The 72,089-nt window shown below is 41.3% G+C and overlaps 3 protein-coding genes across 4 annotated transcripts; 1 reads left to right on the top strand and 2 right to left on the bottom strand.

Moving 5' to 3' along the window:
• Positions 1–5,682: 5,682 nt before the first annotated feature.
• deptor (DEP domain containing MTOR-interacting protein) lies at positions 5,683–38,484 on the bottom strand. Of its 2 annotated transcripts, none has more exons than XM_030393801.1 (10): positions 38,072–38,484; positions 37,743–37,832; positions 33,511–33,689; positions 33,016–33,139; positions 24,358–24,536; positions 19,513–19,695; positions 17,992–18,129; positions 16,388–16,458; positions 15,402–15,506; positions 5,683–9,927 (listed from the first exon to the last, which is right to left on the bottom strand). In XM_030393801.1, the coding sequence occupies exons 1-10, from the start codon at positions 38,083–38,085 to the stop codon at positions 9,805–9,807; spliced, it is 1,206 nt and encodes a 401-aa protein (XP_030249661.1). In that variant the 5' UTR covers positions 38,086–38,484; the 3' UTR covers positions 5,683–9,804. The 2 variants fall into 2 exon arrangements, with proteins under 2 accessions (XP_030249661.1, XP_030249660.1); XM_030393800.1 differs by having other exon boundaries at positions 37,743–37,835.
• Positions 38,485–43,013: 4,529 nt separating this feature from the next.
• On the top strand, positions 43,014–47,170 carry LOC115567859 (N-acetyllactosaminide beta-1,3-N-acetylglucosaminyltransferase 3-like). Its single transcript, XM_030394724.1, has 2 exons — positions 43,014–43,071; positions 45,270–47,170. The coding sequence occupies exons 1-2, from the start codon at positions 43,064–43,066 to the stop codon at positions 46,537–46,539; spliced, it is 1,278 nt and encodes a 425-aa protein (XP_030250584.1). The 5' UTR covers positions 43,014–43,063; the 3' UTR covers positions 46,540–47,170.
• Positions 47,171–47,787: 617 nt separating this feature from the next.
• Positions 47,788–68,100, bottom strand: limd1a (LIM domains containing 1a). Its single transcript, XM_030394723.1, has 8 exons — positions 66,226–68,100; positions 60,263–60,364; positions 55,220–55,287; positions 53,706–53,768; positions 53,070–53,200; positions 52,097–52,148; positions 49,887–49,955; positions 47,788–49,167 (listed from the first exon to the last, which is right to left on the bottom strand). The coding sequence occupies exons 1-8, from the start codon at positions 67,445–67,447 to the stop codon at positions 49,030–49,032; spliced, it is 1,845 nt and encodes a 614-aa protein (XP_030250583.1). The 5' UTR covers positions 67,448–68,100; the 3' UTR covers positions 47,788–49,029.
• Positions 68,101–72,089: the final 3,989 nt, after the last annotated feature.

Below are 72,089 nucleotides of genomic sequence, written 5' to 3' on the forward strand. Positions count from 1 at the left end.
TAAAGATAACTTGCTCACACTGTTGTCTAGAGTCATTTAGTGACTGGTTTTTCCATTTGCCATTTCTAGCCCTGCTACAAGCATGGTTCTAGGAATGATGATGTTGGTTTGTGGGTTAGTTGGTCAATCCACCAGACTGAAATATCTGAGGATGGATTATCATGTAATTTCATGCAGCCTTTCATGGTAAGGGGGACAAATCCCAATGACTTTTCCTCCAGCGTCACCACGAGGTTGACATGTAGAACAACATGTTCCAGCTTCCAACATGGCAGCTTGGTCAGTGACCCTAAGCTTCAAACTATTCAATCTCCGCCCCTTTAGCATCAGTTTTGCACTTGAAGGGCTACATTATCAAGTAAGAACAATTATTTAATATGCAATGAGGTTTAGTTGGCTAAAGATTATGCTTACAGAAGTCTACCCACGCTGTTTAGCTAACTTTCATCAAGTTATTTACCACCTGTCAAATGAATTTTCAAAACAAATAGGGAACAGCATACCACCAGAGTAACTGCTGACTGCTGCTAACTTAACTGTTGCTGCCCTTAGCTAGTTAGCTCCGTTAGCCGTGCAGCTAGTGGTTTAGGGACCAGGGGAATGTTAGTGTTTACACCTTTAGCACAGGAGCTTTGGACCAGAATAGGCTGGAAGTGGTTAGTTAACATGCTAACTTCAATAGATATTGTTCATTGTGTACTCCTGCAGTAGAGGGGCACTTCCAGGAATTAAGCGTACAACACCTGAGCAGGTTTCTGTATTCAATGTGTTGTGAGTGAGAACCAGCTAATGGATAGACAGTCATGGGATTTGGTATCTTCTTCATGATGTTAGTGTGTTGATTATTAAGTTTAGTTTAGGTTTGAAATCATTATTACTATTATTTGTATTTGTTTTTTTCTGTTTAAAAGTCTGTTACTTTCCATGTTTTTCTTTCTGAGACAAACACACTTAAAAATAAGTTGCTGCATCTCAGGGGATTTATCCTGAAATTACAGGGTGAATTGATTTATTGATTAAAATGTAGTCATTATCCACTCACTCTGATTCCAGTGGACAGCTGGATGATAAGATAATTTTCATTTTGGGGTCCTGTAATTTCAACAACTTTAAACTTGAACAGAACTGCAAGCAAGACTGTAAACTCTTGTTTTCCGAGTCCTGAAGACACTTACCATTAATATTACACCATGTGACCAACATCCAACAAGCAATTGACAGCAAGTATATCCTGCATCCAGTAATAAAGACACTTTTAAGGGAAAAAAACAAATTACTGGTAGTATTTTGGTAAAATGCTTAAAAACCAGTACTCACCACAAATAAGCCTTCTCTTATTCATGACTGACATCCTAATCAGGGATAATAATGTTGGAATCCACAAAGATAAAACATGCAATTGTGATTTCCCGACCAATTAAGTTGGTACGATACGTTTTTGAAAAGGAAATGCTGGTTGAGCAAAAGGTGACTTCCTGCCAGAGTAGCTAGCCAAATTGACAGAGCTGGCAGCCACAGTCCAAAAAGCATTTGGCAGGTGGCTAACATTTGTGCTTGCTGTGACTTGTCCTGAGCTCCTGGCCTGTGGGGAGGGAAGTGGAGGACAGGAGACAATTGACTTGAAAACACTGTAATCATGCCTCAGGGGCGCTCAGGCCATCAACCTGAACAGGCGCTTTTCTTTTCTTTTCTTTTCTTTTCTTTTCTTTTCTTTTCTTTTCTTTTCTTTTCTTGACAATATTGAAAAAGCTCCACATTTCCATCATGTGATAACACTGATAACCTTTATGTAATCACCCATATTTAATCAAGTCAGGCGCACTTATTGGCACTCGGTGTCGAGAAGCTAATTAAACTCAAAAGAATATTGTGTTCCAGTGAATCTTATTTCATTTCTCTGGTATTACAGTATTTGCTCTGTCACAATGTAATGTGTGCCACGATTAAAAAAAGATGTAAAAAAATATGGTAATAGACAGTTCACTATCACTAACTCTGAGATGAATAGGGTGTATTTGGACAGATGTTGATCTCTGAGAAATTTCCAAGTAATAACCTTCCAGTGTTCTTCAATTGTGGACCCCCTGTAAACTGGATAAATATTGGCCAAAGGCTCCATGAAGTGTTCACTCCTAAAGCATAAATTGTATGAACAGTTTGTACTTTTTTTTTGCATTTTGGACGAAATTTTTCCTGGAACAAACGTGAGTCTTGCAACATAAAATGTCAACACAAGAGATCTTAAAAAACACTAATTTTAGGATTTATATGGCACTTGTCAAACTTAACAGCAGGTTTGAACGGTTGATAACATTCGTGTATTTAAATCGAGATCAGCCCGGAGAGAATTTCCATCACGTTTAATCAAAATCAAGCAAACAGTGATGTGTTCAGGATAGTTTTCAGACCAGAAATGAGTGAGAAACTCAGTTTTCTTTGTCCTTGTTTGACAAGGAATGAAACCAAAACCCACCTGCTTGCAGTGTACTTCGTATTTCTTTTTAACTCACTCATTTTGGCTTCTATCACTGTCATGAGAGGATTTTTTATACGTGTATTAATTACTGATCTTGGCTTGTACCGCCTGCTTTGGTGCCGCTTTAATTGGACCAACTGGGCTTTTCAGACCCTCAGTATGATCTTATGATATATGCTATTTGGTGAATACTTTCATCCCAGGCTTCTCTGAGCTGCGTACATTTTTACTGTTTTGGCCCCGGCTCGATTTGGACCCTACAGTAACTTTGGCAGTGTGACTGTGATTCTGCATGCACAGAGCTACGTCACACTGTATCAACTGAGGACCCATGAAAAGAGCAAAACTCACTAATAAAAATGCTCAACACCCCTTCAAAAACATGTTAATTGTTTGCAACACATTTGATCTGACTTATTAAACTTTGACTAATTACGTTTTTTACAATCAGCATAAATTGTATTTAAAAGTGCTGTCTGCTGGCTGCTTCGCACTAATCCCATGGTTGAAAGTTATATCTTAATCTTTTGATCTCGTCCTTAGGCAAAAATGTCCAGCAGCCTGTCGCTCTCTTGTGTGTGTGTGTGTGTGTGTGTGTGTGTGTGTGTGTGCGTGCAACAAAGTTTAATTTCCTGCGCGTATGTATCACTCAGTATACTGAGCTGAAACGCACAAAGACTGACAGATGAATGGGATGAGGCAACATCAAAGTCGCATGGATGCTGAGCTGATCAATGGAAGCATGAATGTAATAGGTGAAAGAAAGGTGGCGATGGTCTAATCTGATAAGGCCGATTCTAGTTAGTGTTACTGTCAGTCTCTTCCTGGAGGGTAAAAGAGTGGAGACAAAGAAGAGAAAGGGAGATAAGGGGAGCTGAACGCCTGTGAGCGAGGTCTTAAAGGACGTCTGTGCTGTGCAGTTAGTAATGTTATCAACACCAAAATCAATAAAGGATGAACCCAGTGGCTGAACATAGATTGGTTCGGGATAAATGAAAGTCCTACACGAACAAACAATTATCGATTGGAATGAAATGCATTGCTTACTACTTTGATAATCGATTAATTCCTCCAGTCATTTGCTAGTTCCAGCTTCTTAATGCAAGGATCCTCTGCTTTTCTTTGTGATCATGTCATTAAGAATAGTCAAGATCGGGGGGAAACAGGATATGACACAATCAGGATACAAAAAGGCAACAATTCAGGTGAAGTTACGGGGGGGGGGGGGGGGGGGGGGAGAGAGAGATGTTATTAGATTACAGATATATTCAGTAAAAAGGGGATTACAATCTTGAAATAAAGATATACAAGTGTGTAACCATGCACATACACTAATGACAGTCTCACACAACGTCACTCTGGTCTGAAGTGAGACCTGTGGATTGTATTGTTCTATAAAATCTACTTTCTTCTTTCTTCTTTCTTAAATCTATAGAATTGTCCACAGAAGACAGCCCTGGTTGAGATATGGAGATGTTCAAATCTGTCTGTGTGCTACAGTGTTGCAGCACCCCCTGCTGGTAGCATTATGGTCGTGCATCTAAAATAAAGGAGAGGGATGTGTCGTGTTCGACCAATCAATAGGCTGTGACAGTGTCTTTCACTGGAACAGGATTGAAGAACACTGGGCTTTGTATAATCTGGTCGATCAGTGACAACCTGAAGACATTTGACTCATTTCCATCATAATGTCTTAGGACAGCGGGTCTCAACCTTTTTGGCCTCTGGAAACGTCTACTTGAGACCCCTCAGACAGATTGTGGCTCCAAGATTCTGAGGATATCAGCTGTATGACAGAGGGATCAGGAATGTCAGTGCAGATATAAACATGGTGCATATTGTACTTTCAGACAATCTGCTTCGAGAGGAAAACCAGACAAGGCGTCTGCTGATAAGTATAACAGGAAAACTTTTTTATCAGTCAAAGTTGAAGCTTACTTTAATTTGACTGTGCCACATGAGAAAGAACAAGGTGGAGCGCTGATCTGTAACAGGGACAGAGCCTGAAAATACTCTGATTCTACTACACACTAAGAAAATACAGATATAGGTCCATCTCACAGGTGTGGCAGATCAAGATGCTGATTAAACAGCAAAATGATTGCACAGGTGTGCTTCGGACAGTTGACAATTACAGACCAATTTATCGCACAATGCCACAGGTTCTGAAGGAGCGAACACTTGGTACACTGGCAGCAGGAACATCCACCAGAGCTGCTGCAAACAAACACAGGCCGCATTTTATCGATGGCGAGGGGTGAATGCACTGTAACTGTGACCCATTGGTGGACCATTCATCCTCCGTCTCCTCCTCACGTTGCTGCATGATAATGCATGGCCCCATGTTGCAAGGACATGGAAAATATCTCGGTTCTTGCATGAATGACTGAATACCCACCAGAAATGTCAGTCACTGAGCATGTTTAGGATGCTCCGGATTGCCGAGTCAGCCCATGGGGCGCCTGTGACCAAAAAAAAATGTCTATCTGGAAGCCTTAACATGTGAAGTCCATAGTTCACTACATATTAATAAATGTCCTTTATCAACATAAAACTGCAGATTTCAGATTGGCCTTTAATCGTACAGCTGTGCACTAATCACGCTGTTTAATTAGCATCTTGATATACTATACATTACTGTACAATAAAAGTCTTAAATCTTTTAATTTTAGTGTTGCATGAATATTCCTGTTGATTGCATTATTTATATAAAATGCCTGCTTCGGGGGGTTTTAGACGTGCACAGCCAACATGGTTGTGGACTGAACTAGAACTACATCAAGACAAAATGGGATGTCAGTTTCTAAGTCAGGGCTGTGATCTCAGATTTTCTCTTCTCGATTATTGTAGCCAGTCAAATTCAAGATAATGACATTCTACAATGTCTATAGAAAATTTGAAAAGAATACACACTATCAGTCAAATCAGCAAATAAAAATGAGTGCAGGAAGGTTGAGAGAGAGTCTGTGGCCGTAACTGTATGAAAGTGTTCGGAAAAAAAACACACTTACCATTAATAAATAGGGAAAAGTCAACCAGATGAGCTGATAAACAACACAAGGCCTCACATCTATACAGGACCACTCACACACTATCATATGTCTATTACTGACACAATATCGATATTAGATTTTTTAATATCACTGTTATCGTCAATACCGATATATCAAGACATCCCTCTATTAAGAACAAGATGTAGCCACACATTCAGAGTATAATCCGTTTGTTTATTAAACACTTAATCAACTGTTTAATACATCAGTACATCAGAATGAGCTTTAGCTGCTCCGTCACAAACAGACTGTGGTACTGTGAGCTTATATTGTCATCAAATCCCCAACATTCAGTCTCTGATAGCGCAGAAAAGAAACGTTTGGGCCACTCATGAGGTGAAGGTAAAGCAAAGAATCCCTTTTAATTAAACGAGTGAACCGATTCATAGAAAAACAGCTTGATGTAGAAAATGACGGTGAGATACATTCTGTCAAACCACTGCTTTTTGAAACTGCTGTTGTGCTATTAAAAAGAGGTGGTGTCCTTAAAACACTGATTGTCTAAAGAAGCGACGCATGACCGGAGATAACAGAGCTGGGAACAGAGCGACAGATTACATGACCACCAACTGTGTTTAGCAGCTAAATAAGTTCTTAAGGCAAATGCTTTCAGGCTTATTGTTGAACAGTCAGTGAACCCGTTTCATGAGAAAACCCCTTCGAGACGCTCCCTCCGTCACTTCTGCATATTTCTTCTTCCCAAAACACTCAACCGTGACCATCATCGGTCTCTGTGCTCTTTCGAAAACTGCTTTCAGACAAACATTTTCCATCTTTTCACAGAATCACAAAACCCACTAGCCAGATCACTTCCACGCACAGTTATAGTTACAGATACGGGGGTTAAAAATGGCAGGAAGTGAGTTTTTTTTTTATCAAACACTAGACCGATGAACACCCCTCGATTTACTCATGTCTGCAGTTTGGGGTAAGGAAGTGATGTTTGTCATGTTACCCGCTGAATGGTTGTGTGGATAAATCCAATGAAAAAATAGTAAAATCTCTGCGCCTGCGCTCCAAAATGTATCATTGCGAAACGCTGCAAACCCTGCCGACATGAACTTAACGTGACCAGTCTCAATACAGTATATTCTATGGCGTCACCCAACAACATGAGCGGACCGTTTTGAGATCAGCAACTGAGAAAAATGTTAATAATGTTTATCAGAGTCAACTAGAGAACATCACTCTAAAATTATCTATAACTATTCCATAAACTTCTTGTTTATACAATTGAGAACTTTTATTGTTCTATTCATTTCCGCTGCAGAATCTGGAAAAAGAGACTTTTTTAAAAGGCTTAAATCTACTGTACTTCTGAAATGATTTGTCAGATAAGTCAGTCCTACACGTCGATAGGCTGAAGAAGACGCGCTTTGGATCACAGGATAATGCTACATCGGCACAGATCGACAGGAATCATGCATTTCACTGCTTACGACATCAAAGCACATTGACGAGAAAAAACTATGAGGTGCAGGTCACCTCAGACACTTGGAGGAAGTAGCATACTGTACATGCTGTGTGTTCATTATGCTGTTTTGGCAATAAAAGATTTCCTGAATAAATGTTCACCTGCAAATAGAAAAAGGTTTCGGTTACCGTATCTGTATCGTCTGGGCTAAACTTATACACATCCATTGAACCAGGCAGTGTTCTTTAGACTAGAAACAAACAAATGTTGACTCATGAGTCAACTTGGATTACAGACGTACACTGTAATACGATATGAGCATCGCTTATTCGTGCTCTTCTATTTTTTAATTATAAAATTCTAAAAGTAATCTTCTCATGCTAGTATGTCTAAGCACATGATGGCACAGTCTATAAACATACAGTTAAACTCTCGTGTTAAATTGGAGGCAACTGATGCACAAATCCATTGATCTAAACCTGGAGCCTGCTTTAAAAGCTGCTGTAAGCATTATTTTCTTATCAAATAAGTGTAAAATACCTCTATACTCCAACAGTAATCACTGTTATAGAGAGTTTGGTCAGTAACCCGTGAGTCTCCTCCTCCTGCTCATGCAGTAAAAGGAAATGTATTTTTCTGGTGTCCCTGCACCATTTATCCAATCAGGACAGAGTACTCCATAAAGAGGCGGTCCTGTCTGCTCAGAACAGGCAGAGAGCTCGATCCTCCTGTTCTGGCAGAATGGCAGGGAAGCTACAAGTTCAAACGACTTATATTACAGGTAAAATGCTTTAAGAGAAGAAAAAGACAAAGTGAGCTGCCTTAAAAAAAGAAAGGAGACATGCAAGTGGGAGAGGAGGGAGGGGTCTGCCAAACAGAAGTTAGCTCAAACGATGACATTGCTTACAGCAGCTTTACTGGAGCCAACTCAAGAGCAGATTTCCTTTAAAGAGGTTTTTTTTTTTTAAGCAAAAAAGGAAGATATCAATAATTTGTGTAACTGTGTCTTTTGGCACCCACTCCAGTACACTGGCGGTGAATTAAAGGTCCAGCATGTAGGATTAAGTGATTATTTGGCAATGACGTTGCAGGTTGAAGGCCCTTCACTTCACCTTGCTGCTAAAAACACACACAAAAAAAGCAGCAGACATGGCGGTGCGACCTGGCGGACTCTGCTGCCGACATTCTAAGGTAGCGAAAACAGAACGATCCTTAGTTTCCCGTGATTACAAACTAATGAAAACATCTCATATCCAACTTTTCTGTGCAAATGTTCCCCCTTAATCCTACACACTGGACGTTTACAATTTGTTTATGGATTCGGAAATTGAAACACAGAATTCAAAATATTCAACAAGAGCTTAGTCCAACACACCATTTATATATACATATACTGTATACGCGAGTGTGTGCGCGCCTGCGTGTAAATGTACATATTCAAACTCTCAGTTGTATTAATAAAGAAAGCTTTTGTCATCCAAGTGCTTCTGTCATTATAGCAGTCCTATACCCTTTATATTATTCAAACTTTGAAAGCATGTATAAATGCAAATTTTGTATTTAAGGTCTACTGAATCCTGTGTGCGTAAGTTTCCAAATAACATCTAGTTGGCATAATATGACTCTAATTACAATTATTTCAGGGTTTTGTTTGTTTGTTTTTAGGCAATAAATCCAACACTTGTTAGAAGAAAAAATATATACATTTTTGAGCTGAGAACTCTGAGCTCTTAGGAACAAATAATGACATCTCATGTCACCGCGGAAGTTTCTGGTCTGAATATCAAGTCATGTTAGAAAAAAATCGAAACAAAAATATACAAATTTAGAGGAGCGGTAAGTTATAATTTCGCAAAATGGCTGTTTAAAGTCTCAAAGATTTCTCAGTGCTGCAGTTTGTTTTCACAATAATGAGGCTTCAGCCGCTAAACACCAGTTTTTTCAAAGCAGGACTTCTTCAGTTTGTTTGTGCGTTAAGTCTTTCATAACTTTCTCTATGTACATTGTGCCTGTATATCTCCCATACAGTTCATCACTGCATTTATTATCATGTAAACTAACTACTTTCTAGCAGCTACACATACATATGGGCATCAGTTTAGTTGTTAATTTCATTCGCAAGATGAGGCTAGACATTTTTTTTCTATCCGACACGATGGCTCCCCAAGCAAGGAAAAACAATTTAACACCCTGAAACCAAAGACATGATTTGTATAACTGTAGTATGAATGCTCCCTCGCTGTGTGTCGTCCCGTCTCTCCCAGCAGAGGGCAGTGTTGGGCCGTCAGGAGCCTCCGTCCATGCAGTGAGACTAACTGGGGGAGAGGTCGCTGATCCCGTCAACTTGAAATATTCCTCCTTGTTTGTTGCGGTTGCAGCTTTTGCTTGTTCCCACTTCTTCTCTCAATCTCACACCATCTTGACGACCCTTAAGCACTCATCATGTTCAGCAACAGATTCATGACACAGTTCTGGTTCAAAACCCAAATAAAAACGCAAAGTCTGGGTGCCTCTTCAGTAAGACTGGGAGTCTGTGTGGGCACATTGATGGATAACCATCTCTAGAAGTGGCTTGTGCACTTTGCACCTCTAAATTCAAAGAAAGACAAAAAAAAAATCAAGGGCGACCTGTGTTTTCTCTACAGGTTGAATCATTTACTTGAGTTGAATTCCCCTCATCTTTTAAAAAAACACTCCTTCTCTTGGTTACACACCTTATCCAAACAACTCGGGAACAGGGAGAACTGGAGGTGCGTCCCAAATAGTCCACGTTGCTCCGTTGCCGTAGCTTTCGAGGTCAAATGCCAAACCTCCGAAGATCTTCTACGCAAAGAGGGATTCTGTCGTGGCTCATCTCAAACTTATACCTCCTCCATCACCTCCATGACAATCGTCCTGGGTCCGGTTAGGATCAGGTTGCTGACGGCCCGGTAGTCCTGAGAGAGGACGTTTAGGCCGTTCACCGACACCACAAACTGACACACCTGAAGAAAGACGCAGAGAGACAGGGGTGGGATGATTAATACAAGTCGATGATGTTCTTAACTTTCACACCACGTTTGAATGGAGTCTAACAGAGGTACAGTGAGACATGAGAGGGCGGTACGGGACTACCGCTGAGAATCTGTTTTTTGGGGAAACAAACTACTCAGCTGATGTTTGTCAAGTTTAACTGCTTTTTTACCACGTAACTGTGGTGAACCTTGACAGAGGCTTACTATGTGTCATCTGTATTATGCTAATTAGGGTCAAATCTGTTCATATGCTAAACCATAGCACACGACAACTGACATAACGAGGGCCTGTTATGAGGGTACAGATGCAGTTTGTCATTTTGGGAGACATATTCGTTAGCTGTCTAGCTGGGAGCCTAATGAGACGATTACTAGCACCTCCTTTTTAGGACAGTGAATATGTATTGGGACCCCGCAGATGATTAATCTAGGTTAGTAAGACTGGAACCAGGGGAAAACCAGCTAGCCCGGTTCTGCTCCGCTATAACAAAAAATTACGCCTACAAGCACCTCTAAAGCTCACTGCAAAACATGTCATGTCTTGTTTTGTTTTAATCTGTGCAAAAACCAAAACGTGCCATCATAGAGTCCCCATCTTGCATCTCGCGCCTGGCAGGAGATGGATAAGAGTGGTATCAACCTTCTCATCTAACTCTTGGCACGCATATAACCCATTTCCCAAACGGTCAAAATGAACTTTATTCATTCAGATGTTTGCTTACATGTTGCCGATGTCGTTTTTCCTTAACATATCACTGTAGATGACATCTAAGCCAGAACCTAATTTTTAAGACGACTCTCGCCAACATTTTGCGAGATTTTAAAAAGTGGAGCAGAGCGGAGTAAAAGCAATTCACCATGCTGAGCGATAAGAGAGGAAATGCCATGGGGGGGGGCTATTTGAGGCTGAGCATCTCATCTCATCTGTTTGATCAAAAACTTGACACTCATAAGATGTTGTTTTTGATGGAGTTTGCCTTAAAATAACATTTGTCCAATCATATAAAGCAAACATGATTTTCTTTAAAAAACAGACAATTATTCACACAGGAATCATACTCTGCTCCACCCCTACAGTCAAACCAGTACACACTGATAGTGTTGCCTGACGTAAATTACAGTAGGTACAACATGGCATCCATGCTCAAATCACTCCCCGGTCACGCAAAGACTCCACCTCCCTTATCGTTTTTTTTTTAACCGCTGCTCTGATAGAGATAAGGGCTTGTTACCTGAGATGCCTTCTGCTCTTGTTACATGGTGCAGCAGTTTTCTGCTGTGGGTTAGTGTGGGTTTTTTCACAAGCCATTACAGGCGCACGCTCACACACTCGCAGACACACAGACACACAGACACACAGACAAGCACACTCCCCTATTCACTGGCTGCCAAACATTTTCCAAAAGTCCTGCAAGATGCTTAAAAGAACCCTGATGCATGTCAGCGAGAACAAAAGCACATAATCATTTGGATATTTATACTGCCTATAAATCAGGAAAGTGCTGAGTGATGATGGAAGAAAAACTTTCACAGATGTTTTTCATGGGCTCCCGACTCGGGGAACATCTAACAGGGAGCAGCTATTGAAACCCGGCCTGTTCCTTACATAAACTGTTGTTACATGTAGTGAATACATGCAGACAGAGGTTGCCATTTTGGGTTATTGGGGTTTTACAGAAAAATAAATGCTGTTAAATCTCTTCTAGCCTTCTTAACCGCTTCAGGGGAAAAATAGATGAAAATAGGATGAGAGAATACGGGAAAAGAGAGATTAAGAGTGATAGAGGAATGGAAAAAAGAATCCCAGACTGTTAATCCTGCGCTATGGAGGAATTTCAGACGCTCGCTGTAATCACGTCTAAACCTCTGCAGCCTATATTCCCACTACTTGCAAATTACTCTCCTTCATGCACTACTCGCTTTCCTTTAACATTTCCTTTCAACCTCTTCTACTCTCTTCCAACACCTCCCCCTCTCTTCTCTCCCACCGATACCTTCCCCTCTCTTCTCTCCCACCGATGCGTCTCTCCTTTCAGGCTGTGGGGTTGTGTTAGTCTTGGCTGGGGACCAGCTGGACTGAATGACTCCTTGCACTCAGAGGGTTAAAATCACTCTCGCACAGAGAAAAAGGAAAGAAAAAAAGAGACGCAGAAATGGGCATAAAGAGAAGACGCAGAGAAAGAATAAACAATACATGTGGCGAGGACATGCAGCGATAACAGAAACAGCTGTATGATATGTAGAGAACATTTGATTCTTTCTAAAAACACAGAGGTGATGGATGACCTGAGGCCATATTTGCATGAACGTCCCTTGAGGAATCAAAAGGCCGGAGAAACAATAACTTGTTAAATTGAAACCACACACTGTAAAACTGGGTTCCCTGCCTGGTTTGGTGAAAAAGAAAAAGTTTGACATTTCTGGGAAAATCGCTTTCTTGCTAAGAGAGACATAAAAGATTGACACCACTCCCATGTCTGTCTGTTATGTAGAAAGTTACAGCAAGTAAACTTCTCGCTTTGCGTAGCATAAAGACTGAAAACAGAGGAAAGCAGTTAGCCTGCTTTCTGTACAGTGGTAAAACAAAATCTGCCGATCAGCATCTGTGGGCAGTCATTGTGGGTTTTTAATGATCTATGAATCCCTGCACACTTTAATGTGCTGTCAAAACATACAACCACTATGGTCGCTTTCACTGAGTACAAGCACAGAATCCAGATGCATTTGCCAAATGACAGTTCCAATTATGTTTTTAAATGAAAAATGGTGGCTGTGTCGACAACAATGATGACCAAAAGAGAAAAGGAGAATTACTTTGAGTGATTTGGAAAACAAGAAGGAAAAAAAGGGAAAAATATGAAACTTTACGACTGACCAGTTCGGCTCAGAATTTCAGTTTTAAATCACAACACAGTCACAGTGGAGACAAGAGTAGCCTCACAATGTAAATGCTACTCCGCTACAATTAAATCAACTGCTCGGACTGAAAGATATCTGACTGATCAAAACACCAAAACTCAAACTCATCGTCCAAGAGCCAGACAGACAATAAACCTGCCGATTAATCACCGATCAACAAACTGAATGTCGCAGGAAAGATGATGTGGCAGAAACTTTTCTAAAATTATTTTGTTAGACGGCAACAACATGCAATACATGCGACAAAAGGTCGTCGTTGCAAAGGCCATGCTGCTCTGATCTGGGAGAAGTTTGGTTCCAAAATGACTTATTTAACACATTTCATATGTTTCAATCTTATCCATAAAGAAAAGTAAACGAAAAAACTACAAGTTGTGGTTTTTAACGGAGATTTATGTGCTGGACTGTTTCTCGGGCAGGAGCAGTGTGCTGGTTGCCTGGCAACCTCACAGCGAACACAAGACTCCAGGAGAGTTTCAGCAAAAAAGAGAAAATGCTGATAAGAAGTATTTCACAATATGTTTAACTTAACCTTTAAGAGAGTCAGATAATTAGGTATTGAATGCTTGTCTGAACTGATCATAATGTGTCTTCAGCATAATGAATGTACTCAAAACGGTTATTAAAGATATAAAAAAAAAAATCCTGCATAGAAATGATCTCACAGATAGTATAATAGTATTTGGAGATCACTGCCTGCTGCAGTCCCTGATTCATCTAAACTTTAATAATCTTTAAATGTTCAAGTTTAGGGGTTTAAATCTTTAAAATGGAGGTTAAGAGACTCTGACAAGTATATATCCATGCGGTACAACTAATGTAACTGAACTTTACTGTTCAGTGCCCTCACACATAATGGTGCGAGAACACACAGTACAGTACAGGACGCACAAATGGACAGTAAGTGAGACAAACACACATCCTGCTCCACCTGCCGCCTTGCAGAAGTGCATTAGAAGAAGCTCTAACAGCTACATAAGTGCTCGGGTCCATTACGGTCCGGACAATGCTGATGTGTACGTCAGTGTGCTCTGGGAAAAAATGCAAACAGAAAGGCGAGAAAAGAGAAGAGGCTCAGAATGTGTTTTACTACCTCCCTCCCAGAGGTCAATGGGTGTGAGTTTCTCTTTTGGCCTTTTGCCTGGACCGCAGTGCCAACACCTCACAGCATGGCATTCCCTCTCCTGGATCGTGTTACTGCTTAATTGCACATCAATAACACTGCTCCGGTGAAGTGGTACAGGATTTCTAGGAACTCCTCACAGATTAACTGCTGCGCGCTGCTGCACACCAGGAATTTAATCTACAGTGATGATACCGAGAGACTTATCTCATATTCCTGACCAGATTGATTTATGCCCTCGGCTCATAAAACTTGTTGCTACCTTAATAAAAAACTAAACAAAACACACAGAGGTGGAAATGAAGAGATCTCGAGTAAAGACATGAAAACACACACTTTATGAGGCCGCCTTTATAACAGATTGTGAACCATGACACGTGTTTCCATGGCGATAAATTATGACCGCTGACAGTAACCAGAGCAGAAGTGATATTATTTCCACTGACCATTTCCTCTTTCAGTGCTCATACTGATGCTCCTCTACCTCTGCCTCCTCCTTCACCCTCTTCTTCACTCTTCAGCTCATGTCTCCTCTCTCTCTCTGAGTAACATCCTGTCCTTTACTTAGTCTGCAAATTTTAGTTTAGCCACCACAATGGGGAAGAGGCAGAAGCTTTGGTTTATCTTTGTTAAGGTCCGTCACCTTTGGGCTTCCATAAAGCCTGAGGAAACAGTCTAATGCTCACTTTATAATTCCCAGAGTCCTGAAATGATCACATGCTTAATAACTTTCCTCTCCCGTGTTTCTCCTCCGAATCTTCTGTTTCTCCTCTTTCTGGCTCCCGCTACTACTTTTGTCCTCCTCTCTCCATGTCGTGGTTAAAGTCACCGCGCTCGGCATTCCCAGGATTCCTCGCTGCCACTCTGCTTAAATACCTTCATGCCAGCTGGGGCAGCGGAGCCACCATTACCCTGTTTTCCTCCCCTCAACACTCTTCCCGCTTTTACAGCCACTCTCTCAGTTCCCGTCCTCACACATCCTCCTCGTGCAGGCCGGAATGACAGGAAGCATCCCTCTGCTCTACTCCTCTTCCTATTCCTTCCATATTGTTCTCTTTCATTCTTCTCTTACACTTCTCTTGCACTCCCCTGCGCTTGAGTACAACAATATACATATTTAAGATTCTGAAAAAACTGCAATACTTCCTTACCTTACTTCATCTACGCTACAATCAGTTCATCTACACTACAATGAGATCATTTAAGCTACAAACAGTGACATCCACCCTCATCTCTTCTTCCAAACCTGTTGAAACTCTTGAGACACTCTGAAATGTCAGTAAAGTTAATTAATTGTGATGCTGAGCAATGAGCAGGATCATCTTTTTTTCACGTCCAAACATTTTTCCCACAATAGATGAAGCGATGGAGGAAGGCCTCCATACGTCTCTCCTGTTCTCACCTTCATGCCAGCAGCAGCTGCAGGTCCACCAGGGTCCACCGCCTGAATGTGGCAGGGTTTACTGCCTCGCACCACGAAGCCCCAGCCCACAGCATCGCCTACGATCTGAGGGACAAAGGAGACACGTTGAGACAATATGGCATCTCAGTGACTGTGTTGACATACACACTAATATTTCAACATATCTCTGAATATGATTCAATTAACACAGGTCATGTAAAAAACATACTGATTGGATATTCTGAGTTTTAGGCTTCATCCTGCATGTATAATTTTTCAAGTGAGACAAATATCGAAATTATTCAGATTTTAGGAGCATTATTTGGACATTTACGCAATGCATTCAGAATTTGTGCATCAGTTGGGGTTTTCACCACAGTTTACAACACACCTCCTCCTGTGTGTTTAGAGTGAGCTTTGTGCATTGCCATGGATACACAAACCAATTAGCAATCTATTTGCAAGGCCGAGGTACAAAAACCCATATTTTTGGTCTCATCATGACTAGAAGGCTCGAATAACAACAGGTTTTTTGATTTGTGCAAATATCACATCACATGTTTTCAACACGGTGGTTGAAGGAATAAAAAAAGGAAGCATAGTGGGAATACTGTTTATTTTGGAATTATTTTGGGAAAAAAAACCCGATTCATTTTGTACATGTAAGAGTAGTTGCTGTTTTGAATGCACACAGTTAGAATCTGGCCTGAGCCAAAATTTGCATCTGTTAGGGATTTGTGGTTGCGGCTAGAGAGTGACTTGTGTCAATGTGGAGATCACGTTATCTGAGACAAAGTGCAGATAGAAAAAAAAAAGAGTGTGGGTGTGCTTGTGCCTGAGGTACTTATGTATCTATAAGTGTGTGTGTGAGGGGGGAATATGTGACCTCTGAGCATGGGTGGTGACATCCATGCTGAAGTGGTCTTTGTTTGAGTCTTTTTGCGTGTGTGTGTGTGCGTGCATGTGTGTATCTGTGTGTGTCCTACAGTGAATGTCTTCTTCAGAAAAGGTCCTCCTGGTGTCTGCAGCTCCTCTGGACTCACTTGTCTTTTCAGAACTGTTGAGAAAGACACAGAGACAATGTTACTTACTACCATTATAATCAGGCATGACCATAAACACATGGTTAGCGCACATACACGTGCACGCTGAAACACACACAATACTGTTGCTTAAATAGTGTGTATGCATGTGTAGGAAGCGCTAACGTCAGTCACATGCTAACAGGGCCTGGAGGCCTGATGCTTCCTGAGCCAGTACAGCTCCCCTTCCCCTATTCCAACTTCCCCTATCCACTACTCATTTCAACATGACTCATACTAAAGTATGCTGAATAAACCTTTAAGTGCTAAAACAGACTTGAACTACATTTGCTTCTCCCCACACAGACCTGAGAGCACAGCCTCCTCCACAGCCTGTTGGCCTGTGTGCACTGAGCAGCGTGTGTGTGCTCTTGACTAATCACTCGTGGTCTGTGCTGGACTTCATTGTAATCTGATAAGCGAGAGGGACTGAAGTGAGGGAGACCTTTTATCCTCTCGATCTGGACATGTCAATAATCTCTGAGTGGAAATCCTGATCTGATCTACGGGTCAACTTGTTTTTAAAAACCTCATCTGCTGCGTCTACTTCACATCAGAGACCAACATCCTTTATTTAAACTGACTGGCTTCATCAACACTGCAAAGAAATGACAACCGTTCGCACCGTCTAATATGACTGTGTCATATTTTTGGACTCCTTATCTTCCCACACCACTACCGAGGTTTATATGAGGCAGAGGGGAACTTTGTTTGTGTGTGTGCATGTGTGCCTTCCTTTTCCTGTTCATTGTGTAACGTGTGTGTGTGTAAGTGCTCATGTTGAAGGGGCTCCGCTGCTACAAAGAGACTCTGTCAAGGACTCAGCTTGGATTAGACACATCAAGGGAAACCTCACAGTTGTAAGGACGCACAAACACACACACACACACACACACAGACACACACACACACACACCTACGCACACACACATACACACACCTCAAAGGCTTCACTTCTTCATTCAATCCTTTACTTGGAAGTTTAAGCATTCCATCCCTAAACGTTACACATGATCATAAATTTCTACAAGCGGCACATACTTATCTTCCTCGGAAGATAAAACGAGTCCACTGAGCCTGTCTTTTCAACATTTCTTTTTAAGCCCACTAAAATAAAGAGAAGCAAATCTGTCTGAAAGAACACATCTAAGGTATAATCGGTTCACTAAAATCACTTAATGTTCACAGTGTGCCGATGATCCAAAACAAAAAAGTCTTTGAAGAGTTGGATTTGAATTCAAGTGATATATTCGTAATTTCAGAGCTGTCCCTGAATGCACCGTGTAGCACGGTTATCAAGTCTTGACATGAGAAGGGAGTCCAGTTTCAGTTTTTGTCCTTTTAAAGAGAGAGCTGGCGATAAACAGCATAATTTTCTGACGTGTTAATGTGACTCACCTTAGCACTGATGGGTGCAAACCAGGAACACAACTTGGTCAGGTAATAAAGAACTAACAGAACACACCACGCTGACACATAAGAGCTGCCCTTCACATGTGTTGTCTCACCAGACTTGGGGTTGCAGAGGACAGGTGGGCTGCTGCTGAGTGTCGGGCTGCTGCTGTAATAACCGCTGCTGCCACAGCTGCTGCTCATGCTGCTCCGTCGGACTCCAACCGCCACCTTTATCTCTTTGGTGGGACTCACTGAGACGGAGGGAGACGGAGAGAGAAACATTAGACTAAAGATAGATGAGAGAAAGTGAAGGAGCAGGAGGCAAAGGCTATACAGCTGGATGAGAACTAATTGGACTGTTAATTAGCTGCAGGTCAATTAACAGCATGAGAGGTGCTCACCCTCGCTGTGTTTACATCATTAATATTCAGAAATCACGTCTCAGTCTGAAAACAAATGCCTTATTCAATTATTGTAAACTACCACATACTGTGTGTTGGAAAGAAGCAGGTCAACTTTATATAACTGTCAATACAATTTAAAAATGTGTTATCTATATGTGGTTTACCATTACTTCCTGTTTCCTGATTTTCTAACAGAGATCTCTCTAGATTACCATGAGGCACCTACAATGCAGGCATTGCCCCGTCTTTTTACATCCACATGTGTATTCTGTACATACTGAGTGCCACAGAGAGCTGATATTTTACATTTTGCCAATGCCACATTGTAATGAGCATTAATCTGAGGTGAGTAAAGCAACTGAAGCTGAGCTGAAGCTGCAACTCTCCGTATTTTAACCCTGTAAGGCCCACAGCTATATCTATTCATTTTTTGATAGTGTGTGTTGTAACAGCCCCACAGCCTGGTCCTGTCAGCCATACTGTGTGTTTTTTCATGCGTCTTTCAGGTCTTTCACCTGTGTGGAGCCAAGGAGCAACTAAGTTAACTGAGGAACACCTGGCCAGTGTTTCCATGCTACTTAAGCATGCCTGCCCAGATGCCAGTGTTCAGCTCACTCGTTTGTCGGTCATGCCTTGTTGTTTCTTTTCTTAGGTATTCGGTATACTGCGCCACACACTGATCACTTCACTCATTCACCTGCACACACACCCTTAATATTGCAACTCTGAGTACATCTCCCTCATTTGCTGCAATCTAGTAACCCCGGTTTAACTGAGCACTTTTGTTTGCATTAGAGCCCATATCAATCACAGTTAATAGGATTATAGGAATTATTTTCAGAGGCCAAGTCAACCGAATTATATGATCGAACGATTTTTACCATGTTCTTTTGCCTGGCAACACAAATACAGTAAGTCTACTCTATTATCTTTATGTGGCAGACACCACCAAGGACCAGTAATCATGTGTGTCAACAGAAGATAATGCTTCCTCCAATGTGTTCTTCTCTTAGAAGCCAATAATGAAGGGATACATTCAACTTGTATAGTTTGGACAAATAAACACATTGAAAATGTTTTGTCAGGTTTGAATTGAAGGACAGGATCAATCGCACATCAATTGCTATTAATTGCTCGCATACAACTAGACACGTTCATTGTTCAGACAGGCACTTTGTGTGTGTGTGTGTGTGTGTGTGTGTGTGTGTGTGTGTGTGTGTGTGTTTCTACCTGACAGGAAGCTGGTGTTGCCTCCATCGGAGTTCTGTTTGCGGAGACAGAAGGGGCTGTCGTGACTCTCTGGGATGCAGCGGCCGCGCTCATGGAGGAGTTCGATCAATCGCCGCCGCCGCCGGAAATTCATCCTGAACTGGTAGAGGAGGGGCCCGTCGACAAAGTGATGCTTGTTGGTGACTGGAGGTGGAGAGAAAATTTACTTTGAAACTTCCCCATAAGCATGCTGGATATTCACAGATATTTAACACTTATACCACCTTTTCTTTAGGGTAAGTCTAAGAAGAAGATGGTGTGAGAGGTGTAAACCATGAGGAAATGGACTGATTTGATATTTCAGAGAAAGTCTTTCTCTAATAAAGTTATTTACATACTGGCTGTGAGTCGGAATCAAATGCCAATGCAAAATTATTTTAACAACTAAGCTTCGCTGCGAACCTCCAAAATTCGTGTTTCTCACCAAAACCGAGCTGAGGCGAGCCTGAAACTCTGAACCCGAGCTGAGATCACCCACGCTGAACAAACTGACCTCAGAGAGCGTCGACCTGGACTGCGTCAGCTGAGCCGATAAGAGCGGCTGAACTGAGTCCATTTCTGTTTAAATTTACCAGCCTGTCAACGTGAGAGAAAATCACATGCAGCAGTCGATTCACTGTCAGGGTTTAATGTCCCTGACATGTCCATTTAATTCGGTCTGAAGTGTTTTCTGAATCGAGACATAAGATCCGAAGCCAGACTTTTAGGAAAATTGAGGATGAAATGTTAAAAATTGGGACTGCTCCAGTTTAGATAGGCTTCATCCGTCAAAATTGATCAACAATCTCTTTTTTTTTTTTTTATTTCAGCAACTTTTACAATCATAAATCACATTGCTATTTCGCATTTGGATTTTTATTGACCATTTTTGATCTATCAGCCTGTTTTTTTGGTGGTTGTGAAACTCTCTTTATGATCCTTGCAGCTTACCATGTTGTTTTCCAATTTGTATCTATGCTGTGTCTTTGTTCATGTCATGGGAAAGAATTTCTAAATTATAGGCTACATGCATAGATGCAAGATGTACAATTAATGTCATAAATCACAGTAAATGCACAGCAAGCCAGTAAACCATCCAGCTCCCTACACAGAGAAAACCGTCTCAGAACCAGAAGCCCAGTTGCCTGTGTCTGATAATGCAACACACTCAGAGCAGCTGTCATAATTATCTAACCTCCTTCACAAGGATTTTCCTTTCCGAGACCAACCATCGACCTGCCTCAGAAGACTCTAAAAACACGATCATTTCCTTCTTCTCGTGATATCTTGAAGAAGTGTTGCAAGCACAAGATCATGTTTGTAGTCCACCAAACATTTTTGGAGCTCCACAGCAAATCATCAATTCTTCTAAACCACTGCAGTAGGTGGGGACTGGGGGAAAATCCAACTCTACTTTAGCCCTGAGATCCCAGGCTGATTTGAAAAATACACCCTTTATAAGCAGAAATCTTCTCTGTAGCTGTTGAGCTGAAAGTGTTGGTGTGCACCCTGTCTGACGTGGGAGAATGAGCGTCAAAGCGTGTGAATAACATCTTTTCAAATCAATTCAGGCTCTTTACTGAGATTTATATTATGCCGGATGAGCCGTATGGAGCCACTTAATGTTATTATTTTTTTTTGCGTCCCCCATCTGCAATGCGGTTTTGCTATGAAGCTTCAGAAATGTCTTAATGACTTCGAAGCTTCACACCTTCTAAAGACTTTCCATCCGTATCAGGGTGAGCAGATAATGACTCAACTTTCATTTCTGGGTGAACGCATCCTTTAACCAATAAGTAGTGAAAAGGTATTTCTACCGTGTTGTGATTAATCCTAGTTTAGCATATCAGTACAATAGGAAACACACCTCGGGCTTGTGGTTAGTTTACATGTCTTCTTGTGGTTGAAAGGCCATTGTCAACCGAACAAATCCCTTTATTACATGCAACAAAGGGAAAAAAAAAAAACACACTACAGAACAGCTCTCAGAGGAGTGTTTTACTCTCTGCTCCACATGAATAAACTGAACTGCTGTCAAACTGAAACTCCGTTCTTCAGTTTAAACCGAATCAGCAAGATTTCTGGCATCCAGTATGATTATAGCCTGCTGTTGGCCGACATGTCATGATACAGCAACTTTAATCCGACCACTTACAGTACGTGTTTGGTATTCTTAATGTATTTGTGTGCGTTATCTGCAACATTTACTTTTGCGTCTGTTTTAAAGCTGCCTCTTTGTTGAGGATCTCTATTCTCAGCAGGTCAGATGTAACAGTGACTACATTGTCCCACAGTAAACAATGATGACCAGACACAATGTGGATCCATCCAGACTGTCCTTCTATACATTATACGTCTCAGTGTGTGAGCATGACCTCTGCACAGAGAGCAGGACTGCATATTCCCTCACTCTCTCCTCCTCTGCTGTGTTTTTAATGTTTCCAAAGTGGCCTGCAAACAGATTGAACTACTTTAGTTTAAAACACTTTGCCCACATGTCATCCATGTAACACCAGTGCAGTTATTTCCACAGGGAGGATGACATTATGAAGTCTCTGCAGGTCCAGCAGGAAGCTGACAGGGCTCTGCATTACATGAACTGAGTGAAGTGGTGGGGGTATTTTTATGATGTATTGTTCCTCAGGGTCATATACAGTGTGTAATCCACACCTAAGTATTTCCACATGCCAACGCCAGCTGTGTCCAAGTACACACATTAAATTGCCTCAGTGTGTGCATCTCAAAAAAAATAAATAAATAGAAAAACTGCCCATCACGTGGTGAAATCTGCACAAGAGTGTGTACAAATAAACAGCTCCAGCATGTAGGCCATGTGACCCATCCTTATTGAATCAGACATGGGTGTGAGCAACAGATATCAGCGTCAAATCAAATTTCATGTCATGAGGCGACCCAACAGAGACTCATTCAGGATGTACGTCTGTTGTTTAACTAAATCTTGAGTGTAAACTGTTGCTGAAACACCAAACGGATACCAGCACATCCAAACTGTAACCTTGCGCGGATCAGCGTAGTTGTAGTATAGAGACAAAAAAAGCAACAACTGGGTGTCCTCTGAGCGCTCGCGGTGCTAATTATCTCTTTAATTGCCTTTAATCTAATTTAACGAGGAGCTGCAAGCACTCGTTCACACCTGGGAGGGACATGTTTAATTACACTGCACACACAGCAGAAACATTAATACTCCTCTGAAGTAATTAAGAAAAAACACACTCCGGCTTTCAGTTCCTACCGAAGTGGAACTTAGTTGTAGAACACGTGTACAATTACTTAATTGTGTGATGCTTTCCTTGAGTAATTCTAGTTTATCCTACTTTACAACATTTCAGAGTGACATATCGAACCACCTTTGTATTCCACTACATTTATCTTTAGCTGGAATAACTTCATACTTTATATCGAGGGTGTCACTTCGTGTTGAAAAGTGGTAGGGCCAAATGACACTTCATGATAGGGTCTTCAACATGTGGGATTTAAGGCAACCTGGCTATTACAGATGACAATTGATGATACGAAAACACGATGACCTGTGCACGCCAGTCAGATGTTAATATTTGTTAATTAACATTTCTTGTTGCCAGCTAGTTTTCAGAACCTAGTTTTTAAGATATTGCTATTAATTACTGACAGGGACAAAGTTGGTGGTAAAAGGCTAAATGACACCTATGCGTTACGTGTGTGTGTGTGTGTGTGTGTGTGTGTGTGTGTGTGTATACACACACACACACACACACACACACACACACACACACATACACATATACATATATATGTATATATAAATATATCTCACATAGCTAGAGATAACATGATAGCCCAGGTGCTGTGCTCTACAGCCAGGAGAACTCACTGACCTCCTGATAGCTGTGACATTCAGGCCTCATGTTTATAACTCAGTAACATTCTGTAACTCTATTCACGCCTCGGACACAGCCCAAGACAGGTCATGTCAAACACGGTAGATGTAGAGATTCAAGATTGGTGAAATACAATCCCGCCCAGTGTGAGACATTAATGTGAGTCAGCTCAAAATGAGCTGTGATGAGTGTGTCGGAGTGGAGTTTCCTCATGTGAGACCGCGTTAACCTATCCAAGTCATCAGCTGGGCGAGTGTGAAGTGTGAAGATACTGTAATCTGTAGGTCTACAACAGCTATCAGACTGCATGACCCTAAAGAGCAAAGCAAAGTCAACACGATGTGTTAAATGGCAAGGTCAACAGGTTAAGGAGGCAAAGTAGTCCTGATTTCAACTGTTGGAAGAATATCTGATCTAGGTCTACGCCTCTTTTTTCTTTTTATATATATATAAAAAGGTCAAATGTGTGACAAATCAGCAGTATAATGTAGCACTGTAGTGCCACCGAGATGCCCTGGCCTACAAACCTTGTTCTCAAACTGTAAGAAAACATGTTTGTTCAGTACAGACTTCCATAGCTGTCACACTATCATAGTATTTTCACTTGGAATTAAAATTGTGGTGCAACAATCGTTATTCCCACTAATCCTGAACCGTATCACACTTGTAATATCTGTCATAATTGCAACATGATTTTTTTTTTTTTCCACGTCATGCAGCCCTACCCTGAGCCAAGATGCCAATACCTCCGACAGGATCATGTAGCAGTTAGACAGGGTTACACACTGACCTTCAGTCAGACTGTGTGCCCCTCAGCTGAAGCAGGTTTAGGTGACACAACTAGCCTGGTAATACAATTACGCTTGATGTTGTGAGCAATTTTGTGTATACGAAGTGAACGATGCAGGAGTTGCTTGTTACTGTTCAAATGTTTTCAGCACTTCCTCACCGTGCTGGATGATGCCATGTTCAAGGAGCCTCCGGCCCAGCTGCTCCGTCTCTTCCCTGGTTGGCATCTCCCCCTCCTGCAGCAGCCAGTCGATGAACTCAGAGGCCACCAGCGTCCGCTCGAACGTCCCGCCCTCCTCCTCCCTGGTTTGCAGCAGGTTGTTTTCTGTGTTCATCAACCTGCAGCGAGACAGGACAGACTCCAGTTGGTGATTATGTTTTTCCCCTCTGTGTTCACGTCAGTGGGGTTGTGGTTCATGCTGAGAAAGGGCTCCAAATTGTATACAGACTAGATTACATTTTAGGGAATCTAATAGATTATGTTCAAATGACAAGAATTGTCATGTAATTTGTTTTCTGCTTACATTTCAAAGTTATATGACTCAACCCTGCAAATCAAAGTCATAGGATGTTGCATTCAACGCTAATTCATTCACTAAGCTTACAATTGGAGTTTACACTTAGTGATTCAGCTGTATGGGAACTGTGAGTAAACTCGAAAAACAGATTGTTATGAAATACGTTTTTCAATTTCGAATAGCATCTGCAGTGCAGCAGTCTTCACTGCATCAGGATAGCAGCTTGAAGCTCTACCTGATATCTCCATAGTAACATCTGGAGGATACTATAGCAAAGTTCCATACACACACACCCATCTAATGGAAAAACAATGTGAGCCCTCAGATATGCTGTAACATTTATAGCTGCCATAGTGTGACTTCATAGTGCTGTTTAATTATGTAAGAGATGTGTTGAGTGTTCGGTGAAAACTGAGGTTATTGTGAAAATTCAGCCTTCTTCAATTGAAAATTTCCAGCAAGGAAAAGGTTTCTAAACCAGCAGCTCTGCCCAGCGTTCCAACGTACAAACACTGAACTGTAACTGTCTCCGGATTAGCACTTCAGCCACGTAAGCGGAAGGATTAGGAATGACTCTTAAAATCAAACGCTATTACTTGAACCTCAGAAGCCAAAACTACAGAGCAGACTAGCTCGATGACAAGGTAATTACATCAAGAAAAGCCTCCCAGATCTGCTTCACTGACAGCCAATGGAAGTTTGACTTTGTTGATTCTGCTCAATAAAAATCAGTGTTCACTGCAGTGGATCGATCAAAGGATTACATGAAGCAGGCGGTGGGATCTCCTCTGGATGACACCGGCTGACACATGTACACCGAAACAGACAAGTACACACACACACAGAACCGCAGCGCTGACTCCTAAGAACACATTCACGCCCCGTCACTCAATCACTGTCGCCTGAACATTCAAACAAAACTGAACATTCAGGTAGAGCTCATAAGACACAATAACATTTCTGCTGTGCACCTGTATGAGTCGAAACATGCCGAAACATGTTGAAACATGTACAGGTGCCGACGATGAAATGTACCACAAAAGAGACCGAGACATTTAACTTTCCACTTCTTTTTCTCTGTGTTTGCTGACACTAGGGATGTAAGTGATTAATCATTAATCGATTAATAGCCGTGAAGTATCTAATTGATTAAAACATTTCTTAATTGACAATCAATAATTATCTAACAATAACAGATTATTGTGTTTCAAATATATCCAAATAAAAAACTGAATCTAATTTATTATTAAAAAAAATAATAAAGTAGTAGCTGACTCTGATTTTACAACAAACACAGATCATGTCAGTAGTTAAAATAGTTTTCTAAAGGAATAATGCTCAGCATGTTTCATAAGTCTCAGATGATATCCCCACATTCTGTTTGAGTGGCTATAAACCATTCACTGAACTTGCAACTCTACACACCAAACCGTGTAATACAAACAGGCAGATGTCAGTGGTGGACATAATAACAGCTTGGAGATTTGTAGGAATGCTTAGAAAATTTCACAAAGGGAAACTATGCAAAGTGTTCAGATTAAGTGGTGAATTTACAGCAGCAGACACAGTGATAGTTGAAACATTTTGGCTCCCTGCAAGGAAACCTTCACAACCATCACTGACCTCATTAGATCAGACCAAACTAGAAGAGCCAGTGCTGTCTCTACCGATCAATAAACAGATTATCTTTCAAATCTAGATTATGTTGAATATGGACATGACTTTTTTTCGTTTGAGATGAGCCAGTCAGTCAGTCAGAGATTAAATATAAATAAATACCCTCCCATGCAAAGGATCGACGGATGACGAGTTTAAGGAATAGATGATTCCACTCTAATGTCTGTACGCTAAATATAAAGCTACAGCCAAGACGTGGTTAGCCTGGCTTAGCATAAAAACTTGTTGCAGAGGGGAAAACAGGTAACCTGAAGGTGACAAAATGCATCTTTCTAGGTTGTCATAGTGGCGGACGCGTAGTTCGATATTTTTTACTAGAAATGAGACAAATACAATCGTTGATATTTTCCATGCAGTCATGAGAGTCATTGAAGAGAAAAGACAAACTGCTTTGTGTATAACGATGATACACGCTATGTGTAGCATTAACTGATTATGGCCGTGTGTGGAGGAGGCAGGGTTAGTCTGGCCTGAACGAGCTGACAGTATCTATATTGTTTCTAAACAGGAGAAGCTTGTGCTTTAATGAGGATCTTAATATGTGACAGTCAAACAAATGAAACCTAAACCTGCCACTTGTACTTCCTCACTGTGTGGTTGATTACATTATAAGTGCTGAGCCAGAACTGAAAGCCCACATCTCGAGATAAGAATTACAGTATTGTCACTGAACCTAAACTCAAACTGTCAGTGAACTGTATCCCTCGAGTTTCACCACTGGCCACTGAGTTTAAGTACATGAAAGAAAATGTTCTCAGGTTCACACGCAGTGCTTCACTTACATAAAGCCAACAAACTCGAGAAAACACGACTTGTTCAGATGTCAGACTTTGATGCATCTGGAGCTTCAGTGGGACAAGTGCTGTGACCCACATTAGCAGCCGACATCTTAATACAAACGTTGAAAGAACTGGACATAATGTTCCATGAGACTCGGCTGTGTACACAGTGTCATCTAATCCATGTAAACATGTTAAATCAACAGATCAGTCATGTTGGCTCAAAGGGATTGACTCAAAGCGCTGTACTAGCGCAAGGAATAATAGTTTGGCTATTGAGTAGTACAGCATATCATAAAGTATTTCAATGAATCGTGATAACTTAAAGTAGGAGCTGCCGTGATCTGGATGTGCTCTCAGTGTGGTTGTTTGCTCAGCATACCTAATTCTCCTGGAGTAGTTGTAGGACCACCGGGTTTTTCTCTTATAAATATATATATGTAGGTTGGTTTTTTTTTACCTTGCCTTTAAATATTCAACACAACACCTAAGTAATTTCTAAATATAGCTGGTTCCTAAGAAGAGGTGGAGGAAACCAAGTTGCAACAGCCTTCCACTAAGTTACTTTATTAAGAGACTCGACTATCATATCAAGAAGTAAATACAATGATGCAAAACATTAACAGAGGAAAGGTTGTGTTTATACTAGCACTTTATTTAAGCAGGTTATTGATTTTTCAAACCAAAATCAGAGATGCATACAGTGTTTGTTTTCTTGTTGAGGTTAATTTGCCCGTTGGTTTGGGCTCAATAGCTCGATAAATCTTTATGTATTGTGCAAAACACATGTCCTGCAAACACAACTAGTTATCATTTTCATGTCAAATCTTGGTCACAGTGACCTCATGGCCCAACAAATGAATGATAACACTTCTTAATATACTTATCAGGACTTTCAGTACAGATAAGCATGACCTTATAATAATCTATCCTATTTCAAACATACCTTTTTCAAATGCCTTCGTAGTAAAATGTCCTTTGTTAATAACCCCGTGTATTGGACTTCCTGCTGATTTAACCAAACACATTCCTCAAATCATCAATGATGTCACGTGGAAACGTTGGCATGCACTCGCAAGCGTAGAGAGGAGCTAACGTAATTATCCAGCCATTATCAGTTGTAACTTAGCCTCAGCCTTGCAGTGACATGGACGCCCCTCTTTAGTTTATGTCTGGGGAACACACAATTAACAGTAATCAAAAGACATAAAAAGGCTAAATAGATGTCTGTGATGGACGCCAGGAACTCGGAGAAATGTTGGCCAATAATGTCAAGTGTATGCAATTTGTAGTTAGTGAGCTAAATGATGCACAACCGGCAGCATGGCCCTTTAAGGACAGCACTGCCTCGGCAATGAAAGACTCTTTGTACGTTTCAAACGGAGGTGTTTCCTTGTCTTGAGGGACAAAAGGAACAACTCTCTTGCATGCAAAAAAGCACACGCTGATGCAGAAAGCGTCGGTGCGCAAACATTAAACAAAGACGTGTGCACAGGACAAGAGGGAAGTGGAAGAGGACTACAAAAGTAGGCTTTTGACCACAATGCTGGCAGAAGGAAAAGAGCAAAGCTTGAATCTTCGTTACCACCCGAGCTGCCATTGATGCACAGCTGCCCTGGAGGGGCCAACAGAAAAGACTGTGGATCTATCGGACCATCTATTGTAGGTACACGCATTGAGCGGGTAAACAGTCGACATGCTGAACAATACCTTACAATACAATGCATTGCTCTCTCTGACTGACCCTGTCGAATGGGAAATGCTGTGATAATAGCCGTTTGAAATGCCTCCCTGTGGTTTGTTTGTTTGTTTGAGTTTGTGTATGGTGATTTGACAGCTGACAGCATCGGCATGTGAGGAGGCCTGCTGGAAAAAACTATTAGTAAAAGAGCACCTGATGTATAAAGTCATAGTCATATAGTGTTTTTGCTAAGATCACAGTCTAGTATTGACGTTCCAGCAAAGACACATAGAAGTGATTGCGCCTCCACCGTGACCATGTTGTCCTTCACTGCCAGCTGCTGCAGTGTGTCATGTCAAAAAGAATAGCTTGAACTAAATGCCACACTTTTAAATCCACCTTTGTCTGCAAGCCTTGACTGGGAATCCAAAGAATTCCCAAATAAGGGTAGTCGAGGCACAACATATCCATCACTTCGACTAAACAAGTTTCATTAAATCAATAGACAATAATGAAAAACAAGAACACACCAGAATAGGAATCTACAGCTGTGCCTTTGGTATAGCCAGCTTAATGGTAACATTAGCATTGCTAACACGCTAGCACAGCTAACGTAATGTAAAAATGTTTACCGTAATGGTTTAGCTTGTTAGCATGCTAACAATAGCACCATCACTGCAAGTGTTTAGTCATTAAAAAAATAAAAGATTTGAACACATTTTAAAAATATCATATCTAATAGAGGAAAAGTCAAAAGATCAACAAAGTTATCAAGAGAAGCATGACTGTCTGTACCAAAGTTCATGACAATCCATCTTATAACTCTTGAAATGTTTCAGTCAGGGCCAGAGTTGTGGACCAATGTATCGATCCACAAAGAGCTTTAAAGTTTACACGACAATACATTTAGGCTATGAAAGTCTAGGGATACATCAACAAATCTGTATGTATGCAATAAACAAAACTTCTAATGTTGGGTAAGGGTTAGGTGCAAATCAGAATGTGGTCGTTTTGTTCTCTGTGAGTACACTGTGGCGGGCATAAAACTGCTGTTTCAGACTAAACTTTAGTTTCTATTTATTCAGTTTATCAAAGACGAATGTTTGTGGTTATTGGTGGTGGGGTTTAGGGCTGGGCAATATATTGATATGATATCGTAATCATGTTATGAGACTATTGTCTAAGATTTCAATATTGTTATATGTTGATATTTTGTCTTTTCCTGGATTTGAAGGCTGCATTCCTATTTCTCTGAACTGATCACCAGACTGTTCTAATACTTGTCTCTATCAACTTAGTCTTTTATCCACATTACTGATTATTATTTATTTAAAAAATCTCTTAATCTGTTCATATTTTCTGAAAGTACAGATAGTCATCCCTAAGTATTGGGTCAAAAATCTTGCAAGATTTGATTTAATCGTAGTATTTATGAAGCACTTCTGAAGAATTTTCAAAACATCAAGCTAGATTTTGTGAATCCTGACATAGCCTCAAAAGTCCACATTGCCCAGCTCTACCAGGGTATCCCGAAACCCAGACAAACATGTCATTCACTCTAGACATGGTGAAATTTAATTGACTCTTTGCAAAACCTCTCACCAAAGAACTAAAGTAACTGTTGTGTGCAATGAATGAGAACAAGCACCAGGAACAATGATTCTTCCAGGATGGATATATGTGCACTCTGCACTCCGGTACAAGGGACGGACGGATGGTTGTTGTTTATGTTGTCAGACTGTAAGTGTAATCGTGAAGCAACTCTACTTCTCAAGCAAGCAACCACCAGAGCAAGCTTGAGGGGTCTGTGTGTGTGTGTGGGTGTGTGTGCGTGTGCGTGTGCGTGTGTGTGTGTGTGTGTGTGTGTGTGTGTGTGTGTGTGTCCTGGACTGCACCATGGTGATTACATAAACACATAGCTTTGAGTGCTGAGACGACAGATGTCTCCCCTTGGACTATTTCTTCCTCTTATGCAACTGCTGCATGTGTTTGTGTGTTTTTATGAGTGTGTGCGTGGCGCTTCAGCAACAGACATGAAAAATAGGTCTCTGTTTATAAGTGAGTGTCACGGTGTGTGTATAAAGAGAGGCACAGAAATATAGTTAACTCATGTGACAAAGAGGCGGCAGGATGTGCGAGACGGGAAAAAGGGAGTCAAGCTGTGTGACAAAAGACATCAAGTGTGTGTGTGTGTGTCTGCCCTTGTTTGGTTGTAAACCCAGAGATAAAGTGCGTGCGTAAATCCAAATCTGTGGAGGTAAGAGAGAAATTGGCACACACTGAGGAACACTGTGGCTAATGTATAAATAATCAGCCTCATCGCTCCTGGAACAACAGCATCATGGGTACAAAGCTGATGACAAACAAAAACAGCCCCATTAGTGGAGTCTTCTTGACCTCGACTTAATCGAGCCTGTCCCTGGACACATGCTCTGAGTCATCTTTAGTTAAGATGCTTCTAATATCTTCTGATTTTCCCATGCCTCCATGCTTTTATCATGGTTAAAAACCAGTTAAGCTCAATACTCTCTAATCAAAGGGAATCGAATTTATGAGCAGAACTAATTTTCTTAAGATTGACACAAATGCACTCAATCAGCATGCCGCAGAGAGGCCCAGTGACTCTCACAAAGAGGAAGGCAGGAAATACATGCATGGCATGTGCTATTGTTTGCCAAGTGGCCATGAACCTCTAAAAGTTTTAAACAGACTATTCACTGTTGATCTCATCAGCAAGCTTCAACAGTAGCATCTTTGAGAGGAAGACCTTTTATTTTTAAAACAATCTGATTTTTTCTCAGTAAACACAGATAGAGGAGTAAGTCAATACACAAGAAATCAATTCACTAAGTTGCATGATTTTGTGCACGATTGATTTCAATTCTTAGTTTATGTTTAATGAATGACGACTGCTAGCTGCTCTGCATCCACGGCCAACAATATTCTCACCACAATAGATAATAGAGTTACTATGGATCCCATTGGTTTTTCCTGCATTGTTTTCTTGAGTTTATAATTTTCGCATGACAAAAGCCTTGACAGCTTCATGGTCCTGGTCATACGTGCAAAATACATCCAACAGGTTTTTTTTGACAATAGTGGACACGAAAAGCAGCAGAAATCAGCTGGTGCCATCTTCCCACTGGACAACCAGAGGGAGACAACGACAAATTAAATGTTTAATCACATCAAAAATTAGACAAGAATTGGCTGGCAAATGTGCTGTTTTCCATGTTGCATGGTTGTCTGGTGTTAATGAGTTGTCTCTCATTTATTTGTGGTTGCTCTGTAAAACAAAGCCATCGAGGGGGCTGAAAGAGTGAACTGTGCGCTGCAGTATGTCCCCTGGCTAGTTGGCAGACAAGCAGCAGGGCAGCCTGGCAGCAGCCTGTCTTAGAGGTACCTTTCCACTCTGCCTATAACCTAGAGTCACTTTGGCAGCAAAGAGGTTGGTGTATTTACCAGGGAAACTACAGCTCACAATGGGATAACAGTTTAACAAAGTCAACCATCCAGAGGCAAAATAGAGCGAATCTTGCAAGAAAACCAGTGGGATCCATAATAACGGCAATATATGTGTTAATCAGTACTACTACTACTAACTATTACTTTAAAGTAATACTTTAACATTTTAGAAAACTGGCTCATTTGCTTTCTTGTCCAGAGCCAGATGAGTTGATTGATGCCATTGTCACGTATGTGCAGTTAACATGTAACTGTAGCCCTCAGCTGGTTAACTTAGTTTAGGAAAAGGATTGGCAGCTAAATGACTAGCGCGGATATTACTGTAGCTTTTGTCGTTAAGTTTTCATTTGGAACAAAAAAAAAAAGAGAAGCACTAACATATTAATAAATTAGCTCTAGAAACATACTTTGTTAACTCTGGACAGCGCCAGGCCAGCTGTTTCCCCTGTCTTCTTTCATCATGCTGAGCTAAGCTAACCAATTACTGGCTGTAACTTCCTATTTATCACTCAACTCTGGGAGCGATATCACTGTTATCATCCAACCCTTGGCAAAAACTTGAACAATTCCTTTAAAGTGACACTCTGAAAGGATGGTGGAAGAAAATCAATCAAAAATGCGGAAAAAATGCCAGGGAAATTTCTGTTGGGTGGTTGCGACTATGCTATATATATTGGGGTGTTTGTGTGTGCTCATACTTCTCATAGATCCTCTGCCCCCTCATGAAGACTTTGGCTTCACTGTCCAATGGGAACGTGCCGTCGTCCTTCCTGAAGCGGTAAAACAGCTTCATGTCTTTGAACTCCCGGTGCTCGTCACACACTGGAAACACACACACGCAAAGAGGTTAGAGGGCAGCAATTTATTATTAATGATGAAAAGCAAGAGCAAAGTAAGGTTGTTATTAACAGCTTGATGAGATGAGAGAGAGACACTTTAGGGTGTTCGTAAAAATCCGCACATCTTTAAATCAGAAAGTCAGCTGGGGTGAGTTAACACTGAATTGGCTCCGTATAAACTCTTTCAATTTTCCAAATTGGCCGGGAGACTTGAGGCATCGATCGTTCCCAGAAAATGTCAAGCAAGAAAGCGAGCGAGCGAGAGAGCGAGAGAGAGAGAGAGAGAGAGAGAGAGAGAGAGAGACCCTTGCAGTTAGAGGAAATGGAAGACACACACACACAGCTGTGTCTCACCGTGATGAATGATGCTCTGGTCTAGGAGTTTCTGCATGATCTTGATGGCCGTGTCTCGTTCTGAGGCCTCTTTGTGTTCAATCAGCCAATCGATGAGCTCCTTGGCCACAAAGCAGTTTGGGTAAGTGCGCAGGTGGTGCCGCCGGTCCTTGATCACCTTCCCCTCATGGAGCCGCAGCCTGGTGGGATGCAAACAAGCCACAGAGGAGTAAAAACACGACTCCTTAAAGCTGACATCGATGCTGAACTTTTAGTTTCTCACCAAGAGAAATGAGTGACTGAACGACACAGTGACACTGATGCAGTCTTTCCTTACTAGCCGGCTAGACTAGCGTTACACTCTACTTACCGATCTACCGAAGAATACGATAAATCAACGGCAATTAATTCAAAATTCAGCTGCGTGCTGACAAACACCAAAAGGAGACCACACATTTGCATTTTACACTGGTTTACCTGTCAACGCAAAATGTGTTCTTGCTGACACCTTTTTTTAATGGGGAACTAACACAGAAGCGACTCTGAGTATTTTGCAAGGGTGTTCATATGTCTGTGGGCTTGTTGTTTTCAGCGCGACAGTGTCACAGCTGTGCAAGATTCAGCCACGACAAATTTAAACAGCTGGTATTGTTTTTTGTGCCTGCTTGATTTTGGTCTTCAGAGCAAGGGGGCCAGGGGTCATTATGGTATTTGAGGGATTTAGTATTTGGCTTATTTTGATAAATTATGATCATTATTATCTACTTCGGTTCTGTTTTATGATATACATTTTACTGTACAGTAAACAGTATATCAGATATTTTATCTTACTTTACCCACATTTAATTTGTTTATATGAGCTCTTTTGAATTTCCTCTTGTGTTTGAAGCAGGTCGTCAGCTAATGTGAGCGGACTCCATATCTAAACGAATGTCATCTTCTGTTGCTCTATTATTGGACCAGAGAGAGAGAGAGGAACTGAAAAGAGACACTTGGGAACGTGCATTAAGTCACATCCTTTGGACTGCTGCAGAAAATCCGACCAGCATCCTTCACAGAGAAATCACCAGTCAAGGTCCTGTTACAATCGGTTCACATATTAGCCAATAAAAAAGTTATTAATACATGCAAGTTCTTATAAAGTGTTACATACGTCCCTTTCACTATGATCAATGTCCATTTTTCCGTGTGCATTAGTCTCTGAATCCATTTTTTTGCCATCTTTTAACCATTCCGTCTTTTTTCAATCACTTTCTGAAGGGTGGCGATCCTACACTCCCTGTTTTAGTGATGCCGGCTGTCATAATTTTGTCCATAACATTAAAAAAATCTTCTAGTAGGAGGAAACATGATTTACATGAGAGCAAACAGGACACTCTTACAAGGTCAAAGCTACTGTACACTGGATGGAACACAATCGGTCCTCTAGGCTCGAGGTAAAGCTATTCAAAGACCGCCTGCAGGGATTTATAACGGGACTTTTTCACGCGATGACATGACAACCCTCACATGCTCCTATAGCTGGCCTAGATGTTGGTTTCACATCATCAAGGTGACCTCTTCGTGAACCTGACTGTTGTGAAACAGCCCACCACAGCCTGAGCCAGGCTTCCTGCAGCTAGCTCGTTCCACTCCATGCTGAGCCTGTGTGCAGCTGGCTAGCATCACTCTGGATTAGAAATGACAGCCCCGGTCCAAGCCTGCCTCGGTCGGTACCAACATACTGTTCTGCCAAGAATCGGGATGGGCAAACAAGTTACAGAGCCCACTTCCAGCAGGCGAGCATCATCCTCTCCTCCTCCTCGGCTCAGCTTCAGTCCAATCTACCCATAAATCATCTTAATTGGAGCTAGAAGCAAAAATCATCCATCCTGTTGGGTTTTTATAGGAGGCTCAGGTGTCAGACCCCTTGTTGTGGGAGTTGTTCTGATTCTCTCTGATAGCTTTTCATCAAGCTCCCCTGAAAGTGGAAAGTTTCTTCTTGCTCAGTGAAAATCTGATTTTTAATGAACATGACTTGTGACATCACCCACAGTTTGGAAGCCAACCATCTTCATCAAGTGTGATATAGAAACATGTAGCCACCAGTGACGATACACTGAGAAAGGACTTGATGAAGGGGGAGACATTTAAAACAGAAATCTGCATATTCACAGACGCAGGAATTTTTAATGAGGTATAAGAAGTCAATGAGTTTTTAAGTGGAAATTACACCTTTTTTTGGCCGCAAAAACATATATGATCCACATTATTGTTCTAAACAGACTATTTGTATACACGAGGGGATCTAACGATGGCAAGCCGGGCTGATTCTGAATGAGTCTCTGGTTCCGCAGTTTGACTATGATGATGCAGAGTCCCAAGTTGAAACATTCACCACGCCTGACTCTTCATCACAGTCTGCCATGGCGCAACAAACAGCCCATTCACAACTATGAACCGGTCACAGGACTTACTACAGCAGCTGTGTGTGTCTCTGTGCCATGGTATCCGTCCTTCTGCGTGAGGCACATCTGCTCCAACATACGAGCAGTCGACATGATCGGACACAAATGAGTTCTAGGATATTATTTTTTTTTTTGTCCTGTTATCAGTACCAGGAAGTATGTCACTCTTGTTCCATGAGCTTGACTCGTGATAGACTGATCAAACAAAGGCGTTGATCAGGTACACTCCTTTCTTTGATACCAGCAGGTTTGATTTCATTTTCATGAATACAGCTGCTCACACTGACTCACTCGCCTGTCCACTGTCAACACAGTCCAAAGGACAGAGCTAAAGCAGGGAGTCGAGGTTAAACACTGGAGGGAGAGCATCTTTCATTGCCCTTTCGTTTTCAAGGGGAATCAGGGTTGTATAATCAACGATGTCCTTGCTCATCCTGAGCAGGACATAAGTTTCTGTACCAATTTTCATGGCATTCCATCTGATGTTTATTGACACGTTTCACTCAAATTTTACTTTGAGATGAAAAGCCAGAGGGTCACCAAAGTCCAAACAAGCCATCCTCTAGGAGACCGTGACTGTCTGTACACAGTTTCACCATAATTCATCTGAAAGTTGTTGAGATATTTTAGTCTGGGGCAAAGTGAGGGAGCCACCCACAAAAAGACATAGCCATCCTTACAGCCATGTCTCTTAAAAAGCTCTCGGTCCAACTTCTAGGTCTGTAAAAAAGAGAGAGAGTATATCACAACCTCAAGTCCCTTTCCCCTGGAACAGCAGTGTCTCAGAGGCAGAGGACTCTGGGACAGCCAACCGGACCAACCTGCTGTTCACGGACACAAGCCACGCCGCCAGCTGGCAGCCTATGTACTCAGCTATGCCAAGGACACTGACACACACACACACACACACACTATATACAATGAGAAACAGGAAAACACACACCAGTGCTAAGCAAGGGAACACAGAAGAGTAACATTGAGATACAAACTCAATCTCTTGAAGTGGCGAATGTGTATTTCTTCACAAAGCTCTAATTCAGTTTGTACCACCCAGCTGGAAAACACAATTCAGCCACATAGTTCAGCGGGGGGCTGAAATTCCAGGCATTGATGCCATGCTTTACCTACTGAGCCTCTATTCATTGCTGGGAGTGAGAGCCACCGGGGTTACGGGGCTTTTCTTTCTGTACAGTAGGTCAAAGGGTGCAGCATGTCAACAACACTGCCAAGGTTACTGGGACAATTGCCTGATGGGTGGGGCGTGATCATGATACAGGGTAAGCAGGTTGATCATTCACCGCGCAGCTCAAAGGGCACTCACTGTCTTACTGGAGCGACAGAAATCACTCATGTGGTCAGTTCTCAAAACAGGATCCTGCTGCAGCAGCGTGCACGGGGAGGGCTGTGCATGTGTGGACGCCTTTGTTTGGCGGTGCATGCTTGCTGCTGCAGTGGAGCTGAGCTTGCCTGCTCCGCTCTGCCAGTCTGCAGTGAAGGACAGCTACATGCATGATCACTAACCTGCTGTCATGCTTGCACCACCCACTTCTCTCACTGAATGGGCCGCGTCCTGTCCTATCCTCCTGATATGGGGCACGGCAACATGCAAGACTGAGCATGAAAACTAACCAAGCAAAGATTATTTCTGGTAATTTACGAAGTGTGATCATGGTGGAAGATCTGTGGGGTCAGTTTGCAAGATCATCCGGGACACACACACACACACACACACACACACACACACACACACACACAATGCCTCGATCTCTCTCACCCAGCGTCAGTGGAGGACCCTGACCGACCTACCTCAGCTGTTCTCCGGTGACGAGCACCTCGGCCAGCCGCTCCAGCTCTGCAGCCTTCTTCTGCATGGTGTTCCCGATCCCGTCCATCTCTCTGCTAACACAGAAAAAGCACAGACCCGGGGATGTTTTGTTGACAAACCCAAAGACATCATACTAGTACTACTACTACTAATAAATAACTGCTATAATAACAAATGTTGTGCAGCAATACACAGAACGAGGAAGAAACTGATTGAAAGAAAAAAAAAAAAAAACAAAGGCGTGCAAGCATCCACGCGGTGACGATCCCTCAGAGTAAATAATGCACCCACACATTGTTCATTCGCTTACCCTTCGAGCACCATGGAGAGCGATAACAACACAATTATTCCTCTAGTGAAAGTGCAGAATTAATCCATCCTCGTCATGCAACAATGCAGCCAGTCAGCGGTCCCAGACGCTCAGCCTCAGCAGCTCCATCAGCCTCGATCCACTTTGAAATTCCTCGAGAAAAAAAAAATCCTCCAGATGACCGCTCACACTCATCAATGCGCGCATGCATCCAGCGCTCCTTCCATGAATCCCTCTATTTATTCGCTCCTGCTGCTCCTGCTGATGTAACGTCTGTGTGAGGAGCAGCCCCGGCGATCCTCCGCTCGGCTGGCTCGGGGTTTGTTTGTCACTGACACGCCGCACGGGGATGGGTGCACGTTTTTCTCCACGGCGCAGCCAGTGCCCATCCACAAAGCCCCCGCATTGGGAGGACTCTGCTGTCGTCACTGGGGGAGTTAACCGGAGGGGCGGGGTTACGGAGGCACGAGAGATGCGCTCGATTCAGCCACCGCTTGGGGATCCAGGGACAAATTGTAGGGGTGGGATGGTGTTGGGTGGCATCATTATGCAACAGAGGTGCTACACCTTTCTCCATTAAAGGTGTATTTAAAACAGACCGAAAACTCTATAGGCTCTGCAACTGTGTGAAACCTTCCATCGTCTACCCACTGATTTCACAGATTAGTCTGATTTTGAGGGTGCAAAACTGCTCATAGCATGACCAGGATCATTCTGCCTGTGTGTACAGAAATCTTTTTTTTCATGACTATTTACATTGTAGATTCTCACTGAGGGCATCAAAACTATAAATGAACACGTGGAATTATTAAGTGTGTATGAAGTGAACATAAAACAAACGCATCCACCCAGCACCGATGAAGTCATCTGGCTGCTCATTAGCAGCACTGGTAAGTGTATCTCTGTGGCTGTGTTTCTGCAGAGTAATGGATTTGTGAATGTTCTCATATTTAATAGTTTATAACCTACATACTGTGTATATATGTGACCACATGATATGTGCTGTGTGTTTGACCTGAGAAGCAAATTTGCTCTGCAGACGAAACCTGTAGATATAATGGGGACATGGCCACAATGAGTCATCAGTTGACTTGAACACACTTTCTAAATTCCACCACACACTCCCTAGATGACACAAATCAAATAAAAGGACTGATAATGTCACTGCTCTGTGTAAGAAGAAACACTAAAATCCGTTGTGGGACCATCTACTCTAGGACCCTGTCCATTTAGAAGAGGCATGCTGGACTCTATGTAGCCTGTTTCTGCTGCATTCAAATGCCCTGACGATGCCCTCTCTGCAAACTGATAGCTTGGTTTTTGACAGTTCATTCTTTTCAAATTAGTTGCTTTTATTATGTGTTTGACTTAGTCAGTACCTCAGGGATGAGTCAGTGAGAAACATGGTTGTAGAATTATTAGTCAGTTACGCCCTCTGGTGTCCCAATGTTTAAATAAATCACCCATAATTTCTTCCAGTGGAGAAAACTTGATAATCCTACATGCTGGAAAAGTAGCTGGCTTCTACATGGTTGAATAGCTAATTTCTCCCTGTGTGTTTTCTATTACAAGGGTGTAGTGGTTAAACTTTTATTTGCTTTTACCTTTTAATCTTGGAACCCTTTTTGCCCCGTCCTCTCCAACAGCCCGAGTACGCCCCTGACTCTGAGTTGTGTTAGTTTTAGAATAGTGCAAATATGGGCACAAAGAGTGGTGCATTACAAATATACAAACAGATCAAAAAAAACAAAAAAAACATTTTGGGGTGAGCTGTTCCTTTATGAGTGAGTACTGTGTGTTCTGTTCCTTTGAGGGCTCCATTCTATGTGACCAGTAGGGGAGCTGCTGACTGTGGATTCACAGTAGTACAACGTGGAACATGGTAAGGGATGATTTTTATAAAATCATCCCTTACCTTACTGAACACAAATCATATATGACGTTTGTGTTCAGTAATTTGTTTCTTCTGCCCTTAATGTCTGGCATACTGGTAAATGTAGTTTGGTGGACGAGGTACAATGAAGCTAACTTTATGTGACTGATGATGACACATCGTCTTTATGCTTTTGTCCAAATGTCATTTTGGAATCACATGCCATTGTGAAACCAGACATGGTAATTAATTTTACGTTATATTGCTGCTTTTGCATCCACTGCTTAAACACTGGATACCCCCGCTTCAACACTTGGTGCTCTCATCCAGTTTAAAAAGTACATGTGCAATATTGGTCCTTCCTTTTTTAAAACAGGGGAGGATACAACAATGCACCTTTGAAATTTTTACAAGGCGAGTTTATCCTTTTGAACATATGTTTCAAAGATAGAAAGACACATAAATAAACCTGGTTGAACCATTTTAGGCCTGAGGGGTTATTATTGTCTATACTCAAAATGTCTTCTTCAAGGTTGACTGCAAATCATTCAGTTACAATATGAATTTAAATGGTGTCACAACCACCAGACAAAGCAAATAATCTCGCCTGTTTGTTTTTACACACAGGCTCTGCACCATCTGGTGGATAGCACCACTAGACGGTGAAGTTCTAATGTCATACAGGAATGAATAATCCTAAATTCAAAAGCAGATCGGTTTAACTTTTTATTCATTGATTTATTTATTAATTTATCTCAAAATCAAAGACTATGAAGAACTACCATTTTATCCGTGGCCCGGGGACTGGCAGAAGGCCCTTTGCTTTGAGGTGTATCCTGTTTGTTGCCAATCATTTATTGAATGTGTTAGTCTTGGAATCCAATCAAGTGAAATATAGAAGAAGGTTTGTTAGACGCTGGTTTACAGTTGGCTACCTGTTACCAGAGTCATGTAGCAGGTGCATGCACAGATAGGTGAGCACCTGACTATTTATTAAAAGCAGTCTCGCACTGGTCTCAGAAAAGAAAATAATTAGTCAGGCTCTTGTGTATACTGGAAATTTGTTTGGATGCCATTTAAGTCAGTTTTTCTCAATTTTGTGTACCATGTATGAATTTGAAAACATGTCAAATTTGCAGCTTCTTCAAGGAACAAAGTGCGACAATGTCAGGGTGGGAAAAGAGATGTGGGTGGGGTGAGGGCTCCTTTTTCACTTTAGCCGCTGCCCCCCCAAATGTCTGTGCAAATCCCTTTTATTTTGGATGTAGTAGAGGGTATCCACACCAAAAATGCAGTTTACCCAACATAGGATTTACCCACCTTTTTATAAGTTTACCACTACTTCATAATATCGGACAAGTTTAGCCAGCAGACATTTATAGCTCACCCATCTTTTATTCTACCACTTAATCCCTTCTGTGTTTTTCTACAGTTACTGTTTAACACTATAGATAATTAGTTGTCTCCCTTTGGAGTGAAAACTTTGGACAAGGTTGTCAGCTTCTCCAGTAGCTGTTTGGAAAACAGAAGAACAGTCAAAGAAGTCGACGGGCCAACAACAAATAGACACACATTCTCGTACATTACTCTGCCACTCCATGCAATTAGTGAGCGAGTACTTGAGTGTTTCCACCAGGTTTTCTCCATTAAGGACTCACAAGTATCTGTCATCCCCACCTGCCTAAAGTATGTATGTATGTTATTAAAATGTCTACAGTCATCTGAAGGCGGAACTGGCTGGACCGGTATGTAGTTGCATCTCGTTTGAGGAAGGTGTACATTTTCAAAGCAATACACAATTACACAATTTTCCAGTGTGGATAATTAAATTCAGTGATATCCCACCAGCACCAGGCTCTTTCAGAATACCACAGACGTCTTTTGTTTGTACACACCAAAGTGGTTGGCTATAACTTTAAGTCTATACATTGGGAGACATTGTCAGTGGTGACACTGCGACTTCAGCCAAAAATGCAGAGGAGCAACTGCATTCTCACTACCAGTTAGTCTCCATTTCACAAACAATGGCCCGTGGCTGGGATTTGCATTTTACAAAGTTGATTTTCCACATATCTCTGTGGAAAATCAACCTACTCACGTCCCAAGTACGAGGAGTGTTCAGCTGAAAACAGCACGTCACCAAACTGCATAAAAGTAATTTTGTTCACTTGTATTTTCATTAAGTTTTGCTTCTTTGTGAGCATGTGAATATAGTTTTGACTAACTGAAGGCAACTTAAATACTAATTTAGTTCATTCAATCAAGTAAGTAAAGCTCACTTAATATAGCAACGTTCACATAGCTAGGTCCCAAAGTGCTTAACAAGTACCATTGATTAAAACATAAAGAAAAAGTATTAAAAAAAAGTATGACAAACAGCAGATCATTGAAAAAACATAAAATTCCAAACACTATACAGCACTAAGGGCATTCAGCAGTATCTAAAAAATAATAATAAAAGAATTAGGCGTTTGCAGAAGTCACATTATAAACAGTGGTGAGGAAACATCAGGGTGGTAATAGGTCATTCGTGGGTGCCCCTTTTGTCTGTTGAGTCCCTGCCTCACAAAATGTCTGTGCGCATCCCTGCTTTTGATATTTTTGATGTTTCTACTGTCCAGAGAATACAGCGTGTCTGTGTGAAAGAAGCAAGCATAACTGTGGTGTTCGTGTGATTTTGGAAAGGTGTATCCCTGGGTGCAACAGGAAACTAACAAATTGCACTTTCTTGACAACCAGCTTAAACCCTTTACATGCATAAACAGCATAGCCAGTTGAGCCACTACGGCCTGAAGTAATTTAAGGCCAGGTGTCTCAATCACCGGTTATCAACAATGTATATCTTGTATTGTCACTTATCTGTGTCTTTCTTACTGCTTTTATTTGGAGCATTAGATACAATTTCATTTGCATGCACAGTCACTAGATGTTATCATTTGACTGCCGTGGCTACGTGAGCTAGAAACTGGCTGGTGGTGACAGCCTGATTGGCCGAGGATGGAATGGACCCCAGAGGCATCCTGTGTTTCAACTACCATAGCAGCATCAGACTCAGGCTGACTGCAGACGAGCAGGGGGAGACTCCAGGAGCGCAGAGCCACAGACACTGATCTACCAACATGTTAAAGTAAGTATTGTTGATTATGAATTTCACTAGACTATATTGATTGGGCTTAAAGATAGAAATAGCACCTTTTAAACTCTTGCAGTGTTAAATTCAATGACAATTAATCATTGTAAAAATAACAACTAACTTTGCAAAAATTATATTTTCACAGTAGTGGTCACACTGTCCACCAACTTCTTCTAGCAGTAATGATCAACTATCTGTCCCAGAAATTGAAACATAAAATGTGTAAAATTGGAACCTGAGATCTCAGTTCCTTTCTTTTTTCTGATGCTTACTGGATATGTCACACTTTCTATTTTGGTCATGATCAAAGAAAAGGATGGCATACACACACACACACACACACACACACAAAGATAACCCCTGATGCTACAAAGCAGGAACATTTAGTAGTCAGATCATTGGCGATACAGGATTATTACACCATATATCAGTAAGTCATTTGTTTTAACAATTTATGGTTTAAAGAGTTTAAAGCCCTAAGATATGTCAGCATGTACTACAAGCGATGGGAGGTGATGAGGTTTTTCTTTATATATTCACAACCAACAAAGTTTTCTTGAGTTTTTTTCTGTGGCTAGGCAGGTAATAAGCAGGTAAAGTATTTATTTGTTTCATAATGGAAGAAGAAAGTGCTTTAGGGCTCGGATGGCCGACCCCGAAGGGCATGCAGAGGGGAACAAAATGTTGTTTTACTTGTTAGACTTAATTTTGTCAGACGCAAGAGTCCCTGGCACCGCACGGTGGGGATGGATGTCAAATACATTTATCCTATCAGTTTTCCATACTTTGTTGTTTTGGGCAGTAAAAACATGGACATTAATAAATAATCAACTTCATTTCAAGCTAAAATGCTTTTCAAATTAAAGAAATCTCTTTAATTGTGTTTTCCCAGTCAAGGACACTGTCGTGGTTCGGTGTCTTGTGTCTTCTCTTCTGTTCTCTGTGTTTTCCCCTCCCTTCTTGTTGCATGTTTGTCTCCCTGTCTCCCGTTGGTATGTTTTAGATTTTGATTTCTTATTTTTGCATTTTGATTTGAACTTTGCTTTTAGTTGCTACTTTGTTTAGTCCTTGACCATTTTTGGTTTTCTAGTTTTTTGATGGGTCTTTGTATTTCCGCTTTGTAAGGAATAAAGCTCTTGTTTTCCCCCTTATCCTGCCTCCCATGTGTCTGCATTTGGGTTTACCTTAGTTTTTCCCTCTGAAGTGTGACAGTACACCTTCTGTTGTGAGTGGTTGAAAGTGTAGGATGCAGTCATTTCATCAAAACATGGTATATCTAAGAGAAATCAAGAAAGTGTTTTTGAGACTGCCCTCACTAGAAGTTCTACACAACAATGTAAATGTAAATTCAATCATTTTATACTCCCTCCCATGTCAGTTGAAAGATGGGTGAAGCTTTGTAGTCTTCAAAACATTTCTGGAGCTTATTGGAAAACAGTGCTGAAGCATTCTCCTAAACAGCTGAAGCAGATGAGGACTCGTTATGAAACCTAAAAGAAATGGATATGGAAAGACATTATTTATACTTTTTTTGGTTTGTTTGTTTTTTTAGCCAAAATTGTCACTTAGCTAAAGGTGTGCACAGCCCATCTGAGGTGGGTGCACAAGCTTAACCCCTGGCCAAATCATACTCATTCTAAAATAAAAAGAGTTTGTATATCTGCCCCATGATTCTGTAGCTCATGCTCCACACCCTCCACAAACTTAAAAGAAAATCAGCCAATAGTTTTTTAGCAGTCTTGTTGAATAGGTGACATTCCCGGCCATTATATATCTCGCTATGGCATTCTGCATCTCAGACTCAAACGGGTGTTTGCGTCATTCCTTTTATGCTTAAAATGCAAGAACATGTTTTCAGAGCCAGATATTTGTGCACGCCTTAGTTTAGAACACTATCGCTCATGGTGAGTCGGCCACTATTTTGTGTGGTGCTCAGAAACGCAGGCTCACATATCTCAAATCAAACAGTGAAATTAGGCAGTACTAGAAATATATAAATCAATATTTGTATTACCAAATAGCCTATTCCTAGACTGAAATGATTTCAGAACCATACTTTATTCTAATCTTACCTATGATACGATAAAGTTTTTTCATTTTTTCCAAACCAACAAACTGGACAAGCAGACATGAATATTAATCTTTGAAATATTATGTCACACTGAACTTTTATTTTTCTCCTGTCACTGCAGAGCTTTAATAAGGACACGCTGCAGAGCAGCAACTTCACTGCTGGCAGCAGCTCTTCTTGTGGTCCTTTATCTCAGTGGAGAATTCAGCCTTACGATCACTCGAAGAGATAACCCCAAGGATGGTTTGAGACCCAAACACCATCTTGTAGATGTGAGAGAGGTTGAACGTCAAACAAAGCCAGCCATCAACAAAGCCCCCCATGTGTACTCCTGGCCAAAATGTGAAAGAAACCATTCTGCTGCCATGACCAGAAACTTCAGCTCACTTCCTAGTCATATACAAGACTTCCTCTACTACAGACACTGTCGACATTTTCCCTTGCTGCTGGACATCCCTGACAAATGTGGAGGAGTTTATGGATCGGCAAAAGTCTTCCTTCTACTTGTCATTAAAAGTTCCCCTGTGAACTATGAGCGCCGAGAGGTGATCCGCAAAACCTGGGGTGCAGAGAGGTTATCCAGTGGTGTGTGGATCAGAAGGGTCTTCATCTCAGCAACCATGGACACTGGTTATGAGGAAGAACGACTGAACCATCTCCTCAGAATGGAGCACCACAAGTACAATGACATCCTTCAATGGGACTTCCATGACACATTCTACAATCTCACCTTGAAGCAGATGCTCTTCCTAGAGTGGATGGAAAAAAACTGTCCAAATGCTCACTTCCTGTTCAATGGTGATGATGATATCTTTGCCAACCCAGATAAAATGGTTAATTATCTCAAGAGCCTAAAGGAAAATAGTGGAGACAAACACCTCTATACCGGAGCTGTGAACTGGTATGGACCCGTTAGAGAAGAAAAGAGCAAGTATTATATTCCTTTTCAGTTGCAGAAGTCAGAGTTATTCCAACCCTATTGTAGTGGCGGTGGCTTCCTCTTGTCTGGCTTCACAGCTTCAGTCGTATTCAGAGAGACCCAGACCACCCCCCTTTTTCCCATTGATGATGCTTACTTTGGAATGTGCCTGGCAAAAGTAGGACTTGGTCCCAGTTCCCTTTTGGGTGTGTACACAGAAATCGAGATGGTCCCTGGCGTCAAAGAAGCAGAGGATGATCTTAATCCTTGCTTCTATAGAGACATATTTATTGTTCACAGATTCCATCCTGCTCACTTGTTTTACATGTGGCATAGATTACAAGAGCCTGATCTGAATTGCACCTTAGCAGATGTGCAGACACAGTTGAGTGCAATTCAATCCAACATCTCTAACCCTAACCCCACACAAAGCTCTGCCACAAATGTTGCAAAGCCTCAAGTGCAGGATTAACAATTTCGGGTTCTAAAAGTGCTTAAATCACCAGTATGTGTGATGTACAGATATTTTTGACATGTACACAAACAACTGATGTTTATCAATGTGGTATACTTTGTTGTGGCTTAGGGACAAAACATTTGAGTGAATCTGGGTAACAAAATGTACGCTTATAGTAACTAAATAGTGCATCCAAGAGGCTTCTTCAGCTCTAACTAACTGGAGGGCAGTTGCAGGCTTCTAAACTCTCAGGCTCACCTAGCCCTAACATCCCACGTGAAGGTCGGATAAGTCAACGACCCACAAGTGGCCCTAACGACTCTGAAACTCAGAGCTCACACATGTCTTTAACGACACTGTAAGGACACTCCCACACAGGGTTTAAAAGCCTGCAACTCCCCTCCAGTTAGTTCAAACTGAAGAAGCCTTTTGGATGAGAGGTGAAACGTCTTCAAGAAACTGAAACACGTCCAGTTGCAGACAATTCAGCACTTGCAGTTAATGGCTAACTTAGATAACTAAAATGACTCTAATATAAAGTCAATAACCTGTCAATTAGTTTGTAAGATAGGTTATTAGCAGTGATAGCAATGCTTACTATGTCTTGAAAGGTGTTAAATAAAATTTGGTGGTGATTATGTTTGAATTATGTTTTTTGTGGTAATGTAAGAGCAGTTAAACCAGACTGGTCAAATTTGACCGGGAACACCAAACTAAGGCAAGGAGAAAGAAACATATAATACAAGGGTTAACATAAATGTTACAAACAGGTGTCCAGGAATGTTACAGAACAAGTCACAAGTAAGTTTACTCTCTCTGCTTGAGCACATAAGGCTAGCTGTGAGTTTTAAATTGAGTTTCAGTATTCATTGTCACTAAATCTAAAGGTGCTTAAATGTTTGTCATAAAGTCATTTAGACAAATCTGAACACTGACCTTTTTCATGTAGCGTTACCCCACTTGAGAATGTGTGGGATTCGATAGGAAGATTTAAAGGCCACATAGAATTTAGTGGGTTCAACTCCTGTCCACCTCAGCTCAACTTCCGAAGATATAATATTCACATGCCCCATTGGACACAACGACTTTCAACTACTGAATGGAAATGGACTGTTGTGAATTAACCATTCAATAATGCAATGAATGCACAAAGTAATGTATTAATGTTAATAAATATTAAGCAGGTCTGCTTGTAAATGTGCCTCTAAATCACTGAGAGCAATATATTTCTCTAATGTAAAAATTCACAATTAAAATACAAAGTTTGGTCTATTGAAATGCATTTATTAAATATGTTCTTTACAACAATCATACAACACATATATGTTTGTTCTTCGTCATAACTACAGATGGCTATAAATAAAGTCCTTAAATGACAAGCAACATAAGTATGAAGTTAGTAAACTCGAGACATGAATAACATGGGCGGCAGAATAGGCAAACTGTACTTCCCACTTGGAAATCAAATGAGTATCTCAGGGGTTTTGCACAAAAGTCAAAGTTAAACAAACGTATATGAGTATAGGCCTACTATATATATATATATATTTAAATATACAATGGTTGCAAATGTAACAAAATACATAGATCTAGTGGCCTAATACTAACCTCCCCATAGTCGCATATAAAACTCACAAATCTATCTCTGCTTAGAGCAGACTGCATGTGACTAATAATGGCTGCTCATCTTGTACAGAACAGAACAATTTGGCTCTCTGAAGCATTCTTTCTTAAACCCAACAAAAGAGAAAAGCCATAGAAATGTGAGATAGTAAGCCTGAAGCATACAAAGGCACAGCAACATATTACATATTACTTTTACATATCTATGGAATGGTTGTGTTCAAAATGATTTGATATGATTTATTGCATACAGAAAATTGTGTTACCACTTCGAGAAAAAAATGAACAGTGGTAACTGGTTCAAAAATGGAAGAGGAGGGAATTGCTGATATGCTTTGCCTTTTTAAAATCATGCTGAACACAAATTTGTTGCTTTTTTGGGATCTTTCTCCTTGGTAAATGCATGTAGAAACTGATGTGGAGACACAACAGACATCCAGGACATTCTGTAAAAAAACTCTAATCTCACGAGGCCTTTAGTTAGAAGATTTATGGACACCTTTTGAACTGCAATTTCACAGCATAGGTGTGAATGGGAAGTTGACAACCAGATATTTTCACAGCCAATGTAACTTATTTTTACATTTAAAATAAATCATATGACAACACTTCAGTTATTCAGTATGCAGCCAGTATAACGCAATACTTCACTGCGTTCAAAGTATGGTTTAGGTGTATTATAAAACTTCATTATTGGGTCAAAAATCCTGAGGAGTAATGGAATCCCCATTAACATTCATGTGAAAAAACACATCAAACATGATTTGACACCGCATTAATCAATCCTCTACAACAAGAATTGTACATGCACTCCTGCTGTCAGTCACTCCGGGGCAGTTCTTCCATTTATCCACCAGGTGTCTCCCTCCACCTATGGTAATGTTAATAGGAGGAAGTGGTGGTGATGGGAGGGGAGCTGCCCGGCTCGATGTTCTTCAGGTGGCATGAGTGGCAGAGAAGGTGGCCGTTCAGAGGGTAGCAGCGATGACCCTCCTCGTCATTCAGCTCCATCTTACATTCCTGAACAACAAAAAGGAGGCACAAAGATGAGACACCTCCACTGAAAGATTACACAAGCTTGAACACTGGAGTAGAGGGTAACTGGTCTGATCTCTGCCATGTATTAGCCTTATTTCCGATGACAGAAAGACTGGACTGCAATAACTACCTTGCAAGTGTAAAAATAAAGCAGTTAGAACAGGGGCATTTATACATTTGCAAAATGATTGAAAATTCTTCTTTTCAGAAAATCTCAAATTAAAAGAAAAAACAATGTTCTCTGGTTGATAAAGGATGTCGTATCTGCCTTATAGCTTCCAGTTTCGAGAAAGAAATCTGTTTACAAAGACAAGGTGCTGCACTTTGAACTGCTTGAGAAACCACCAGAAAGAAACAGCCACTCAACAGTTGAGCACTATTTTAACTGGGAGCTGCTACTCAAAACCCACTGATTTTTATTTACATGAAGCTAAGGAACAGCACCTGTCAATCAAGAAAAAAAAGAAGAGGCACTTGAGTAAAATGATGAGATAAGGATGATGAGGTGTTGCATACCTGCTTTCCTAAGCAGTACATAATTACAGACTGTAATTAAGATCAGGGATCTACTCATAATGATTTCTCTTAATGAGCCATTCAGAGCGTCCCTGGCTCAGAGCCACTGCAACATGAATATCTTTATATGCAAAGCTTTATTTTCAGTTTTGTAACCGTCTGAAATGTGAGCTGTTTCAACCCACCTCACAGTGATAGCATTCCACATGATAGTCTTTGTCCATGGATACAACTCGAACGGTTTCATCAGAGCCCTGGAAAGAAATTCACACAGACAAATGCAACTGAGTCCAATTTTGCCAGAAGACTCTTCACTGTCGTGTTCTGTTAAGCCTGACAAAAGCTTCAAAAGATCGATGAAAAAAAGCGTGTGCACCGTGATGTCAGCCAAGAGCAGAATTCTCTATCCTTTAAACTACTCCCGTGCATCACAACCTTGGGGCTTAAGGGTTTGTCATCCATCCTTCATGAGCTACAGTATCAGTGAAGTTCTATTATATTTTCAGATTTTACTATTCACTGTTTTACAACAACAAAAAAAGAACTCATACTCAAGAACCTCGTAACACGATAGGCCTTACTGAGAAGCCAAACTGGCAAACATAGATATAGCCACAAGGGGCCAAAGGTGGTTGTAACTCATTTTTAAAAATCTGTACAAAGATCTTCTATCTCAGATTGCTTGTGCTCTTTGTCTCCCTGATTATTCACTTCAATAGAGACAGAAGCTGTTTCTTTTTCCGTCATCTCTCTCTGTTTACAGTATCAGAGGGACCTCCCCTGAACAATCGTTACATAAATTACATAAATGCAGAAGGTAGACTAAGCCCCCTACCCCAACAGACACACACACACACACACACACACACACACACACACACACACACACACACACTACCTCTCCTCTAAATACCAGCCTCACAGCTTACTCAAAGGGGAGGGCAGGGGACATTCCACCAAAGTCAACTCTAATTTTGGACATTTCTTTGCCTTTGTCAGCATGTCCTGTTCTCCCTACAGTCCAGTCCACTCTTACATGACACCACATTGAATCAAAGCTCAGAGATACTAGGCCTCGCTGTGTTTTGACCTGTGGTCTAGTGGGAAATATGGCTATATTGAACTATCTGCTACTTGCACTTGCACAAGTTTAGAGTTTGGATCTTGAGTGAGTCAACATGAGCAGATACTGATTTATAGTCTGCTGAGCTCCTGGTGCTTGAAGCTCTACAGGTAAAGGTGAACAACTTGGTCCAAAAGAGAGCCGGTCGTCTTCTAGAGTCAGGTTAAAACATCCATGAATTAATGATCATATTGTTACGTGCATCCAGGTTCATTTATTGCAGGGAAATTGAAAACATTGCACTGATCACCCTAACAAACAACATAATCCTCAGTCAACAGCAACCACTGGGTGTATCTTAAGTTCATACTAGTGTGTCACTCAATATTTAAGTTATCACAGTCACTTGTAAACTGAGAAGTAAGGCATGAGGCTGAGGTTTAAGGTTTAAGTCAGGCTACAGCCCTCAAGAGCCCCTCATTCCCCATCTCTCTCTTCCCTAATTTCCTACCATCCCTCTACTATTAGTTTACTAATACAGGCACGTCATGTCACAAAAATACATGAAAAAAACGTTTAACTAACACATGCTGCTAGAACACAACACAAGAAGCTGCACTTCCTGGAGCATAATCAAACAAAACACACAACATATGGGTCAGCGATGTGGATAAAATTAGTGGTGCACTGATTAGAACCTGATGGAAATTTCAGTCAGCCAATACTGGCCTATCACAGATATATCTGTATCGGCCTCTGTTGGCCAATGTGCACCAATAAGCCAGAGTAAGATTGGGGTAGTTGTAATACATTTCCACTGAGGTAATTTTTGGAAGTTTATTGTTAAACTGTAAAATAGCCTGCCTCCATTAGATCTGTGTCACCAGTCACAAGTTTTATAAACACATTTAAGGGATTGTTGCAAAAAATGTCCTTATATGGGCAGATATATCAAAATCAGAATGTTTTTACAAACTAATATCGTATTAGCATTGGCAGCAGAAAACAAGTATCAGTCACTCCCTAATACTAACAAGCAGACCACTATCTATGTCCACTTAAGTATTCAAAATCCACTGGTCAAAACTAAATCCCAATGGCTGAATTTCTTTTCGGTTTTCCTCAAACCCCTACATTCAAAACCAATATAAATCTTTTCGAAGGATAAACATCTCAAACTGTGAAAGATTTGAGACATTTTTAATGGATTGATTTACACAATTGAACCACAATACCTTGAATATGAGAACTTGAGCTCTCATATGTGTCAAAACATGATAAAATGAGAGAACATATGATAATATCTAATCATGACCCCGAGTGTTCGCTTACCTCTGAGGGCAGGATAGGCTGTTTACACGCTGCACATTTAGGCGCCAGGACCCTGAAAGAGCGAGATGCATAATGATTTGAGATTTTGAACTGCATTCAAACAAGTAACTGAATTCAATTCCCCCCTATCTGGAGACTATTAATGTCCCAGTTCATATTTGATGCCCTTCTCGGAACCTTTAAACCTGCTGAGCCCCCCTCTCCCTACTGACTCTAACCAGATTCAAGATTCTGATTCGTCTACAAAGACGCCAGGTTTGCAGATGTGCTGGCTTTCTCCTCACACACGTGATCCCCCAAATCCAGACAGGAGTTGGAAAAACAAAAAGCAAAATGAATTCATTATTTCCACACACATGGCAGGCACCTGGATGTCTGAGGGAATAACAAAGGACCTCTCAGTGTGGATGGGTATGACTGTGGGTAAAAGGCAAACAATTACTGTATACACAATAAGGTTTGTCTGATTTAATCAGCGGAGAGAACATGTGGGAGCTGCCAGACAGTGATCAGCCATGTGCCTGGCTGTGCTGTACATGTTGTCCCAGCAGGGAGAAGAAAGCCTGTAGCTGTTGAGGCATTACAGGGGCATCTGTTGTACTTCCACACACGAAAACCTTTTGGTTTTTTTTTACTCAGATGTTACACTGAATTTTGTCCCCACAGAGCTTGTCACTGTTGGGTTTGGACCAAAGGAGCACGCCAATCTTACACCTCTAACTGAACAGCAATCTTTTCTCCCTCTCCGTTCATCCCTGGCTACACTTCTAATGTGTCCACTACACGTGGCTCAGAGAAACTTGGTCAACCCTTCTCAACTACATCCTGCAATAACAAGGGAAAGTTAAGTAGCTGTGCCGTCACTTAAATTGCAATATGACACCAAGACATTTTTTTTCCATCCCCATGCTAAACCAACTTAACACAGATAAATCTGGGTCCTGCCCTTGTGTTCCCTTGAGATGATGCTCACCTGTGGTAGTCTTTGAGACAGTAGATCTTATTTTCAGTGTCCACGGTGAAGGGCACTCCATCAAGGCTCTCATTACAGATGACACAGCGGAAACAGCCAGGGTGGTATGACTTCCCGAGGGCCTGCAGGATCTATAAAGACAGTAATGAGCGAAGAATAATGGGACATCAATACTCAATTTTATCCTGCTACTGCTGTTTACATTTCCTTAATATTTGTATCCAATATAATCAAAATAGCCATTGTTCTTAAAAAATCTTTGCCTTTAGATTAGATGAATTTTTCATGATCCCTGTGGGGATATTGGGTCCTAACAGCAGCTAAAAATAAGATAAAGCCAAGAATAAGCCCACCCAGAGTATTCAGGATAATATATAACTAATAACTCATATCAATTGTGCGAGTGTGTGTCAGTTTGATTTTTACTCATGAGACTGTATGTGTGTGAGGGTGTGTATGTGTGAGAGAGTCGCACATGCACAGCCAAAGCTTCTTCCTGAGTCTTTAACCAGATGTGCCCACAAAAAGCTCATTTAGGGTGAAGTAACTCTGCATTTCTGCTGAGATCACTGGCTTGGACCCGCACACACAAACACACAAAAGTACACACAGCTGAGAGAAGAAATAGACACTAACCATGTCCATGATCAGATGTCCACATGCGTTGCACTTGTCTGCAGACTGCTGGAAACCAGAGTACTTCAACAGAGAGAGAAAAGACGACAGTGAGGTCATTGGAATTTGGTTACTTAAAGGATGGTTGAAATTTCTGACTTTGTTTCAGACTGAGCAACTGCACAGTGTCTCTAAGGCACAATCTACAGCAGACTATAAGGTTTAGCATGTGTAGTTGTGCTAAAATCCCTCCTAAAATCTGCTAAAAATCACTGGTTTCAGTTTCTGAGAAACTAGCCAGCTATTATGCCTCCATAATATGTCTCCTTTGAGACAAGTGGAAAGAGAATGTCCAAAAAAACATTTAGGTGTTTATATACTTAAGGTTTATTCATATTCTCAGACAGCCATCTCCACTCCAGCTATATTTCCACGTATATTCTGAAGAGGGGACACTACTTTCTGATTTAAGTAGAGATGTAAAAAAAAAAACTTTAGAACTTCTTCAAAATTAAGCAATGAGTTTGAACCTGGCTTTATCCAATGTATCCAAGTAAATGTTTTAATAAGATAATGCATCAACTGCATATTCAAACATAAACTTCATGGTGATATGTATCATGGACTACTGGACACATTTTTAAAAACATTTTTATAGTCAATATGATTGTGGTTCCTGCATTAACTCATACGGTATTTAAATCAGTCAACTTAGCTTTTATAATGCGTTATTATGTATGAGCAGTGTCAGTCAAGAGAAGCCACACTAACAGGCCTGGCAGAAGAGCAGATGTAATTAACAGCATATAGAGGGAGCGGAGCCAGAGCAAATTTAATTCTGTATGAATTCTGATTTTAATTGTCCAACTAAGAGGTTTTAGTGGAAAGGCAATTAGATGGGGTTTTACACAGACAGTGCTCCTTAGGTAAACAAGCACCAAACTACTGACGGTGTGACTAAAAGGATGATTTGGGGTAATACATACTGCTAACAAAAAGGGTTGGATATCTTGTGAAGACGAAACATGACGCAAATTTACATTTTCAAAGACTTTCAACTGTGTTTAATGTGCGTCCTATTATTTGCATAGTGAAAGTACTCACAGTCATTCGGCACTGGTGTGAACAGCCTGACCACCCTCCACCCGACCAACATAGCAAAGCAGTTTCTCCAGTTACTGACCTCCTACCAGTCTCACCCAAGGGGGGAAAACTGATATGAATCAGCAGCACTGGGTGCTAAAACTGGGCCACGAGGTCAAAGTCTCCAACCGATATTTTGTATTTAAGATGAAGGCTGATGCATTATAGATTGTATTTAAGTGTGTACAGTGTAACTGACTGTGATTTGAGGAAAAAGTGACAATCCCTTGTTGATCATAAAAACAGAGTTTTGAAATCCTGGAGACAATGAACATGTGGACTGAAAATGAGAACATTAATGTGTGTTATCTGACCTAATGCAGTTTGAAGGTTACAAGACCACATACCTCAGTTGAGATATACTACAATTTGATCATGTATTGGATGCTCACCAGAAAGTCCTCTTCACAGAAAACCTTCCCTCCGACATAGTAGAACGCCTTCCCTCTGAGCCTTCGACCTGCAGACAGACAGAAAAGTCCAATTGTATCATTTCATTGGAGCAATACACAGCAAGATCCTCACCTAGGACGCTTAAAGACACGCTCTTAAAAAAAGAACTACTGAATGATAATAAGTTGATTAAAGCAGACAAGAAAAGGTAAGTCAATGATAGCATGTTGAAATGTTTTAGTGGAAAATCTTGCAAAGTCATGAGCTCAGTCTCAGAAAATAGTTACAGCACTAATGCATAAAGACTGTGGTGATTAATTACACCCATTTGAAGGTAATGGACCCTCTTGCAATATTCATTATATCCTGCTGAATCCGAGGCTGATAAATCAAACAGCGGATCTGTGGTGGGCTGGTGTCTTAATATAATATTGCTGGGACACAGAGCAGGCTTCAGGAGGACAAGGAAGATCATCTGGATCAAACACATGTGAGAAATACACAGATTAAATCCAATTACTAGACAGGTGCAACAGATTAAACACTCCACAGGCAAAGACCTACAACGACCTGCTATTCTTCTTCTTTGCTCCTTTCTGGTGTCTTTCCACATGCTTTGTGCTTCCTGTCTGTCTGTGTGCTTTAATAGTTCTACAGTCTGGATCTGGCAGGCACACACACAAACACCAAAACACTTCACATAGCTATTCCTGTCCAGGTCCCACAGGAAGAGGGAACATTCCTCACATTTTCTGAGGAGAAGGTGAAGGAGGGGACAGCAGGGCAGAGGAAGGGTTAACCTCAGTAAACAGGAGCCATCCTTGTCTTGCATGTTCCATCACATGCTCTGTTTGCCTGATTATTTGAATCCAGATATTCTCATTACCTAGGTGCAGGACATGGACATTTTAAATGCAGAGCTTTCTTTAGATTAATTCTTGCAGAATATAGACAAATCAACAACTTATTAGCATTGAAAAACATCTCGATATTGGACATAACAGGGTTGGGTGATATGACCATTTATTACATGAAATCATATACTCTATATCCATTTAATATGTCCAAATTGCCTGTCTGTTTTCATAATAAAGCAGTTCTATGTGCTATATAAATACTGTGGGAGTATCAAAACGCTCAGTCCACATTAAAATGAACACAGTGTGTATTCTCAAACTGTGTCTTCAAACAAGCCATCAGGACTTCAGTGAGGTTTTGACGTTGCAACTATACAAGTCACTGCCCTCAGCAATGCCCCAACTAAAGCCATGGATGCAAAATAAACAGCAGCCTGTCCTTTTGGACTGGAGGGTGCCCTTAAGACAGGCACTGAAACTTTTGGCATACCAAACTGGCATCAAAGAACTGGTTAAGGAAGCTCGGCCGTTGTGTCGCCTCGAGTTTACCTGTGTGTTTGACAGCCCTAAAACTGAACCTTCAGACAGAGGGTGAATTGGGGCACTGCAGCAATGGACAGTAGACACCCAAAATAAACGTATGAGCCAGAAAAAATGTATATCACTGGGAGCATTAGGCGATCAAGGACAATGTTGTAAATTGCTGATGATGTTTTTGCATCCATGTGATGAAGCCCTCTGTTTTGTCGGGTATTTCATTTGCTGTATTGGCTAAAAGCAGACATGACATCCTGCTTATTTTATCCCTGCACCCTTTAACAATCATATATTATCATATTTCACCCCTTTCAGGACATAGACCTACCCAGAGATCACTGCAATCAAAATATAAAGAGAAAAATATAATTATTTTAGTCTAGTCTGGGAAAGAAGGGCTGAGCTATAGAGGTTGACCCTATTATTCTCTACTTCTCTCTTAAAATCAGCAGACTATTGATCAAAGGCTATACTTTCACTGTCTGGAAGGGTCAACGAGCTTAAACACTGTTGTTCTTCGCTGAGCCTGAATTACACGATGAATAAAGCTTCAGAAAAAGAAGAGAAGAAAAAAAAAAGAAAGAAATCAGAAATAAATTGAAGCCTCATGATTCATCTCATTATACCAATGGCAAATGAAATTATCTGAACCAGTTATTCACAATTACATTATCCTACTTTAATAGAATAATAATAGTCATGCAGTAACCAAGGTCTGGCCAGGTTTACACAATAACCTAACTGAAGACCAGTCATTTCGATGGAGGCCAAGGTGTGGAACTGGTCTGGGCTAATTACTGCCAGACAGTCCTGGAACTGTGTCCCTAAAGGGAGGAGGGAAGGGTGAAGAGGATGAAAATGAGATATGAGCATTCCTCTTCTTCACATTCCTTTCCTTTTTTTCCCAGCAAGTCAGAGAGGGAAGGCTCTGAGCTTTGCGGAAAGATAAGAGCTTAATTAAAGTCAGGAGTCAGGGCTGACTATTTGAAAAGCACAAGAAAGAACAGTGACTATTGCACTTTCATAAAAATGTAAAATACCTGGGGGATAGAACAAAACACAAGGCCATTTTCTAATTAAAACATTCTATGAATTCCCTTAGTAATCCCGTTCAGAAAATAAGAATTCACAATGACCCTGCCACGACTTTCTAATCAAGCCTCGGCCCTATTTGTTGCTGTGAGCAAATTACTCAGGTGAGACATCTCAGCAAAAGAGGCACATCTCTATTATACCAATTTCACATTCAAAGTCTGTTAACTCTAAGATTCAGTCTGCTGAAAATGATATGTACACTAACGGAAAAGTAGTGCTGACTGGTAAAATTTATTTTCATCATCATCATGTGGGCAACGGAATAACACAAACAAATAAGAAGAAGCCCCAGCTAGCCGTCAGCTGACCTCAGAATAATGTAGTTGGTTTGGTGGAGACTACGAGGTTAGCTAGCACAATGCACTGAAGAAGGAGAGAGGAGCTAATGTGTGCACTTCAATACTGCTCAATATCGTATTGTTATCACACTGCAAGATTTCTCTCTAGTCATCCCAATGCATTTTTCAGACTGAGAACAGCACCTGGAACATTTCCTGACAATCTACCCACCAGATGTTAACATACCAGTGGATTCAGAACCAATCAGATCCTTGTTTTTACTCTCCAAAGCCTGCCAACAGGCAGAGAAAAGAGAGTGGATATTATGAAAGCAGATTCTCAGACAGTTCCTTACTAACTCAAATTACATCCTCACTGCTTCTCTATTAGAATTATAAAAAAAGAAGACTCTTAATGTCAAGAGTAAGACACATATAATTGTGAAGTCATTTCTAGCTGAGGTAAATGTTACATATAAATATACACGAAAAAAATACAAATCAAAAGCACATAAAGATAGGCAATTTGTTTCTTAGTCACAGATTATGCAATTATCGAACTGTGTAAACAGGTTTCTCTGACAACAGCACACTGACAGACTTGAGCTTAATATCCAACTAAAATTGGGTTGTACTGTTAACTGTTCGCCAGCAGTCAATGTTTAGCCTGAAGGGAAGCCCCCCTACAGCGAAGTGCCGAATCCCAGACATGCAGGCTGTGCTCTACTTGCCATTAGGAATATTCTCCTACCTTTCCGTCACCTTGGGGGAACTGGTGGAGTAAGGGCTTGGCAGGAAGTTCCTTGTAACAAGATTCTTTTGATGAATTTGTACCCATCTCTGATTGACAGTTATCACACTTTTTATCCCAAAAAATCTTAATAGTGACTAATCAACAAATCATTAACCCGCATATTTGACGTCATCACACTGTTTACTGTGTGGGTGTAAGAATACAGAGGCATGTGTATGTACAAGTGTACCCCCATGCTCTGGTTGTGTGTGGTGAGTTGTGTACTCCCCTGAAAGGTCTCCCTGTCCACTGTACTCCCATCTTGTTGCACACAGCTGACATAACAGCACCCAGTGTCCTCCTGGAGCCAGACCCACAGAGGGCCCCTGTGCCTACATTCCTCCCCAGCAGAGATGCTTTTCCCTGGGGCCACTCACAGCGAGTACAACCCTTATGCCCTCACGTGGAGCCAGCTATGAGAGGTATGTGGTGTGTAAACTCTTCTCCCCCCACTTTAGACATCAGCTTTACTCAGAGCCACATTGTGTCTCCTCTTTTTCATTTTACACACACACACACACACATACACACACACACGCACACACACACAATGGTGTGTAAAAATAACACACAGGGATGTTAATCATACATTTGGGGGCATAAGCAGCGAGGTCAAAGGTGCTGCAGAATAATGGGCATGAGCAGAGGTCACGGCAGTGCCATAAATACTCCACATACCCACCATCTGATAATTGGGACAAAGATTTAATTGGTTGGATCAGAGAGCCAGACAGTCCAGGCAGGAATCTACAGGTCACACAAACATTGGACAGAGCAGTCAGAGCACTGAACCTAAACTGATACCTGGCTGCTTCCTAATTGTTCAGGTTAACTGTCTTAACTGACAAAACCAAAAACCTGGCCAACACTGACACATAACACAGAGGTCACAGTGACAGAACAGATGAATAGATGAATATTAGACAGTTCACTTTTGTGCAGTTGAAACATTATGCTACCTTTCCTAAAATGGCATCTGTCTCACGTAATTAAAACCAAAAGCACACAAACAAAAAACAGATATCATCTTTGAAGTCGTTGGAAAAGTATTTCTAAACAAATAAGCCCTGTAGATAACTTGTTATAAGTTCCTGCTGACTTTCAGTCTCAATATTTGCACATGATTTGGATACACTCAGAGCATTAATCTATACTAAAAGCTATTTTATTTACTGATGGATGAACTAGGGCGGCAAAAAGTCTTGCTCTGTGTGGGCTGGAGGAGTGACTGGCACACCCAGAAACCAAACACCAGCAGCACAGGACAGTAATCCCCAAATAATTGTGTGTTTTTGCGCGGGCCAGTGAACGACTGAAGAGGAAGGTACCACTTATAAATCAAGAGGACAGGGTCTTTAGCAGTCCATTATTCAGGAGGTGGCTGAAGTTTACGTGTGAATCAACCGAGGAGAGAAGGTGAAAGTGCTTGAATGGTAACAAAAGGTCTCAATGAAGGTGTGTTGTGCATGTGTTTTTACTTACTGCAGGCGCTGCAGGTAAAGCAGTTGTCATGGTAGAGGCTACCCATAGCTTGGCAGGCCTGGTTGGCTCCATACACGGCTTTGTTGCACTTAACGCAGACTCCTGGAACACAACACAACAAATGAAAAAGTCAGATGAAGACATTTTAATCAGTGGTCACATACTACATTGATCAAATGCTAAATCTGAGATATAAATTAAGACACTGTTTATTTTATCAAGACAAAAGAATCAACTAGACAAAAACAATGGAGACAGAGAAAAAAAAAATCGCTCCACAAAAGTCAGGAAGCTGGTTAGCCGACTGTATCAGTGAAAGCGGAAATATATCCTTATTTGCTTGTTTGACTTGGCTCAGAGACTGAGAGGTCTGTTAATAAAGTCTTTGATCAAATGTTCCTACCCTAACAGACATGGGAGTAATATTAATCCATCCACTCATCCAAGCCAGCTAGATTTGAGAAGAACATGCAGAAAAAATGAAAAAAAAGAAAGAAATAGAGATAAAAAGAAGATAAAAGCAAAAGTTAACTCTCCTGTGTTGGATGAATAATACCAGTTCAGGCCTTTAAAAAGCAAATCACATGAGAGAATGTCAGGCAATATTACATAATCTCTCCCTTGACTTTGAACAGCTCATGAACAACACAGGGCTTCCATGTGATCAATAAAAAACAACTTTTTATCTGCAGCTGCTTCGGATGCAACACTGCTTTCCTGATCTGAGACCTGCCATAAAAATACTATCTTTGATCGCTTCACTTCCCCGCCATGACCTCATGTCTCCCTCTGAGCCTGCACCGCATGACATGCTGTAATATGACAACTGACATGTGGAGTATCACAAGTAACAACCCCCATCACTGCTGGCCCTAATGAGCAGTCAGCTAGCAGCTAAATCAATCAATCAATCAATATGGTGTGACATGATCATCTACTCATCAAGTTTTGACCTAAAGTAACATAGAAGGGGCAATGGCATCAATCGAGGATTAAAGCAAAACCCAAAACCCCTCCCTCTTTTAGTGTGCATGAGGTTATTTGTATGTGGTGGATTTATAGAAAAACTCTCTGGAGACAGAAGTGGAGCTCAGCAGATGAGCGTGGCCCAGCCCAGCCCAGCCCAGGTCCTCCTCGAACATTCACAAAGAAACTTCTGTTTCCTCTGTATCCAACACGCATCACGCGGCTGCCCCCTTTCAGAACACACTGTTATTCTATAAACTTTTTCAAATGTTTCTCTTCATAGACTGTCAGTAATACAACATACAACTTGGCTAAAGCCTCTCCTAATGCCACAACAGAGGACGCATCATCAGAGGCCCCAATGGCTGGAAAGAAGATTTAGAGATAATAGAGGGATATTATTAGATAGCTGAAGGATGTTGCTCTTACGTAAGGTCTTTCAAGCTTACATGAAAACACAATAAAGTAGCAGTAAATCAGATTCTCTGCTTTTCTTCAGTGAACGTTGACTACAAACAATTCATGTCACAGAACAATCAATGAAGCAGCTACAGGATTCTGAGGAACACACACTGTAAAGAACACTCTCTCTCAGGACTTTTTTGAGATCTGACACAGAGCCAAGGACATTTTCCCCTTTAAACTTTTAATAGCTCTGAATTGTATGCCCCATGAGAACAAAAATGCAATAAAAGTCTGCCTTTTTCTTTTCCTGTTCAGGACCTAAAAATTCCTTATTTTCATAGTAACCTCCTCACCGGTTGGGCCACTACAAATCTGCTTTTGGCCAGAGTCCTATGTTCCAAAACAGTGTGATTATTCAGGGGACTGACTGCTTGCTTCAAGCGGGGGGAGGGGAAGCAAAACATGCAGCCAAAACTTTACCCCTCCTACCCTCCCTCACCTTTCCCAGCTGTCAAAACTCCCAGTAGATGGCTGCCCGCTTGCCAATATGCCACTGGCTGAAAATGAGACCCTCACTACACACTGAAGCAGTTAGTTAGTGAGTGTTATCACAACAACAGTCTTGCTTGATTTTTTTGCTAGCCTACTGGCTAGTTTTCATACAATCTTCATGGTAAAACATGGCTTTAAACTACTTACACTTGGTTTAGGATGGTTTACAGTGTGCACTGCTACTATTCTAGCTGGACGCTTAATGTGGTTGTGAAAATAACACATCTCCAAGAAACCCCATGTATTCAGATCTTAAGAAGTAGACTTAGCACTGAAAGACAATTTTTCTCACTCAAAATTTTGACCAAATCCCATCTACAACCATATCCACCACATTATTAATTTAACTTAAAAAGTAGTAGTTAAGTAGCATGTACAACACTCTCATTCACTCTAATTTACTGAAAGTTGAGTCACCTACAGCATCATTTTCTAACATTTACCACAGCAGACAGACGCCACACCCAGAAGAAGTGGCAACGCATATTAAATTCAGTTATACCACAGGCCATATATTCATAGACAAACAGACACATGGATGTGAATGAAAGGAAATCACAATCACACACACAAACGCACACACACACGCACACACACACAAACACAAATAAAAGTCAGCCCACAAAGCCTGCCAAAGTAGAAGCAAAGAATCCCTGGGAAGAGTTAAGATGAAGGTTTCCACTCAGCAGCCAGATGGGATAAATTAATCCTCCATCTTAACACAACACTAAACGTTCATCTGAATGCGTGTGTGTGTGTGTGTGTGTGTGTGTGTGTGTGTGCACGCGCGTGCGTGTGTGTGTGTGTGTGAAAGTCAGAGGAAGCAGGGAGGCTAAACACTGGGATGTCCCACCACTTCTCCCCTCTTGGATGAAGTTGTCTATAAATCTCACATCCTCTCAGGCTCTCGTGGTCAATAACAAAGAGGCATCCACAGACCTTTCCCTAAATCTCTCCCATTTGTCTGCTCTTCCATTCAACTGCACCGCAGGCACCTCGAAACTCGTCTGGGACTCCCCTCCCCTTCGCATCCTTAGACCTCATTTCTAGAATTCCTTGCTCTCTTCCCTCAGACATTCCTCATTGTTCCCCTGGTGCAGCCGTTTGGCATTGGACTCATTTTCCCAGAACTTCCCAGAACTTTTCCCTGCAGTTGTGCCAATCAGAACTAGGTGTACGTTTGGGAACTCTGATGGATCCTGGCATAAATGGAAACAACTCACTGGATAATTTAAACATGGCCGTGTCACTTAACACAACACAACAGCTGACAGGACTGAATTTAAGTGACACGGCCGTCAGGTTTAACTTAATAATCATCAAATACAATGGCATCTACAAATATGACAATATATGCAACAGGGAGCTGACAGATGATGGCATCATCCATCACCGATGGCTGAACGTCATTAACTTCTAAGGACTGTGCCATCATAACATTTTGATTTAAAATGCCCCCCCACCTGAGAACGCAATAAAGTGGTGTGTCCCCCTCAGAGTAGCTTCAAGGCAGGAATTGCTGGCATTTGTAAGAGAGAGAATAAAAAGGAGTTTGTTTCTGCTCAGTGCACTGTTATTTTTCGATGTCCCGTTTATTTTCTTCTTATTAAATCTCCTCATTTGGGCAAACTAAAGACACGTAATTCACATTGGGGGCAGCGTTGTATGCTTTTCGCTGTTGGTGGGTTTCTTTCAAACATGCAGTGCAGACACGAAGACCCTTTTAAATGTATGTCGTGATAACAGGTGAGTTCAGTCGGTCTGAGCGAAAGTGGGAAACAGAAGTAACGAGTAGTTACGACTGCCATACGGCAACTCTGAGGGGACACACAACCTCAATGACAACTCCATCCTCCAACTTGATGTTTCACTAAGGACACTGTCATAAGAGAATTCGGTGGACAGCGGCCACCTTTACATGCAACTAACTAAAATTTTCACAATCTACTATTTAGTCTACAAAATGTCAAAAAAGCTCATCAACATTTTACAGACTCAAAAGTAACATCTTCAAATTGCTTATTTTGTCCAACCAACAGTCCATAATACATTTCATTTATTATCTTAAAGGACAAAGAAAAGCAGAAAATCCATACACTTAAGAAGCTGGCACTGGCAAATGTTTAACAATTACAAAATGACTGTAACAATTATTATACATGTATAGTATAATGATTATTGAAACAGTTGGCAACTAATTCTCTTTTGATTGACTAATCATTGCAGCTCTAATATTAAGTGTATTTAAAATGTCATATACACTTTGAAAGTCAACCTTAATCAAACTTAAGTTTTGTAGAGAAAACTAGCCTACACAAGTTTATTCTGGCATGAAAGCATGACTCAGAGAATGAGCCATGGTCTGGTGGGAAACTCCATCCAGGAACTGTGTGTGGATACATGTGGGACTGTGTGTGTGAAAAAAAGACACTATACAAATGTAAAACCTACACTTCTGCTGATTGCACACTGTGCTCTCCCACGTGTCCGTTATTTTAACGTCTCTGTGCTATTTCTGAGCCATGTCGTGACAGTGACGTAGGCCAGAACATCTTCCCTTACACACTAACATAAGCACATCAACGGGCTGAGGAAAGCTGTGAATTACAATTGTGGCATTCCAGCAGGAAATTCCTACAGCAGAGAGGCAAGGGTGGGCCGTGTGTGTTTGTGATTGTATGTAATAGGGTGCTCTGTGGCTTTGAACCAGATATCCCCGATCTCACACTTGTCCTCTCACTAGTGGGACATCCCATTTTCATGAATGGCCTTGGCTGCAAACACCTGGCCACCACGTGATTACCAGCTCTCTCTGGCAAAAACAAACTCCCAGCAACATGCCTACATCCCACCTATTTATTGCATCTGCCTCCAGGAAAGGATCCTGTCAGCTGACCTCACAGCAGAACATGTGTTTTTACAATGTTGCATTAATTTCCTGATAGTGCTCCTCCAAATAGAGCACCGGATGTACGAGGAATAGAAACCAGAACATTCTGCTGATGATGGACATTTTTCAAAAACCCTGCCTGCCTGTCTGTCAGCCAGTGACCTTATGCATTGATTCAAATATTAGTTGCATCTGAGCTGATTTTTATAATGTCCTACTTTGTATGTATTGTCTATTCTCCTGTAAAGCACTTTGAATTGCATTTGTGTCTGAATGGTGCTATATAAACAAGCATGCACTGAATTACAAGACTTAACCCCTCCTATTCATGCCTTTGTAATAATATAATACACTTCAAATATATCTAATTCCAAGAAATGCAAGGACAGATCAAGGCAGCTCAAAAAACAAGAAATGATCTCCAAGATAAAATATGCAACGTCTTATAAAAATGTGCCCCTAAAAGCCAGAACTAACAGCCACAGGTGTTGTCTTTCATCACATCTTCCCTGTGCACACGTGTTCCTCAGCTGCACAAGCATGCATGGCATGCTCATAAAAAGAGTCATGAGAAATGTGCAAGCACAGGTCTATAATAATGACATCATTTGGAAACCAGTGAATGACACTGCCAGTCAAACAAACTCAACATGGGATGGAACATTAATACAATCACAGACTAACCATTCAATCTCTGTGGAGGCGATAAGAGGGCAACATTCTTCTGTCTGGCCTTTGTCCCGTGTTTTATTGCTGAAGGGTTTGTTTCGGTGGCCAAGAGGGCAGACAATGAATCATTTAAAAACAACATGGAACTAATTAGAAAATTATTCTGTCTGCATTCCACATGAGAAAGACAGAGGCCTCCCACAGCGTCTACCTACGAAATTCAGCTATTTTATCAGCAAAGAGACCATCACTGAAGAATGCCATCAAACAAAGACAAGAAAACGGGGTGGCACTTCTGATTAAGCTACAGAAACAAACACACAAGGGAAACACAGACAGCATGACAAAGGGTGACTGTGCATGTGTAAATCAAAAACAAGTGGATTTATGTTCTGAAATGTGGGTGGGCGGTTCTGTCGTTCAATGGTGGCTTAACTGACTGAAGCCCCTTGTTGATGTTGGGTAGTTGAGACTGTCTTACCAAAGTAGTCAGCCTTCGGTTGGGCATCCATCTCTTTTTCCAGCCGCTTAGTGAGGGCCTCTAATTTTATTTCAGCTGCTGAAGGTTGTTCAGGAGGCTGCGTGAGGAGAGGCTGGCAGTGTGGTTGGCCACTCTTGGGGGAGCACAGGACGTCAGCTTCAGCGCTGGTAGCCTGTGCAAGTATTTGGCTGTGGCCTTGAGCCTGGCTGCTGCTGCTTTTGGAGACACTGGCAGGGATCAACGGGGAAGTTGCCATCTGGGCTTTGGTCTGAAGTGTCTCAGAGGTTGCAGGTAGAAGTGAGGAAGCTGACACTGGACCATTATGGTTGGTAGAGGATCTTGAAGTTGGAGAAGGTGGCTCATAATGGGCTGCAGTGTGTATGAGAAACTGCTTCATCTGCACGTCAGCTCCACCTGTGAAGGCACTCAGAGGCAGGGCAGGGATGAGGTCTGGTGTAGCTGAGCCAGCGGGCTCTCCCGCCCATCCCCTAGCTGGCCCGGTGGAGGAGGGTGGACTCTGGTTAACAACCGGGGTGACAGCCTGGTTCTGCTGGGGTGGGACACTGTTGGCAGTGGGAGGTGCAGACTGGTGCTGTAACGCCCTGCTGCTCCCAGACCCAGACAAAGATGGGGAGCGCTGGCTCTCACCGGATGGGGCCCAGGCATCGGGCTGGATGACGGGGTTACGAGCATGTGTGGGCGCGCTGTGAGCCGCGCTTCCTGGGCTAGGGGGAGTAGGGGAGGTGTGCTGGTAGGAATGTGGCTCTAAGCGCTCCTTATTATCGTAATTGTTTCCGTAGCCATATGCCCTGCCGGCTGGAGGTTCAGACTGAACGCCTGTGTGGTGTTTCTGTCCGTCAAACTGCGCGTACTGATTCCCAGCCGTGGTGCCCGGCACAGGGCCAGACAGTATCGGGGGCTTCGCTGCCGCCTCACCCGGCTGCCTGTAACTATTGATGGGCGGTCTGTCTTTGGTGTAATGAGCGCTGTTGTATCCACCATTCATTTTAATGGCCTGGTTGTTTCTCGCCATCTCCTCCTGGTGTTTCTGCATGTGTATTTTAGTCATTTTAGAGGCGAAAACTTTTCTTGTCTCTTCAAAGTCGGGGTTGTTTCCTGCATCCCTCCTGGTTCGAAATAAACCATCTCTGGATGCTTCATACATGTTTAAGTCTTCGATAAACTTACTCGCCTCGAGTCCCAAATCCTCGTATTTATCCATTTCGAAGTTGCGTGTCTGCTTCAACAAACTAAAGTAAAGTTGTATCTTTTTTCTTTTGGTTAAACTCTAACTAAATCACAAGTCTGTAAAAGAGTGGTATTTCCAGAGTGAATTATTAGCTTACAGTCCAGAGGCTCGAAGTCTTGTCAGGAGACAGGGGTCCGGACCCAGGTCGAAACTTTTCTGTTATTCCAAACTTTCCAGCTCTTTTTATAGTCCGGGTAAATCACAAAAAAAGTTAAAAACTCCGCGTCCTCCTCGGCGAAACTTCCCCTCCGTAAGTCCGTCCGTCCAGCTCAGCTCGGCTCAGCTCGGCTCTGATACGAACAAGCCGCCGTCTGTCTGGTTGTAAATGTGAGCAGATCCCAGATCCGATAGCCCGGACGACCCCACAAACTGCCCCCCTCCTCCCGCTTAACAGTCCCAGCGGGGAACCTTCATTCAAAACTTCACCCCTCCGCTCCTCTGCCAGCACAATTTCACTTGAAGCGGTTAAAATAATCTTATATGTCGTCAAAGTCACGTCGATGACCGGATAAAGTGGTCCCCCCGTTAACGAGCAGACCGTGGGATAACTGTTGAGCACGCAGCCGTACGTGGCCACCGGTCGGTTCAACCGTCGGGACAGAAACAGGGAACAGTTTGTTTTAAAGGTACAGTGCTCACTTTAAGATAAGTAAAAGTTGTCCGCTAGCTTACACAACAAGCTATTCTATCCCAAAAATAGCGAACTGGGGGCAGATATTCGTCAGCATGTTCCGCTAAAAAGTGTCCCTGACATCCGGTGTCATTTTTCATAAAAGAGCTGGTTGACTCAGCCTCTCTTTGAGTCAGCATTTTCATTTAGCTCGGTGAAATTCAAGGGATGAAGTGGGTGTTTTTGGTGGAATATACTCACTTATGCTAACTTAAAGGGGAACCGTGTGGTTTTAATTTGTCCGTATTGATGAGGTGATGCTACCACCTCAGACATATATTTTTTTCCATAACTGAATAAACAAGCTGTTCTCAGAGGTAAGTAAAATTAAAGTAAATTCCCCAGAACACCTTGAAACTAGAAAGGTGGCAGGGTCCGCCACTTATAAACAAAGTAAAACAGTGTAAAAGACCAGTTTGTTTGTTCAGTTTATTCAGTCATTAAAACACATAGTTTGTTATATTTTTGTAAAAATCAGTCAATCAAGCTCTGTTTCTCCTGATTGAAATATCTTGCCCAAAACTACATAACACACCTTTAAGCACAATTTTGAGGTATTGTACTTGAATATTTCTGTTCCTGCTACTTTTCAGCCTCCTTCAAGTCCAAAAACTTTACATCTCAAAGGCAAATATTGTCTCTGGGTAAAATTCACAAGCTACCCAGCTGTATCTATAAGAGAATCAAAAGTAGTGCCACCTTAACCAGCTGCGACTTAATAACCAAAAATGTAAATACCAGGAGGCTGCATCAGTAATTGTTATTCAGTAATAAAATATACATTATTCTGAAATGGGCCATTTTGTACTGTAACTATATTTTAATTGGAATACTTTTATACTATTACTTAGATCTAAGTAAAATGTTGAATGCAGGAGTTTGGCTTGTAACAGAGTATTTCTACATTGTGGTATTGTTAAATGTACTTGAGTAAAACATCTGTGTACCTCTTCCACCACTGTACATTTCTGTACAAATCTGACTTTACTGAAGTGCTTCCATTTCATGCTGCTATAAAAGTCCATTTATTTAGGAAATTAATTAATGACTTGAGATTTTGTGCTCCACTGTAATACAGTTACTACTACTACTACAGTTAGCTACTTTCAAAACCCTAAAAAACATTTAATTTGCTTATAAAATATGAAACTATCCACCAACATGCATAATGTTTGGAGTAAGCTCCACTTCCACTAACTTTTATGCAGAATAATTCCTCTTTTAACAATATGTAATGGTGTTACACACTCACACAGGCAGTTCTGCATTCAGAACTCATACTGTTCAGTTTAAATACATTTAGCTAATAATAGACCGACTTACATAACACTTTCATTGCAGGCCTTTTAATGTAGTGGAGATTTTTTACAGTGTAGCATAGCTATTTTTACTGAATAATCCTCTTCTACCACTGCTTATGGGTTTAGAGATAGAAAGAGAGGAGGAAAAAGAAAGTAAAGCAAACGGGGGATGGGCAATTATTTTGGGATGCCTTTGAGAGGGGCAAAGCTTTTTAGTCTGGCACCCTAAATGTTCAATGCATGTTAATAATCTGGCTTTGAAAACGTACAGGGTAAGTAGACACATTCTCGTTTGATTTTAATTAACCAGCAGATTAATGTAACCTGTAGGACATCACCTCTGAAATTTCCTGCACCTCATAAACAGTCCGGTGGAGCACACCCCCATAACTGTAACTACTGTATGGGTGTGTTTTTCTTGTGGTTTTGGGGGGTATTTACAGTGCATGTGCCCCCTCTTGTTTTGGTTGAATGATGTCACACATTCCTGGTCACGAACCCCCCCCCCCCCCCCCCCCCACCACCACCACCACCACCACCACCACCACACAGACACACACACACACGCACACACACACACACACACACACGCACACACACGCACACACACACACACACTGTAGCCCTGTGTCCCGACCCTGGCTGGAATATTTGACACAGAGTTAGGGTACAATAGGATGAACTCATCATGTGTACGGGAAAAAGGCTCAACCTCCCAGCAAACACATAGGAACACATTGTAATTGTATCCTGGACGGAACCTGTGTGTGCATATATTGTCTGACAGCCCCGGTTGATGAAAAACAGTATGGAGTCAGTACATTGAGGGGGCCTCTAGGCTGCGGCTAGTTGTGTAATTAAAACAGAAGGTTTATAAGGCATGGCCATTTCCATGTTTGGGGAAACAGTCACCATAATCCAGCATTCCCTCCAAGCTTCAGGCTTAACTTGCTTCACAAATATCAACCAAAAACCACTTAGCGTGTGGTAATAACACAGGGTTAGGACACAGAAGGTTATTAAACGTATAAGTCAGAATCTAAATGAATGCTACAAAGTTGTCGACACATGTTGAACATAAGGAGGTATACAACCAATTTACAATGTGACCGCAAGATGTGTTTGAGTATATATCATAAAGCAGTCTAAACTATAAGAAGTCATCCTCAACATGTTTTCTGTTTTTGTTATTATTTCTCAGAGTAAGGTTAATTCAAACACGTGGTAACAGCAGCAGGGGTTTTGGAAAACCTGAGATCATTTGGCTTAAGCGATTATGTTAATTGGCCCATTTGCACCTCATTAAAGGGGAAAAAATAGAATGAAACATGTTCAAACTTTATTTCCAAGTATTGAAACACTCTACACATAAATAGGTCTGTCTCGTTACTACTTTGTGTTTATCATCACAAAAACCATTTGCGATAGACAATATTACAGTCATATTAATTCCATTCCAATATCTATATGACAACATAATAATTTAATGCAGATACACTCTTTCATAGAGCAATGGCCTTTTAATTCTTAAGAATATTCAGACATTGTGACTGGAATGTGAAAGAAATGATTAAGATATCCCAACAAAATAAGCATTCTGATGACTTTCTTTTGTAAACAAACATGCATGTAAACTTCACAGATAATGTTGAGGTCAGCAAAAACGATCAATATGTGCAATAAGTCGATAACATATTCATCGTGACAGGCCTACTCATTAATTGATACAATTAATGGTTGGGTAAAATGGAAACAAAAACATTCAAAATATCTTAAGAACTTTGATTATGTCAATAATCAATTCAATCAATCCCTTTGTTACAGTACTGTTTTCCTCAAGTAAAGCCTCATTCTTACACAATCAAAGAGATATCAGATGCTGTCGTGTATGAAACAAGACGTGAAGTTAGTTCTGTTTATTAAATCACTTCCTCTGGGGGGGGCTTTAAAAGCACAAAACACAACATCCTTCTGTGTTTGGACTGTTGATTAGGAGCAAGTTTATTATACATTTGTATAATATATAATATACATATATATGTGTCCTTAAAGGCAAATGCAATTGCAAAATTGGGTCAAATCAAATAGAGTAGCAATAGCTTTTACTTTATAAGGCGTTTACTTTGAAGCAGCTGCATTACTGATTAGTCACTGTGTGCCAAGTCAGTGCATGACAACACTGATTCAAGATGGATGGAAACAGATGGATTTAACAGATTTGTTTAAAAAACTGCAATGAAGCTCTGACAGATAAGAGAAGATGAGAGAAATAATTATTGCCCACACATATGTGATGCTTTCACAACACCCTAATAAACAGTCAGGACAACATACAGTGCATGCAATTTAAATAGTAGGTCCAAGGTGCAACCAATGATTATTCTCATCGCAAAAAAGTGGTGCCTTCAGTCTGCTTCTTTTTTATTATAGCCATCACTCCAAAAACCAAAGACTCAAATTTTCAAAGAAATGACAGGACAAATAAAGCGGTAAATCCTCACCTTTAAGAAGCTAGGACATCTTTGCTTGAAAAATGATTGAAACAATTTAACAGTTGCAGCTCTCCACTGATCCATTCAATACAAAACACATTGCCTGTGTTCTTTATACAGAAGAGTATATAGTTTAATTTACATGCTCAAAG

Source organism: Sparus aurata, chromosome 17 (genome assembly GCF_900880675.1).
Source record: "Sparus aurata chromosome 17, fSpaAur1.1, whole genome shotgun sequence".
NCBI classification, from domain to species: domain Eukaryota; kingdom Metazoa; phylum Chordata; class Actinopteri; order Spariformes; family Sparidae; genus Sparus; species Sparus aurata.

Coding starts and splice junctions, on each gene's coding strand:
- deptor (XM_030393800.1), bottom strand. Junction 33,140..33,510: donor CCAGAGCATCATTCATCACG/GTGAGACACAGC, acceptor GTGTGTTTCCAG/TGTGTGACGAGCACCGGGAG. Junction 19,696..24,357: donor ACATGGCATCATCCAGCACG/GTGAGGAAGTGC, acceptor CTCCACCTCCAG/TCACCAACAAGCATCACTTT.
- limd1a (XM_030394723.1), bottom strand. CDS start 67,447: ATGGATAAATACGAGGATTTGGGACTCGAGGCGAGTAAGTTTATCGAA. Junction 60,365..66,225: donor ACCGAAGGCTGACTACTTTG/GTAAGACAGTCT, acceptor GTTGTGTTCCAG/GAGTCTGCGTTAAGTGCAAC. Junction 53,769..55,219: donor TCTGTGAAGAGGACTTTCTG/GTGAGCATCCAA, acceptor TCTCTGTTGAAG/TACTCTGGTTTCCAGCAGTC.